General features: G+C 38.1%; 6 protein-coding genes and 1 long non-coding RNA gene across 26 annotated transcripts; 3 read left to right on the plus strand and 4 right to left on the minus strand.

Moving 5' to 3' along the window:
* The first annotated feature begins 1,846 nt into the window (after positions 1-1,846).
* Positions 1,847-10,667, plus strand: LOC131311421 (probable pre-mRNA-splicing factor ATP-dependent RNA helicase DEAH4). Its single transcript, XM_058338883.1, has 16 exons — positions 1,847-2,186; positions 3,041-3,133; positions 3,235-3,339; positions 3,463-3,680; positions 3,846-3,898; positions 4,013-4,129; positions 4,591-4,682; positions 4,891-4,977; positions 5,834-6,048; positions 6,365-6,457; positions 7,641-7,764; positions 7,916-8,063; positions 8,770-8,839; positions 9,323-9,483; positions 9,661-9,836; positions 10,129-10,667. Exons 1-16 carry the CDS (start codon positions 1,984-1,986, stop codon positions 10,274-10,276), a joined length of 2,103 nt encoding a protein of 700 aa, XP_058194866.1. The 5' UTR covers positions 1,847-1,983; the 3' UTR covers positions 10,277-10,667.
* A 2,603-nt stretch (positions 10,668-13,270) lies between these two features.
* LOC131311479 (4-coumarate--CoA ligase-like 9) lies at positions 13,271-19,411 on the minus strand. Its single transcript, XM_058338967.1, has 7 exons — positions 18,758-19,411; positions 16,941-17,353; positions 15,730-15,919; positions 15,233-15,378; positions 14,384-14,451; positions 13,802-13,904; positions 13,271-13,656 (listed from the first exon to the last, which is right to left on the minus strand). The coding sequence occupies exons 1-7, from the start codon at positions 19,374-19,376 to the stop codon at positions 13,531-13,533; spliced, it is 1,665 nt and encodes a 554-aa protein (XP_058194950.1). The 5' UTR covers positions 19,377-19,411; the 3' UTR covers positions 13,271-13,530.
* A 3,472-nt stretch (positions 19,412-22,883) lies between these two features.
* LOC131312154 (cyclin-dependent kinase G-2-like) lies at positions 22,884-30,508 on the minus strand. 17 transcript variants are annotated; one of them, XR_009195734.1, is made up of 11 exons: positions 28,469-30,508; positions 27,833-27,968; positions 27,634-27,722; positions 27,330-27,441; positions 27,103-27,209; positions 26,867-26,964; positions 26,578-26,656; positions 26,309-26,412; positions 25,147-25,220; positions 24,786-25,054; positions 22,884-23,133 (listed from the first exon to the last, which is right to left on the minus strand). XR_009195734.1 is itself a non-coding variant. In XM_058339921.1 (7 exons), the coding sequence occupies exons 1-7, from the start codon at positions 30,178-30,180 to the stop codon at positions 26,649-26,651; spliced, it is 2,262 nt and encodes a 753-aa protein (XP_058195904.1). In that variant the 5' UTR covers positions 30,181-30,508; the 3' UTR covers positions 26,438-26,648. The 17 variants fall into 17 exon arrangements, 2 of the variants coding, with proteins under 2 accessions (XP_058195904.1, XP_058195905.1); XR_009195727.1 differs by lacking the exons at positions 26,309-26,412; positions 26,578-26,656 and having other exon boundaries at positions 24,786-24,920; positions 24,993-25,054; XR_009195726.1 differs by lacking the exons at positions 25,147-25,220; positions 26,578-26,656 and having other exon boundaries at positions 24,786-24,921; positions 24,995-25,054.
* LOC131312155 (uncharacterized) lies at positions 30,331-30,734 on the plus strand. Its single transcript, XR_009195735.1, has 2 exons — positions 30,331-30,462; positions 30,493-30,734. It is a non-coding gene; the product is annotated as an uncharacterized LOC131312155 (long non-coding RNA).
* A 1,971-nt stretch (positions 30,735-32,705) lies between these two features.
* Positions 32,706-38,271, minus strand: LOC131311580 (remorin 4.2). Of its 2 annotated transcripts, none has more exons than XM_058339072.1 (3): positions 36,798-38,271; positions 36,252-36,333; positions 32,706-33,154 (listed from the first exon to the last, which is right to left on the minus strand). In XM_058339072.1, exons 1-3 carry the CDS (start codon positions 37,514-37,516, stop codon positions 32,945-32,947), a joined length of 1,011 nt encoding a protein of 336 aa, XP_058195055.1. In that variant the 5' UTR covers positions 37,517-38,271; the 3' UTR covers positions 32,706-32,944. The 2 variants fall into 2 exon arrangements, with proteins under 2 accessions (XP_058195055.1, XP_058195054.1); XM_058339071.1 differs by having other exon boundaries at positions 32,706-33,157.
* A 7,415-nt stretch (positions 38,272-45,686) lies between these two features.
* On the plus strand, positions 45,687-52,125 carry LOC131310652 (uncharacterized). 3 transcript variants are annotated; one of them, XM_058337804.1, is made up of 11 exons: positions 45,687-46,007; positions 47,474-47,556; positions 47,650-47,785; positions 48,030-48,523; positions 48,606-48,672; positions 49,348-49,410; positions 49,942-50,054; positions 50,154-50,250; positions 50,383-50,602; positions 51,130-51,283; positions 51,386-52,125. In XM_058337804.1, the coding sequence occupies exons 1-11, from the start codon at positions 45,800-45,802 to the stop codon at positions 51,800-51,802; spliced, it is 2,052 nt and encodes a 683-aa protein (XP_058193787.1). In that variant the 5' UTR covers positions 45,687-45,799; the 3' UTR covers positions 51,803-52,125. The 3 variants fall into 3 exon arrangements, with proteins under 3 accessions (XP_058193787.1, XP_058193786.1, XP_058193788.1); XM_058337803.1 differs by having other exon boundaries at positions 45,688-46,007; positions 48,606-48,653; positions 49,236-49,410; XM_058337805.1 differs by having other exon boundaries at positions 45,950-46,007; positions 47,639-47,785; positions 48,606-48,653; positions 49,236-49,410.
* Positions 52,126-52,346: 221 nt separating this feature from the next.
* LOC131310654 (uncharacterized) lies at positions 52,347-56,525 on the minus strand. The gene is made up of 5 exons (XM_058337807.1): positions 56,013-56,525; positions 54,115-54,271; positions 53,460-53,510; positions 53,101-53,193; positions 52,347-52,820 (listed from the first exon to the last, which is right to left on the minus strand). Exons 1-5 carry the CDS (start codon positions 56,180-56,182, stop codon positions 52,746-52,748), a joined length of 546 nt encoding a protein of 181 aa, XP_058193790.1. The 5' UTR covers positions 56,183-56,525; the 3' UTR covers positions 52,347-52,745.
* Positions 56,526-69,854: the final 13,329 nt, after the last annotated feature.

Below are 69,854 nucleotides of genomic sequence, written 5' to 3' on the forward strand. Positions count from 1 at the left end.
GGATTTGGGGGAGGGGGAATTTAAATGCATCAATACATTTAGAACACATATGCAGGTGTTAAAACGGTAAATGTGGAGGATAACTCCAAGAGAATAAGCGAGGGAGCAAATTGACTGGCAAAGCATCTATCATCTGTTACGGAATGGAGTTTGGACCTCGATATCGTTGTTTACTTATATATAGGCCAATAACGGTCAATATATGGATGTATCAAAGATAGCGTTGAGCTCCCCTTTTGTCAAAAAAAAGAAGAAGAAGATAACGTTGAGCTTCTCGATACCGCAATTTAAAACTCTATTTGAATATAGTGCAGAGGGTACCATGTTTTTTTCTTCTCTCAGACACTTGAATTAAGTTGTATATCTAATTTTATAAGAGTTTAAACAGTACTCCATTTTTCTCTCTGAAACACCTCCTTCGAAACATAACAAGTTGGTAATTTCAGAAAAAAGAAGAAGCATTTTTTAGACTTAAGTACAATGAGGGCTTGCTTGCTTATTATTTATTTGTTCATTGCTCAATGTTGGAAGGAGGCAATTTTGTTAATATTTCCTTTCTCCTCATCTAGACGTTGAAAAACAAATAATTTTGTACGTTAAATATGCAAATAGTTCACTAAAAATAGATTTTTCAAAAAGGTAAGCAAATAAACAAGAGAAACTAAACACACAGTAGAATCGTTATTGTTTTGAGTGTAATTTTTCTTTTTTTCATATCTTAGTTTGACTAACACGGCTACACCACTGACCAAATTTACAGATGATTGTGCATAGATTCAGTAACAAATGTGCCCTGAATCATTTAACATATGGGCGCAGGTGCCAAAAGGTAAGTGTGGAGGATAAAAACAATGAAAAATTTGGAACACATTTATATTCGGAACCGTGACCATATTTTTTTTTTGCAGAGAGGCAAGAGGATAATTTCACTTGACTACTCACTCAGGCAATTGTTAATTAGGAAGGGCTAAGATGGATCCTTTAAACGCATACACACATAAACCCAAACTCCCAATATGGGGGCCGGCCCCACAAATAGAAGCCCAAGAGCCTCACCCCTCCTTCGGACGGGCCCGATGTCAAGGTTTGGCCCATATTTGTTCCCCGCATTTTTTCACTATATGAAGCGAAATAAAAATGTTACGATATATGACATTCAGAATATAAAAATGTCCATGAAATAAAATGAACGATCTAGATTCACAGCAGTAACCTGTGAATCCTCAGAACATGAAAGTGTCCATAAAACAAAACGACCGTTTGTTTGTGAATTTGTAACGTTCCTTTTGTTTCATTGACATTGTCATGTATAGGTCTGTCAATGGATCGGATCCGACAAATCCGAATTCGATTTAAAACAAAATACAACTTCTTAAACTTTTTTTTTTCAAAATAAAAAATTTACATTTTTCTTAAAAAAAAATTAAAAATAAAGTTCAGATAAGATTGATAACAGATTTAATCCGATCCGTTCCGTATTTGGATTACCGGATTATCAGATCTACTTTGTCTGATTCAGATTGAATTTTTTAAGTCGAATCCTTAATCGAATCCGATCCATTGACAGGCGTAGGCGTAGTCATGTATAATACATTTAGGCCCCGTTCCGGAAACGGAAATAAGTACTTATTTTTTAAGAAGACAATTTTAAGCTTAAAAATCATGTATTTATGTAAATAATTTTCCTATCAATATGGATCTTGTTTGATAGATCTCATTGAGATCTTTTATACGGTGAAAAAAAAATTAAAAAATTATTTTTGATTTATATTATTTTTGAGTTTAAAAATATAAAATAAATACTTATTTTTTAAGAATGTGTTCTGGAACGGAGTCTTATACTACTTATCTAATAAGCGGAAAAAACCCGACATTGACCCCGTGAGAACAAGCTGGGAAGCAAATTGGCGGGCAAAGCACTTACGAAGTTAAAAACCCTAGAATTGCAGTGTTTCATCTCCAACCTCAGAACCGATTGATCCAATGGCGAATCTCCCGATCCTGCAATTCGAAGAGCAAATCGTAGAAACGGTGGAGCGGAACCCAGTGGTGGTAATCATAGGAGAAACGGGTTCAGGAAAGAGCACTCAGCTCTCGCAAATACTCCACAAAAGAGGCTACACCAAATCCGGTCGAGCCATCGCCGTTACGCAGCCCCGCCGAGTAGCCGCAGTCTCCGTTTCAAGGTACCAATCGAGTGCTTTGAATTTGAATGATATTCGATGTACTATCATCTTTAATTGGAACCAAGTTAGACACGTTTTTGATGCTCATTAGGTTTTCAAACTAATTAGAAATTAGTAAATTTGAACCCACTACTCGGCTCGTCGCAATTCTTTTGCAGCTGAGTAGATAGAAAACATAAGTTCAACGTTATTAATGCATAATTATGTTCTTATTAAGAGTATTTGGTATTTGTTGAGTGTGAGGAGTTATGCTACAATAGAGACCGAAGCTGAAGTTCAGTATGGCTCGTGGCTAGTGCCTAAGGCAACTTTTAACGTACTTAGTTGAGTTTGCATCAAGACTGAACCAAGCCATGTCATTATCAAGTTCTTTTTAACCAAGTCTGTGTCACTTGTACTTAACTTTGCGTGGCTCATTTGTAGCTCTCCAAATGGCAGAGGGCTAAGGTGACCTCTACATGAATGCATACGCATGCAGGTTTATTGACTCGTGTCTCACTGTGTGTGCACGAGTGGATATGTTTTTGGCTAGAAGGCAGCAATGGGCTGCATAAGGTGTAGCCCTTCACCGTACCTGTGCATCCTGCTATTCTTCATATTGGTAGGAATTTGATCCCGTGCTATTTAGAAGCAAAAAGGCTTTAAATGGGTGCCTAGTTACAAAGTGTACAAATAGATGATCTTATGATACATTAGTCCAAATGTAATCTTCTGTTTGTATGTTGATTAGTTTGTAGAATGTGTGACTAGGCTTTACATAATGCTTTCAAGTAGGAGTAAAGGATTTCTATCTTCTATGGTCTTCGCTCCAGCAATTTTTAGGATCCCTCCCAATTATTTGTAATTTTGCACAGACGTGTTGCACAGGAGCTTGGTGTTCGGTTTGGGGAGGAAGTGGGCTACGCAATTCGATTTGAAGATAGAACTTCAGAGAAGACATGTATCAAGTAATTCAACTTTTCTTGTAACTGGAAGTGTTCTATCTTGTTGTCTGTGTGTCATTTTTTGGCGTTGCTGTTGTCTAATTGTATGGGTGTTGGCTGCCCAGATATCTCACTGACGGTGTTCTTCTCCGTGAAAGCCTTTCAAACCCTGAGCTCAACCAGTATTCTGTCATTATATTAGACGAAGCCCATGAAAGAAGTCTAAACACGTAAGATTCATTTTCATATCCAACACTGCTCTTGTACTTTTAGTGTTTCTATGGGTACTTCTTTAGGTAATTTTGTTTACAATGTCCATAATCCCTGGGATATGTTGAAATGCGTATGTACAGGGATATATTGTTGGGGCTGATGAAACGGTTGATTAAAATTCGTTCAACGAATCTGAAGGTTTTAATCACTTCGGCTACTCTTGATGGTGAAAAAGTGTCAAGATTCTTCTCCAATTGTCCTATACTCAATGTTCCCGGGAAGTTATTCCCCGTCGAGATACGTTACAGCTCAGAACGCCCAACAAGTTATCTTGAATCTTCTTTGAAAACAGCCATTGGTATGTTTAGAAATTTAGTTTCGTCTTGTGTTGGTTATTTTATGCTCATATTTTGTAGCTTGGTGCTATTGGCCCCGATAATTCTTGTTTTTGCTTTTGCATACCATGGCTAGGCTATTGTTCTGTAATATGTAGCCGTATGTGCTAATAATTTCGCATTGTCAGAAATACATGTTCGGGAACCAGAAGGTGATATCTTGATATTCATGACTGGACAGGTGAGCATCTTATTGAAGGAGGTCTTCCACGTAGTGGGTTTAAGCATGATCATTGCTAAGTTTATGTCTTTTGTATCATGTTTGTTTTGATTGGAGAAATTAACGGACTTATAGGATGACATAGAGAAGTTGGTCAAGAAATTGGAGGAGAGAGTTCAAAGCCTGGAGGAAGGGTCTTGCATGGATGCCGTAATTCTTCCTCTTCATGGATCTTTGCCACCTGAATTGCAGGCAAGCCTTGTTTTTTCCACTATTAAGTTTGCTAGATGCCCAATGTGTTTGACTTTCTTACAAATGGTGCAAAGATTGGTGTGGGTTGAGATGGGTAAAGATGGTGTCCATGGGCTTTGTGGTTCATTCAACGGATAGATCAAGCTTCAAAGAATTGTTAATGGTTTCAATGCATGGATGCATGATGTCCTTAGGATAGTTTTATCAGTTATTGTAGGATTGGATATAAGATTTATCGGCTCTTTTCCATTGTTTTTTGTCTTGCATCATTTTATGTCTAGTTCTTCTCTGCATCAGACTTAAGCTGAATCTTACATCTCTACTGTGTGAAAATGTACTGTTTCTACTTTTGACCTGAATGCCAAAGTAGTGTTTGGGTCGAACTGTTTTTTAGATTTAGCTCAAATTGGCTCTCCTTATTCGTTGCTGATTCTTTTTTTATCCCCGCATTCCCCCTATAGGTTCGTGTATTCAGTCCTCCACCTCCAAATTGCAGGCGATTTATTGTTGCTACGAACATTGCCGAAACATCTTTGACCGTTGATGGCGTTGTGTAAGTAGACTGAATGAAAAATATGTGATCAATCTTTTCATTAGCCTACTTATGTTATTCTTTTGGACTTAAACCCCTTTGTTTGCTTTTAGTATTTTTAAAATATATCAGGACATTGAAATTTGAATCATGTTTTGATTTTCTTCTACTTCTGGTTGGGTTTTTTGCTCTTCTGGGTTTGGTTTAGTGTACTTTCTCATCTTGACAGGTATGTTATTGATTCTGGTTATGTGAAGCAACGACAATACAACCCATCTACTGGCATGTATTCCCTTGATGTGGTCCCAATAAGCAGGTAAGGCATGACACTCTCAACCCTAACAACTTTGAAGCATATACACGGTGGGGGCAACAATTAATGATAATTTTTAAAATCAAGACTCGACATGGCAATGACACGAACAACGGAAACATAATACTACTACATTTTCTTAGTACAAATACTACTTTGGTAATAGTATATACTATATACCACGAAAAGAAATATTTCATTTTCATTATTGTAAATGAAGTATAAGAAAAAGTCAATGTACCTAGTTTAGAAAGCTCTGTCCACACCAATTTCAAGGTTTATGTGTTCAAAAAGACAAAAAAAAATTGAAGGCCTATAGGAGGTTGTTAATAAGTCATCTTCAAATTGTTTTGAATTTTCCAATAGTCTTCCTCTTATTTTCTTCAAGCTTATGACGTGGTAGATGTATGGCTAGGTGATGAGTATGTGTGTTCTCCTTTGTTGTGGGAAAACAAAGGGGTGCATGTGTGTAACTTGATGGAGTTTGTACAATACGGGCACAACGCCTTCTTAGAAGTGTCTGTACTTCTCACTTCTCTGATTGACAAAAGCTTTAATACTTGGAAAGCTACTCTAGATAGTTAATTTATGTCAATTCTTCAAAATAATCAACATTTAGGCCTCATAGCCTGTTCTGCCTTTTGGCCTTAAGATCCTTTTTCTGGTCAAGTTGGTTTTCCTTGTACTAGAACAACCAGAGATAATTTTTGTATCATCAAATGAGTTTTACATGTCATCTCACAGTGGATAGTTAACCTCTCATATCGGTATCTCAGGCAACATTATGAATTAGTTGCTGAGCCTTTGTTTTCTCAGCGATTGTTGCAATCTCCAAGCTTGTAATTTTGTTTAATGGCAGGGTGCAAGCTGATCAACGTGCAGGACGAGCTGGAAGAACACGTCCAGGGAAGTGCTACCGTTTATACACATCCACGGTTTACCATGAAGATTTAATGGGTGCAACCGTCCCTGAAATACAGCGGTCTTCTCTCGCTGGCACTGTTCTTTATTTGAAATCATTGGACCTCCCTGATATTGATATTCTCAAATTCGATTTTCTCGATCCTCCTTCGAGTAATGAAGCAATTCCTTTTTCTCCTTCCATAATTGTTGACGAAATTGATCAATATTCCCAAATTCAATTTTCTTGATCCTCCTTCGAGTAATGAAGCAATTCCTTTTTCTCCTTCCATAACTGTTGACGTAATTGTTTTTGTCAAAATATGTTTTTTGGTAGTTATTTACAGGAAAATGTCTTACCAACAATAACTTTGCAGTAAAACTTACTTTTACCTGTAACCGTAAAACATTTTACATGGAAACGATTGCAGCCTCAGTTTGCACTCATCTGTTCAACTAGTAGTGACCAAGTTTAACTGGGTTTCTGCAGCTGAGGCGTTAGAAGATGCTCTTAAGCAACTGTATCTTATTGATGCTATTGACGAAAATGGATCAATTACAAGTATTGGACAGACGATGGCAGGTACCAGATTCTTACTTAAATATCAGGTTGTCTGTAATTCAGACTACTTAAAACCACGAATTACTTGGATGGAAGAGAGATGAAAGGAGAATCTTTAATCTGAGACCAATGTATTTTATCATATGTTGCCATCACTTAAAAGACTGCTTGCATCCCGGTGGATCTTTATAATTGCCACCACAATGACTAGGGCAAAGTTTTGAACAATTATATTCAGGACTGGATCTTTTTATCCTGTTTATGGTATATGCATGAAGGCCCTTGGTTTCAAAACGCGTAACTTTTGGTGCACCATCATTTGCATCCGCGCTTTTGTTATACTAGTTCCATTGGGAAATTTGTTGTCCACAAGGACCAATACCTTTTGTGAACTTCTTTATTTTACCCTGTGTTTTCTATCTTATGGATAGGCAGAGTATTTGGGGTCAGGGCTAGCAGCTTTTACCATATAAATGCTGGATAAGTAAATAACCTTGTCTCTCTCGTGGTCTCAGTAGTCTGCCCACATCCAACTACTTTTTGATCTTTGTTTAATTAGTTTCTCAACGTCATGATAATGATGTAGCCTTTATCTTGTAGCTTTGTATGAAGTTCGTTAGTGTTGACGAATTTTGAGGGGATATCGGAGTACTCTTAACTTATCCATTGTTTCAATGCTATTGACAAAATTGCCAATGTTATTGGCGATATGCTAGCTTTGCTGAAGTTGAAGATGGTAGGAGAAAAAATCTTTATCAAAGTAAGTTAATTTTGTTCTCTGAAATTGAACAGAGAGGCAATTTTTCCTTCCCAGTTAAATTCTTTATTACTGACTTTTGATACTTTTAGATTATTGTTTTTTGTTTAAGTAGCTTAATGAAGGAAACCAGAACAAGAGTCACGATGAGTTTTCATGCAGTTGGCATTGGAAAATGGGTTGCAGTTTTGCTATGTGATTACATCGGAGTCATCTCATTCGTGTTTTGTTACTACTGTTGAAGAAATCACAATCATATGTAGTGCATAATTATGGCTGCATATGGTTCAAGTAGAGCAAAATAATTGTTTTGTCTCTTCGAAAAGACAATGCCACAAGCTCATCCAAGAAATAGACAATGAAAAAACTGTTGTTTATGTTGAAAACTCTTTGCCCACGACATAAGTATTTCTGGGTCCACTGAGAATCTCTTGTCCTTGAATGCAGAGCTACCTTTGGAACCTTCACTCTCAAGAACCCTAATCGAGGCAAATGAGTATGGTTGCTTATCCCAAGCCTTGACTGTTGCTGCTATGCTATCAGCGGAAACCTCGTTGCTTCCTGGTCCAAGGTAGAGTAGTGAATCTCTTTTGAAAGATCATTAGTTGCTAATTTGATAATATGGAGTTCTATTTATGTCAGTAGTTTCGTGAGTTTGTTTACTCTTTTATCCTGATAAATGTTCTTCTTTGGGCCCAACATTGCCTTTTTGTGGTTCACAGCAAGAGCACTGACAAGAAGAGGAAGCACGAACCTTCGGACCTTCCTGATGGTTCTGGTTGGGGTGATCACATCCAATTGCTTCAGATATATGAGCTTTGGGATCAGACAAATTATGATGTGGAGTGGTGCAAAGATAACAACTTACAGGTACCATTATTCTGTTTGAGAAAACATTTAGTAGATAATGTTTTGAGCCAGTAACATCAATACTTTTTAGTTGGCATCTGCCCCTTCAGCGTATGATCTTTAGCCTATACATGGGCCTAGCCTCATGCGGAGTCTGTCTGAATTCAAATGTGGTCTAGGCATTAAAGTGTTGTTTGAATAGATGTGGATGTCAAATAAAGGGATGTGATGTTTAGTTTGAACAAAAATATAACAGGCTTATTGATAAGTGGCTTGTGAAACTAGAGTGGAAGGTGAAGTAGAAGTAGAAGAAATAGATTTGTTTTTATCGGGGATTCTTGTATAACTAGAATCCTTAGTCCTTACCATGAAGGATTTTGAATTGCAACTATGAAATAGTCATTACAAATCCACCAAGGTGGAGATCTCAAACTGAATGTTAAAAACGTCGTGTACATTATCAACCCTAATTTGCATTATTTCCATCGAGTAACAGTATCATATCCCTTCATTTGTACTCCACAGTACTTAAACAGAAACTAATTGTTCTACTTGCAGTTTGAGTTGGAGAAACTTGATGCAACTTCTTGATGAGTGTCCCCCCTTCCTCTAGCGCTTCGGCCTTCGAGTGGGGGAAAAAATAGATTTTTGTTCATCCTCGGCCTTCAAGGTTTCTTCGTAATTATTAGGTGAGAACTTGCTCTAATAGTTAATATGCTGGCTGTAGGTGCGAGGTATGAAGTTTGTCAGAGATGTCAGGAAACAGTTATCTCAAATTATGCAGAAGATAGCAAAAGGTTGGAAGTAGATCATATTGATGACCCTATTCCCTGTAGCACATTTTCTTTCGAAGTCTTATCCAGATTGTGCCATCGAATGAATCTAACTTTTCCATTCAAGTTTTGTTCTATTTTCATCTTTCCACTTCATATTATCAAAGTGAGCAGTGTATTTATCTTATTGTCAACCAATTTATTTTGGAAACTTAGTCTTTTTTTAATTTCTACCTGGTTTTGAATTTACGAAAACTTGAGCTTGGATTGGCCATGTTCCTTCTGCTGTACACAAGATGAGATGTACATAGCTAAAAAATGTGGTGGCCTGACTTTGTGACATCTATGTTGCTATTGTAGTGTATGTTTATATTACTATTGTGACGACAAAATGTTTTTGGTAATTTTATTATTCCCTTCCAATTTTTACTTTTAGAGTGTGATTTGGTGTTATGTGGATGCCAACTTGAATGCCTCAATCATTTCGTGCTGTGCCTATGAAAACAGGGTCCTTAGATGTACTAACAAATGGAAGACGGAAAGAAAGCCAGGAGGATTATAGAAACTTGAGGAAGTCTTTGTGCGTGGGATATGCAAACCAGCTTGCTGAGAGAATGATGCGTCACAATGGTTACCGGACTCTTGGTTTTAAGCCCCAACTTGTTCAGGTAAGAACTGTCCAAAGGCCTAGACGTCTCGTATTGTCATGTTATATGCATCTATTTTTAGCAGTGGCAATGAAAGTTTGATTCCCTTCATTTGATTTTGCTTCCTAGTGACCAAAGTCAAGTGCAAAGCAGCAAAGAGAATTCGGAACTTAATTTTTTACAATGTTATTAATGTAGGTGCATCCGTCCTCTGTGCTGAAAACAGATGAAGAGGGGATGCTCCCAAATTATGTCGTCTACCATGAACTTATTTCTACCACGCGTCCTTTTATGCGGAATCTGTGTGCAGTAGAGATGCGATGGGTCATGCCCATCTTAAAGAAGCTTGAGAAACTAAACATCACCAAACTCAGGTAAAATTTCAGTGGGCACTAGGCTGTGTGTTTTTCCTTATGCTTGTGTTTGGATATTTGATTCGTGAATCTAGTCATGAAGGGAAAAGCAGCTCCAAGAAGATAATAATATGAAGCTAAACTTGTGTCTTTGAACATGCTGATCTTATGTCTTTGTTTCCCTATCTTTTCCCTTGCATTGGTAAATCCATCCACCAATCCAAGATCTAAACATTGCCTTAATGCTGATCTTATGTCTTATATCTGTGTGCACGGGTACTATGATATTGAACGTTATGTTTGTTTGAAGCAGTGGTGGGTCTGTTCAGTCCGAAGAGCAAACCAAGGGAGAAAATCCAAGTTTGCCAGAGAAAGAAGTCGGTGTTGCCACTCCTGATGACCGTGAGAGCCGCATACAAGCAGCACGGGATCGTTTCCTCTCCCGCAAAACAAAGGGCTAGAGCACTGCAAATTTGGATCGGCTAAGTGGCTGGTGAACTCTCTCGGTAAAAAGCACGTTGTTGTAGATGTGGCCGGAATGATGCCATCTGAAGCTCCATCTGTTATGTTAGCCTCATTAGTTGCAAATGTAGGCTCCAATTGTTTGGCAGAAAAGAGCCAAGTCCACAATTACGAAGGGTAGCTCACATGAATCCGTACAGTTTTTGTCCGACAAGAAGTTTACTTATTGAACCTGCGGGTTGTATTACGTGCACTCGTAAACTTTAGTGTGTTCTTAGGATGTAAACACTGGTTCTGTATATTTGGTTAATTGGTGGAAGAACTTGTACAAATTTATCGAAGCTTCTCTTTCCCAAACATATTCATGCAATCGGAGTACGATATCCATTTTTTATTTTCAAGAAAAAAAGCCTTCATCTTGTTGTGGCTCAAACAAAGGATGCCAATCTTAGGAAATCTTATTGTTGTGACTCAAACAAGCATGAAGTTTACGTTGACGAGAAATTGTGTCGATTTTGAGATTCTAGCTTCTCAAAATTAGTTTAGAGTGTTTACAAAAAATTCTAGATAATGTATTTTAATAACAATTGTGACACTCTCCGGGTCCGTCTAATGTGGAACAGCAAGTCAATGACAATTTAATAAGCTCAACAATTTAATAATGGTTGTGATATTTAGTGGTTCTGTCTAATGTAAGATGGCAAGTCAATGACAATTTAATAAGCTTAGCGATTCGCTGAGTCACACCTTGAATCTTGTCTAATGTGCCACTTCTCAAATTCAGTCTAAAATATTAGACAACAAGTCAATAACAATTTAATAAGCTCAACATTTCAATAATGTGTCACTTCTCGGGTGCCACTCTTCGGGTCCTGTCTAATGTGCAACTTCTCGAGTCCCTTCTAATGTGGGACAACAAGTCAATGATAATTTAATAAGCTCAACAATTCAATAATGGCAATGCCAAGGACTTGTTTTCTGCAAGTCTACTCTTATATCTTTTTCTTTTTTTCCCCTGTCTTATTGCTTCTCCAACTCATTCTTCGTTCGTTTCCCAAACATATTCATGCAATGGGAGTATGATATCCATATTTTGTTTTCAAGAAAAGTCTTCATCATCTGGATCTCAATACAGGGAAATCTCATTGTAGTGACTCAAACAAAGGATATGCCAATCTTTGGAAATCTCATTGTCGTGACTCAAACAAGCATGAAGTTCATGTTTACCAGAATTTTTTTTGGCATATTTTGAGATTCTAGCTTTTAAGAATTAGTTTAGAGTGTTTACAAAAAATTCTAGATAACAGATTCAATACCAGTTGTGCACTCCCCGGATCCGTCTAATGCGGGACAGCAAGTCCATGCCAATTTAATAAGCTCAGCAATTCAATAATAGCTGTGAGCAGGTCCCGTATAATGTAGGATGGCAAGTCATTTACAATTTAATAAGCTTAGCGATTCACAGAGCCATTCCTTGGTTCCCATCTAATGTGCCACTTCTCAAGTTCAGTCTAATGTGGGAGGATAAGTTAACGACAATTTAATAAGCTCAACAATTCAATAATGTGTGACTTGAATTTAATAAACTCAACAATTCAATAATGTGCCACTCCTCGGGTCCCGTCTAATATGGGACAACAAGTCAATGGCAATTCAATAACGGCAATGCCAAGGACTTGTTTTCTGCAAGTCTACTCTCTTTTTTTCTCCGTCTTAGATTGCTTCTACAACTCAATTCTTCGTTTGTTTCCTCTCAACTTGTCTCTCTCAAATTCTTTAAATACAGCCAGATGATCGTCCAAACTCTGGTATTAGCTGCAATCTGTGACTACATCAAAGCAAAAGCCATCAAAATCGGCCGGAGTTATCAAATTATTGTTTGCCCAACAAGGCAAAAAGTTAAAGATAAGAGCTCTTGATTTTCCCTTTATTGATGATTTTGGACAGAAAACAGCAATAGAGAGTTACTCAGTACCATATTTTATCGCGCTGTTAAGTACTTACATCTCAATTTCGATAAAGTCATTTAGAGAAAGGACATGTTACACTGCCAATTTCATCATAGTTTTAGCTATATTTCAGAGTAAACTCTTGAGGTTTTGTGTGTGTGTGTGTGTGTGTAAAGAGTAGGGCATATTATGTACCATTGATACCAGTCTTAATTTATCAAGTGACAATATATAATATGATTCTCTTTACGTTTTCTTTTCTCAATTTTTTTCCCAGTATAAAATCACAAATAACCATCTAACAAAATGATTAATAGAAGGGTGACAAAAATTGAATAAACTTACAAACCCCTGAAAATTGAATACCATAACAGTTTTTAAATTGTCTTTCTTTCTCTTTTATTTTTTTAATTACAATGCCCGAACAAGATTAAGTCCATCCACTTAGAAGTTGTGGGTGCCATACAAGAGGAAGAGGAATTTTGGTAGGTGAAATACAAATATGTACGGAGGCTATTTGAGAGCTAGGTGGTGACGTCACATAATGCACGGGCGTGCACTGATGCAGGAGTGTGAGCAAAAGCATGAAAATGTCTTTCGAAAGACCAAACAGCTAATTCGCAAGTGCGAGGATTGAAAGCGCGAACCTCAACGAGAATTGAGAGCAGGAACGAAGACCATTGTAAAAGATTATGTGACTAAGGCCGGGACACACCAATCTTAGTCTGCCACCGACTCTAGCTGGACCCCATGAACACATGCATAGACTAACATAGACAGATGGTTCATTACAGATTGTGCCATGGCTACAATTTTGGTGGCTGTGTAGGGGAGAAGGATAATATTTCTTTTTCCTCGTGAGAATAGGGTTTGCCACATCTCTCCTAGGCAAAAATTTCAATGAGAGTTCTCATTTCATCCGACACATCCATGTAACGTAGAGTGAATATTAGTAGTATTTCTTTTCTGATTTGAACAGGTTGGGCAGCTCATTTGCCTAGGTTGAGCACATGAACAATTACCCTTCGAAAAGGGCTCTCAAGATATTACTAGATATACGTACATATATTTATTTATTTATTACAAACAGTATAAGTATTATATCAAACCAGAAACAAATCCACAATCATCATCCAACCCAAACTAATAGCGCCATCAAACCCAAACTAATTGCGCCATCAAGGGGGGAAAAAATTTAAACAAATACAGGAGAAAAAACATCCACACACAGATTGGGAGATTTGAACTCCTAATCTCCTAGTGATTATGAGAATAACAACCGCACAGAAGTGACTATCTTGAAGTCATAACTTTGAGGAAACACCGGATAATGCGAGCTTGATCAATTCTTTCCTCAAGACCTTACCAGGAGCATTTTTCGGTAGTGAACCAATGAACGATACCCGCCTTATTTTCTTATAAGGAGCAACCTACAAACATTTATTTTCCAGAAATGGCGGTTAAAAGTAGGTTAGTTAAAACCGAAACCGAAAAACATACAAATATCCAGGCCAGTAAGCTTTTTCCATCAACAAATAAATTCTACATCCTACGCGTAACTAGGTAAGAAACTACCTGTCTAGCAACAAAATCCTTTATGTGTGATTCGTCTATTATGCTCTCTGGCCGTTTTACGATAAAGGCCATGGGCACTTGACCTGCTTCCTCATCAGGGTACCTGCAAATTTGTTATTTATTCAATTTTATGCAGTGCTGATAAACGAATCAAGCTAATAGAGCTCATCAAAAGAGCTTGTTTCTTATCGATTAGTTATATAAACAAGCCACGCTTGAACATGCTATTAAAAGTCATTAATTTTTCAAACCAAGCTTGAAAAATCCATCACTTGCCTTGATAAGATTATGATGTTGAATAACATTCAATCTACTCGAGCTCGACTCTTGATCGGCTCATTTAAATCTCGTTTGAGATGAGCTCGCCCAGTAACAACCCAAGCGTGTAAAGCTAAAATGATAGCTTCTCCATATTTGTTGGTATTAGTAACTTTGTAATTTATTTTCAGGCCCAAAACAGAAACAGAAGTGCGAAACAAATGCCTAGAAAGCATTTGTGCTTGGGAAGTTTTCACAAACACAACAAGCAAAATAAAACAGTTTTGAAACAGCCAGCAAGCATAAAGTGGGCTTAATACTCACGGAACTACAGCCACATCAACAATGTCTGGATGGGTTTGAAGGAGATTTTCCAACTCCACTGGAGCAACCTGTAAAAATGGAATGCAAAAAACATGCCACGCGCATTGTTAGAAGCATTCAAAAAGAATACTACCTCCGTCCCACATTGCTTGTCCCTTACAAAAAGACATGAGTTTTCGCGCATCATTTGTTGAACTTATTTGCACCAAATTAAAGTACGTGATGAGTTTTTTAATTAGAAAATTAGTCTTAGGTCCATTATGTGAACTTCATAAGCTCATAAGTCCCCCTATTAATTTTGTAAGGCTTCAAGTCCATTTTAGGGTACCCTAGAGTAGGATAGGGTACCCTAGGGTTCAGGCACTTTCATAAGATTTTAGGGTGCACTTTTTTATTATAGGATGGGGTAGCCTACGCTAGGGTACCCTAGGGTTTAGGCACTTTTATTGGGTTTTAGGGTACATTTTCCTATTATAGAGTTTTAGTGGTTTCAGCACTTTCATAGGGTTTAGGGTTTTAGGCACTTTCATAGGTACCCTAGGGTTTAGGTTGTGTGGACCTGTGACTTTACAAAACTATTAGGTGGACTTGTATGCTTATCAAATGTCTATAGTTGACCTATCACTAAATCTCCCATTTTTAATTTGGCGTAAAAAAAGTTTGAAACTTATGCACGGAATTATTTTATTTTTCAATCCAAAATTCAATGACTTTTTGTAGGGGAGAAGCAATCTGGGACTGATGGAGTACATAACAATTAACGTGAAGGGAAGAAGATAAAAATTACATGAATTTGAACTTGCAAAATAGTAAAAACTAAAAACTGAAAGGGGTATATGATCATGTAACCGGATAGCCTTTGTACTTGATTAACTCCTTAAGACGGTCCACAACATATAAGAATCCTTCACTGTCAAAATAACACAAGTCCCCAGTTCTTAGCCATCCCTCTGAATCCAAAATGGCTGAAGTTGCTTCTGGGTCACCCACATAGCCTACATTAAAACAAGAAAAAACCCATTAAAATCTGGTCTACAGGACTTTTGGAAATTTAGTCAGGACCTTCCTTGAAATTTTGTCAAAATTTGCTCAAAAGGTCAAAAGTTTAACTTTTCTCCGGTTGTCTTGAATATTCAACATCGGCTAAGTAAAAACAAATAGGTTTTTGGCTCATTTTTAGCTGTTTTGTTGTCCTAGGAGGTATTTTTAGAGATATGGCTCACATTATTTACTTCAACAATTTCTCTGGCCAGGACAAACTGGAAAATTACCAAATTTTCAAATCCATGATCGAGACAGTCTTACAAAATTAAATGATGACACACAAGAATGAATAAGGAAATTACCCTTCATTACGGATGGGCCTCTAAGCCAAAGTTCCCCTTGCTTGAAAGGAGGTAAACTCATGCCAGTCTCAACATCTACTATTTTCGCTTGGCAATATGGCACCAGACGGCCTGACGCCCCAATTTTTTGGCTTTCAATTGGATCCACCATTCGCGAGATCCCGGCAGTTGATTCGGTCAATCCATATGCCTAATGCAGATTGTGGTAACAACATCATCCAAGACGCACATACACAGAAACAGACACAATTAGGCACAGACACAGATAATGCCAAAGCTAAAACTATGAGTATCAAAATATTTTGCTTCACTAATGTTAGGTGAGATTTACCCTAACCATTTTGCTTCACTAATGTTAGGTGAGATTTACCATAACCAAATCAATAGGAGCGTAGGAACCACTGGGTAATGTAAAGTTTGGCAATGTCAAAACTGTTTGACACAACCACGGAATTGCCGATTAGAAAAAAGAAGCATAACCATGTTTGTAGCATTGCTCTTAGGTAAATTGAAAATCATTGAGTGTCTGCTCAGAGCATTCAATTCTTCATCTCAAATTCAAGATGCTTAAAAACGGGGCGTCAAGTTGATTTTTTGCAAGCTAGGCTAAAAAGTCAAGTTTTACAAAACGAATAATTATGGTTATCCATGCAGGACTTCAGGGCAACAAAATAAACAGTAAATCAATCTAAAAAAAAAAATCATATAATTAGGTAGATTAAATTTCCGAAAGTATTGATTATTACAAGAATGCAAAATTATCACTTAAATATAACTTTTCTTATATTTTTAGAGACAAACGTAATAATTACGCAAACATTGTGGCATTATTTGTTATACCTAGTACAACACCCAATGTAATTAGGGGGTCCCTAATTTAAAAAAAAAAAATTGGGACCCAAGGCGCAAGCCTTCCTCTCCTTTCCTCGGGGACAGCCCTTCGGGACTCGACGTAAGCATCACCGAAAAGAGAACTATTTATCTCCTTTTTAAGGGTTAAAGAAATGGATAATGCTGGAGATTCTAACTATTCGTCCATAGACCTAGATAGAGATTTGTCCAAAACCATTAGATGCACGTGGACTCCACACAATATGTGTAAAACCAACACGAATTGGAGTCCAGATCTATGCCCGGGTCATCTATGTAGCAACCATATTCGGAACAAAATAGCTTCACCCAATCAGGGAGTAAAAGTGCACTGCACTAACCTGCGGTAATAGGACTCTAGGAAACCTCTTCTTAAACCTCTCGATCAACGCCTTTGTAAGCGGAGCTCCAGCGGACACCACCACCTCCAATGAACTCAAATCGTGACCGTTCGTCCAATCACAAACGTTCACCATACTAACGATGACAGGTGGGGCCACCGCCACGTGAGTGACCCTGAACCCTTCAATTGCTTTGATCATCTGCACTAAATCAAACTTCCCAATTGACACCAAACTCTCACCCATCATCACCGACCTCACAGAATAAAGAAACCCATAAACGTGGAAGTAGGGGACAGCACACAGGATCACCGCCGGCGAGGGTCTCACCGTCCGAACAGCTTGGCCTCCGGCAAGTGACGAAATGAAATTTCGATGGGTTAATTCCACGCCTTTGAATTTCCCGGTAGTACCTAGAGGGGATTTATCCTGGGATCACTATCATTTCTCTGAACTAAATAAACAAGTAACATGCATTGATCGATTTGAAATTTCCTCTTTTCCTTTCTTGTTGCATATTTCAAACAAAGCCTACAATGTGTACATGAATAGTCTTTTGAACAATATGTACTTAAACAGGTTTAACGTGACATGCACCTTTTGCTGCACGTGTGTCAAACGCTTTCGGACACACCTACGTCAAAATTTGAATTTTAGTCAAATTTCTATTCATAACAGGAGAGACTTAATTTTTTACCCACACAGCCTATTTTGTTCCTCCTAAATTTACAGCCATTAATGAAACTTTTACTCAAATTAACTGCTCTAAGGAGAGATTAAAAACCAAAAGTTGAAAAACTAATCAACAAAAAGCTAAAACATATTCAAACTTAAGTTTCCACAAGTACCAGAAGAGTACAGAATCGGATCTAACCGATATCGAAGCAGAAAAACTCCTCAGACTGAGTCATCATCATCAAATTGAACTCCAACGAGTCAAGAAGAACCGTACGCCGGAAGAGCGAGACTATTCCACCACTCGCCTCAGCAGTCACAAAAGCTATAACCGGTTTCCACAGCTCAATTTGGCACGAAATTTCCAATTCCATTGCATTCGGATTCAAAGGCGAAATGACAACGCTGAGCAAGAACAGGGCGAGGTAGAGAATCGATAAAACCCCCTAAAAACTCTCATTTTTTGCCCCGCGCGAAAGCTATTTGCAGAGAAAGTCAGAACTTTTTCCACACATAAAAGCATCTCCAGCTCGGAGATTTTTTCAGCCAAACACAAAATTTATATAAAACCTCTCCAAAATTAACTTCATGACTCAACCATACACCTCAAAGCACCAAATTAAGTTTTACTTAAAAACTTTCACTGAAATCAGGAGAGACTAAAATTTTACAAGGTTATTTTTTTCCCTGCCAAATGTACAATCATGTCAAACCTTGACTCCAAGGTAAACAAAATCGAGTTTTACTCAAATCTTTACTCAAATTAACTGGGTTTACAGCTAAACCCGTTGCCACTTGAGCTACCATTGGGGTTGAATATTGTCTTTCCACCTATGTGTATTTTATTTTATTAAAAAGAAAAACATGAGTGTGTGATTATCAAAATATGTAGCGCCAAAATTATTTTTATATTTTTACTCAATTTAGGAGCTAAATTTTGCAAGGCGATTTTTTACTCCCAAATTTACAACCATGCAACTGACAAAGCTTTGTCGAATTAACTTGCCAAATATTTTACACCAAACGACACTCAAATTTGGGTAAAAAATAGAGCTCTAAAGAAGAGATAAAATAATCAAAAGTTGAAAAACGAATCAAAAAGAGCTAAAAACGCATTCAAAAAACTGAATTTGTACTAGTACCAGAAGAATACAGGATAGCGGCCGTATCATTCTGACCAACTTCGATTCGGACAAACTCCTCGCACCGAGCCGTCATCATCGACTCGAACTCGGACGAGTCGAGACGAATCGTCCGTCTGAACAGCGATACAATTTCCTCATTGACGTCACCGGTGACGAAGGCAACAACCGGTTCGCACAGCTCGATCTGGCGCGATACTTCCGAGGGCGTGCTGCTCGGATTCGAGGGCGAAACGACGACGCCGAGGGAGAACAGGGCGAGGTAGAGAACCGGGACGCGGGCCGAGTTGGCGGAGAGGACGAACGCCGAGTCGCCCCGGGCGAGGCCGAGTCGGCGGTGCAGGGAGGTGGCAAGGGTTTTGGTGAGGGTTATCAGTTCGTGGTAGGGAATGCTGCGGCCGGTGGCGGCGTCGATGAGGGCGGGTGGCGTGGGGGTTGGAGGCGAGGGGTTGTTCTGGCGGAGGAGAGAGAAAGTGAAGTCGGTGACGGAGAGAGAGAGGGATTGGGGAGGTAGAGGAGGGTGGGGTCTGATGCTGTGGTAGGTTTTGGTTTGGGAGCAGAAACCGCTGTGGGGATCAACTGAGGATGGAAGAGAGTGGTTTGAGTTTTGGTTCGCCATTTCTGGAGCTCTGTTTTGCCTGGGACCAAGTTTCAGTAATTAGGTTAAGGTCCTCCGTAAAATAAGTAATTATTTTTTAAGAATGTAATTTTAAGTTAAAAAATAATATATTTACGTAAATAATTTTTCTACCGATATGAATCTTATTTAGGTTCCGTTTCGGAAATTTTCTTAAAAAATAAATACTTATTTTGCCACTTCTAATTCAAAAATAAGAAGGGGCATTTCACAAAATCCTTCTTAAAAAATTCATTTCACATTTTCAAACTCAAAAATAATGTAAATGAACAAAAAAAATTCAATTTTTTTTGCACCGTATTAAAGATCTCAATGAGATCTATCAAACAAGATTCATAATAGTAGGAAAATTATTTGCGTAAACACATGATTTTTGAGCTTGAAGTTGCCTTATACAAAAAAAAAAAGACTTGCTATGATAATGGGCGTTGGCGGAGGGAAATCGTACCGGCGGCAGCGCCGGGCCGTCTCCGACCACCGGACAGCCGATCCATCATATATACACGGAAAAGGGGTGCTCGGATCAAGCATCGTACACACCTCGGATGCCGTTGATTCCCGCGAAGGCCCCCTTGGTTTTTTTTTTTAGAATTTTTGGACGGCTCGGATCGGCCGTCAGGTGGTCGGAAACGGCCCGGCGCTGCCGCCGGTACGATTTCTCTCCCGCCGCCCATTGGAATCTATATAAATTCTACCAAAATAATTACCCTCCTTCTTATTTTCCGGAACAACCCTTCTTATTCAACAAAAAATAAGTTCTTTTTTTGTTTCTGGAACCCAGCCTTAATAGATCTCATCAAGATCTTTAATACAGTGCAAAAAAAAATTAAAAAATTATTTTTCATTTATATTATTTTTAAGTTTGAAAATATGAAATAATCTGCTTATTTTTTAAGAAGGTTTCTGGAACGGGGCCTAAAAAACTTGTGAACAGTGCATATTTTTTATTTTACCTACGTACATTTCTTTCAACATTATACCAATATTATTTATTTAACATATCCTCTATTAAAATATATTTTCTTTCTTTCTCCAACAGTGCACCAAAGTGCAGTTTTTAAAAAAAAAAGAAGAAAGAGGAAGAGAGAGGGACGGAGAGAGAAAATAATGTTATAAATTACATACATGATGAATAGTGAATAGATAAAAATGGCTAAGCACTATTCATAAATATATTTTACCTCTATATTTACCTATTTTGCTGTAAGTGTACTTTTTCCTTTTTGGTGAGCTAAAATAGCTATAAAGCTATTTTTGGTGAGCTAAAATAGCTATAAAGCTATAAAGCTATTTTAGCTCTGCGGGTAAACTTGTTATGAGGTTTGGGATGAAGCCCCATCTCCTGAACCAACCATTGAGTCTATAGGGTAATTATGGTAAAAAAAAGTCTACACACATCTTTGAACCACAACCTCAGGGACAGAAATGCCACTGGAGCCGTTCGATACATGAGAGCACATAATTTTGAACCATAACCTCGGAGACAGTGTCTCCGGTGTCGTTCAATTCATGGAAATCATGTGGGTTGAATGGCACCGAATGCTTGTAAAAAAAAAAAAAATGACACCAAATACAATTGTGTTCAAAATTGTCTTTTAAGGTTACGGAGGAGTACTTGGTAGCATTGCTCAATTATTGTGTGGTGTGCGGAGAGAATTTAATCTCAAACTGGAAATGATGATCGTAAGTGTACGAAATTGAGAATAAATTAATCAGGTTGAGACAGAAACACTCTCTATCTCTCACAATTGTCTATGGTACATTTTTGAAATAAAATGAGAATTTGTAAAACTGTATAGATTATAATGTGCAGGGTAGTTGGTAGTGAGTAAATTTGTATTGAGATAAAAAATTAAAAAAAAACTCTTTCAAAAGTGATTCGAAAAAAAGAAAAAAAAAACAATCTTTCAAAAGTGATTCGAAAGTAATTTTTGAATTTCGCAATCTTTCAATTCATGTTTCTCGCAATGCATTTTAGCATAATTCATACCTGAATTGGCTCTCAAATCAAATTGTTATAGTGAAAACGACGGCCAATAACGTATTTCGATAATTAATACACATTTTTAACGAGTATTAATTATCAAAACACGTCATAGACCATCATTTTCCCAATGTTTGTTATAAGGGGGCTGCCAAACACCCTTTAATTTAATCCAGACCTTCAGTGGTTGGTAAATGGCAAGGCCCACAAATTCGGTGCAATAAAAACTTGGGTAAACTTTCATAATTGGTATGTTCAAAAAAAAAACTTTCATAATTGGTTCCTTTAAAATTATGATGACAGCTCTGTTTATATCATGAAGCCTAACACCTTGTTTGGTTGTCAGTTTTGGTATAGATTTTTGAGATGAGCCAACTCTTTTGCTAATATGTAGAAAAGCTAGCAAATAGTTAGAGCATCTCCAACGGCCTCCTCAAACATTCATCCTCGCCTGATTCTCGCCTAAGAGGTGAGCATACCGTCAAATTCCATGACCCAGCAGCCTCGGTACAATCCTCGTCTCTTTCTTGTTTGCTACAGTAACTCGCTGGGGCAAGCGAGCTACTGTAGCACCCGGCAATGTCCCATCAACGTCTTCTTCTTTTTTCTCTCTCCGTCGTCCCCCGTCTGCTTTTGGATGTTCGCCGTCATCATCGGTTGATTTTTGCGTTCGGTTTCTGGGTTTAGATTTTACAGAAAATGGATTTCTGGGTTTCTATTTCAGAGAGAGACAGAGATGTACTTTGGTATTGAGGGAGAGAGATGTATTAAGAAATTTTTTGGGGGTTCGGATCTGTTTTCTGGCAAAAAGAAGTACGGTGTCACTGGCATCCTCTCATGTATTGTGGGTTTGAAGTTTAATTTATGGTATTCAATTTGTGGTCTTCCAATGTCTGATTTCAGTTTGTGGGTGGCGGTTGGGTTTTCAATCTGATTTTGACTTCCAACAGCGCATGGTGATTTGGTAGGCCTGATTTCCATTTGGGTTTTCTGATGAGAGAGTGAGAGAGAGGTGGATACCGTTCTATGATTTTAATTTTTCTTCCAAAAGAAATTTTGGGATTTGAATAGGCATTTGCTTAAATTGTTGGAAGAGGGATGTATTTTGTAACTAGTCAAAACAGAATTTTGGCGTTTTGAGTAGGCAATTTACTTAGAATCCCCTTGAGGCTGTTGGAGATGCTCTTATTGAGGGAAAAACAGTTATCAAGGTAACAGAACATCCACACTCTCCGACAAGTCAATTGTTAACGGTCCACAACAATTGGTCCACAACAGTTGTGGGAGCTGTTTCACAAATGAGTCGCATTAAAAAAAATAAAATAAAATCCTGACCAGAAAGAGGCCGTACACCATGAATATGTAGTTAAATTGTCCGGAACAATTACGGAAGAGAATTTGTATCCTTGTTTTTCCACAAGTTCATTGGGTTATGATTTGCTCGTCAATTTTCTTGTGCAAAGTCAGATTATCCGACTTGAAAATAATAATAATAATAATAATAATAATAATGGATAGCCTGCAATCCTATTCACTCACCAAGAAACAGATTTTAGTTCTATTTCCGCTCAGTAACACATACTCCTATAAATATGTGGAGCCTACATACAGGCTCGCATAAACAATTTGCATTTCGTTCTCTAAACTAAACGGTTTAAGAGAAGAAATTTCTCTTCTAACAAATACAATTTGTTCAAATAGATACCGGCATCCGGTAAGCCAGATTTTCTGCATTGAGGATAAACATGTTGAGACCTACAAAGTAAATGGCTGAATTATCAAATGCGTTCCATTATTCTGAAAACAAGAGGCTCTAAATAAAGAGGTACTACAATTCCAAACATATGCACCTAAAAGGCAATGTCCAAGCACACTACTTATTCAGAAATTAAAAACGACAGAAAAAACATTCTCCCCCGCACTTCCAGGATATCCACAATCATAAAACTAGATCTCTACAGTGTAGACATGCCTACCAGCCTCACATATCAGACACACCTAGATACCTGTCCGATTTTTCATTTGGTCGGACACGTTGTGGACACTCTAGGACACGCCAAGTTCATGTTGATGACGCATCAGGAGGTTAAAACACAATGTCGAAATAATAGGTGTTTGGGCTTCGGCCCTTTAGGTGTGGGCTTTTGTCCATTTGGGTGTCTTCGGCTAGTTCCTTGCCAATTCAGGGTTTGGGTCTCGGACTAGGCATAGAATTGTTCTTAGCTTTGCCAGGAATTTGATGATGCTCTCCTTACGCTATTAGTCTTTGTAACAACTTCAAATATCAATGAAATTTTCTTTGTTCAAAAAAAAAAAAAAAACCACACAATGTCGGAATGTTGGCCCAGAATAAAGATGCAATGCTTAGTTTATGAATACTTGACTAAGAACCTTTGATTTGTATCATGGTAATTTTACTACTATGTGTTAACTTCCACATAATATGGAAGGAATAATACTTGCATTATCTATATCACTTCAAGAGATAGATCAATAATCATAATATGTTCTGTAATCGGTGTCTCAATGTGTCCCTATCAATTCAAGAGATAGATCAATCATATTAATAGGTTTTTTTTTTTTTTGAATATATATTAATATGTTCTGTATTTGACTATCTCAATGTGTCTGTGTCCCAGTTTTTGGAGAAATGATCATAATATGTTCTGTAATCGGTGTCTCAATCAATTCAAGAGATAGATCAATCATATTAATATGTTTTTTTTTGAATATATATTAATATGTTCTGTATTTGACTATCTCAATGTGTCTGTGTCCCAGTTTTTGGAGAAATGATTTTGCCGGTGCATGTTCTAGCTGTGTTGGACCTGTATTTCGTGTTTTCTTAGGTGCACATCCATGCTGTGTTGGCCATAACACTAAAAGTTATTCGGAGTAAGAATGTTATACCAGGAGTACATGCCTCACTCCCACGATGGCTCTGAAGACGTAATTGACAACAAGAGATTGATATGGTGCCCAGGTCAATTTTTAAGGAATAAGCTAGCATATCTACTAGAAGTCCTATTATTGCTGGAGCAGAAGTTACTTTGTCAGCCCTCTGTACACAATCGACTCTAAATGGTATTCAAATTAGCACATTCTGCTCCTTTCTTTCTCAAATTACAAAAACCACAACTACATTCAGGTAACCAAGACCAAAACATTGCTTAGCAAAAAAAAAAAAAAAACAAGACCAAAACAGCAGAAATGTCAAATTATCTAATGCATGCCCCAACAATTCTCCAGTTCCAAAGGCAAGGGCATATACTGCCAAGAAAGGAACTTACTGAGAAGAGGAGGAAAAATCCGCATCATTGTAAAATCTTCTATTGCAAATTCACAACATAAACAAACCACAGAAAGCAGTGAAAAGCAATGTAGCAAACTGAAGAATGAGAAGGTACCTCTATTTTGCTTGAAGGGAACACATAATTGCAAAATGCCATGTATTCCATTCCGTACAACCTCCTCAACCTGCTTGCTTTCATACTGTAGTGACATTTGCATCCAAATGTCATGAAAGAACTGGGGCTAGTAAACCTACAATTTACCATACCATAAATGCCAACCGAAGGGGAAAACAATAAGAAGGGATTGGAGTCACAAAGCTTACAGCTGATCTTCCGTGCTTCCCATGCCTATTTAAGGGGTCAGCACGCTTCACACGTCTCTTCTATAGACAACACAAGAAGCTTCAAAAGGACCAACAAGACAGCTAGGAAAATTTACATGAAGAGATCATGTATGAGGATGTTCGCTACTAACCAGCATCTAGATCATAAAACACTAGCCTCCACAAACTGGTGAGCATTATTACAGCACAACAATCAGGAGAAAACCTATGAAACCAAAAACCAAATTCGCTCAAGGACCTCCGTGATTAGCTTGCATGCTTAATTTCTAAATAAAAGTTACATAACTCCAGAAACAGATAAAATACCATCTCTGCATACCATTAACATGAATCTAAGTAGTGCAAGAAACATGCGAATATTGCATATACCTGCATGCTGTTTATACTTACTAATCCTGAGCATGTCCAGATATTATACAAACTCATAGAATAATTATATTTTCGTATGTTCCCCTAAACCTAAGACCTTTAGGACAAAATTCTACTTTCTTCACCCAGGTCTGATTGTCATTGGTCAAGTATATAAAATCCGTCATCTTCATTTGCCATTGTAGGAAGAACACAACTTTAATTTATCAAACGAAAAACAAATCCATACTTGTGTCTAGAGCACCAGTTTGAAAACTGGCTTCGCAGGCTGGATCCAATAATGATGGAATATTTGCACCTCCCAGTGTCACAAAGAAAACAACAAAAGAAAGACTTTCCTATTTATATTCATTGATACTATATACAAATTCTAGATGGAAAAATTGTCAAGTAAAACACATTGAAGGATTAAACTTTTGAGGTTGCTTGTAGATCTTGAAAACTCATTCAAGATATGAGGCAATATACAGACTTCTATATCCACAATTGAATTAGTGAATAAGTCGAGGACAGAGAGCAGTTGGCTCCAACTCCTAAAAGTACTCCTGAGAACCAAGTACATGAATGAGACACATATAAGCTTATAAACCTTTTCCCTTAGATATAGGTAGGGTCACTCTCATCCAACATCCCTGATACTGTATTATGTTGCGAGGAATCCATCCAAGAAAATAGAATGATAATCCACAACGCAATAAGATCAAAGAATGCTCCTAGTACTTTTTGCTAAACAAGGAAAGCATCTTATCGCTAATAAAGGCACCAAGGCGGTGCAACCTGAGTAGAAAAAAGGAGACCTATTTGAAGAGTTCAAAAAACATGCTACTGGTATGACATCTTCATTAGTGAAATATTCAACATGAATGAAAAGAAAAATCCTTTATCCATGGTAAGATTCCACATGAATCAGATGTCAATTATTACCTTCCATGTCAAATAGTTCTGGTCAGATTCTTTGTCAATCAAAAGCTAAGAACGTCCCCCCTCCACCTTAAACCACACCAACTGTCTCTTGCAAACAGAATACGCTAAGTACAAAAAAAGAAATGATAGTGGATATTAAGCACTTTCTCTTTTGTTTTCGCAAAACTAAATTAAAATTAGGACTATTGTTTACAAGGTACCAACAGAAATATGATACATACATGAGTTTCGAGTGAAACTTTTCCTAAAAGGGAGGCCATTTGCCACACCTTGCAATGCAAGCAGTGTGAGGAATGCATTTCTATATGGTGGCCAAGGCTGGAGAACCGTCATCAACCTGCTACATATCTGACAGCACAACATGCAACAGAATTATGTTTCTCCACCCAGGTCCTCACATGTGCCTAATAAAAAACAGCATGAATGACTGTTTCCAAACAATGCCTGCAACTTCTTTCAATGCACAGCTCTCAACTCAATAGACCCATCATGTCATTTTGAGAGAATCATTAAAAGCTGTTACAGAAATCAAAGGCCTCCAGTTACAATCTTACTCACAGCCGAACAAGCCACCAGTCCCTAATTCCCCTTGCTGCAACTCCTTCCGACGCTGCTCCTCTAGAGGATCTGGACTCTTCCTCATCCTCCGCGAACGCCTGACATCAAATAAACAGAAAATTAGATGACATCAATAACCGCCTGAAATCTCATGAACATACAATTGAACGACATAAATGCAATTAAACAGACCACTACAGGTTATCTCCGAACTCCACTGTAGGATTAATATATACCTGTCATGCTCATGTTGAGCTGGAAAAGTAGGCATGAACTCTTTAGACTTTGGAAGTGGAACTTCACGGAACCACTCATGCTTAAGAGCATCTTCAGCTGTTATTCGCTGTTACATAATCAGAGGCCATCAGAATTGCTTCACTGAGTGAAATAACCAAAGTAGAAAGTAGTGCAAAAAAGGATGTCAAATGGAACATGACAAATCTATCTATTAGCAATATATTACCTTCTCTGGGTCATAAGTCAGAAGTTTGTTCAACAAGTCAAATCCAGCATCAGATAGAACTGGTGATCCAGTGAAAGATGTAGCAGGAAATTTCTTACGTAATAGGTTATACCTGAAACAATTACATCAGTGGTTAATAGACACCAAACATATTTTCCATCTAACTGAAACTGTCACCAATGAAGACCAGATAGCCAGACCATAATCACCCAAAGCTGGAAGCCTGGGAAAACAGTGGCAAAAATAAGATAACATGAATGTCACAATCAACTTGATCATTGAAAGTGGAGATGGAGACACTTACTGGTGCTTGACAAAGTTCACCTTAACTCCCGGAAGTTTGGAAAACCCAGGCCAGATAGTCTCATTTGGCGTACCAAGGGTTCTGAAAATCTGCAACCGTAAAAAGCCCAAGCAAATCGAATTAGCCAACATGTAAAAACACATTGTACAGCAGCCACAGAAGTTATTAAGGAAGAGACAAAGTCAGTAACTCATTTTACCTTGTCAAGCTGATCAAATTCTGTTTTCCCATTAAACAATGGTTCCTTCGATAACAGTTCAGCCATTATACAGCCCAACGACCACATGTCAATAGCTGTAGAATATTGCTTCGCTCCCAACAACAGCTCTGGCGCCCTATAAGATAGGTATATTATTAACAACTTGATCAATCTCCAACAAGAAAGCATACAAAATGCATGTACAATTGGTCAGATTAGAAGTACATATGGATTTGCATAAATAAGATACTACAAAAAGGGTTAACGTGAAAAGGCAGCAGGTAGCTTAAGCATTTGGGAAAAAGATCCCTAGAAACAAAAATGCTGGAGTAAATGAAGTGTTGGAAAAAGTTAAAAGTGTCACCAACAAGAAGAAGAAAACACAAGAGGTCCACATTTTATCATAAATAATCCAAAATCAACAACACAACAACAATGGTAACGCCATCCAGACACGATAAAATGAAGCAAAAAGACCAAATAGAAAAATACACAGAAAGTATATGGAACACCCGTACAAAACTAAACGAAGAAAGACAAGCAAGAGGCATGCAAGCACAATGAAAAAAGAACAAGATACTGGATATAATCATGGTAAACAGAGAAGGGAGAGAAAAGCAAAAAGGTGCAGCTCACCTATACCACAAAGTCACCACCAAATGAGTATATGGCTTCAATGGGCTCCCATATTGACGAGCCAACCCAAAGTCACAGATCTTTAACTCACCACTATTATTTAAAAGCAAATTTGATGTCTTCAAATCTCTGTGAAGCACCCAGTTGTCATGAAGATACCTGACACCCTCCAATAGCTGAAGCATTAGGCATTTAACTTCACTCTGACTATATGGCCGCTTCATTGTCTCCATCAACCCCTTAAGATCATGGTCCATGTATTCCATCACCATAAAGATACTATCAAGATTGCTCCCAACCACAACTTCCTTAACATCCACAATAGATGGGTGATGAAAAGAAAGGAGGATGTTTATTTCCCGCAAAGCAGTCAAAGGAAAACCTTCTCTTTCTTTTTCCATCTTGACCTTCTTCAATGCAACAATAGCTCCTGTGTCCCTATCTTTGGCTCTATAAACAACCCCATAAGTTCCTTCGTCAATCTTGTTCAATCTCTCAAAAACATTAACACTTCTACACTCCTCAAGCATGTTTACTGTTCTTTTTGGTGGGACCACAGGCTCTGGGGTACCATGAGAATCATGTTCATCCCCAGAATCTGTATCTGATTGGCTGAAATTAGTGCCATTCTTATCATGATTGTCATCTATCTCCATGTAATCATTCTTGTCAGAATCACTGGCCGGGTAATTATCTCTGCCAGAAGATCTAACACAGTATCTTTCTTCGTCAGTTTCCGCTGATCTCGCCCTAGTTCCTCCATGTGCTTCTCTATTAAGTTCCCCGGGTTCGGGAGTTAATGATTTACTCCGTATCCTCAACTCGTCTGACTTAGAAAGACGTGTTTCCTTCTTCCTCCTAGGCATTTCTTCATCATATATTTCACCTTCATCAGCTGGGGAATTGGCATCATCTGCCCATCTCGAGGCTGAGATATTCCGTGCAGAAGAGTAAACTTGATCATCTAAATGTTCCGATTCATGAAATTTACCCCATTGCTGCTCCTTAAGTGGAGAAGTAGGTAAATCTACTGGGGAATCAGTTACATCAACCATGGGTGAGCCAAGCTCCACAGGAGGCTTGTCTGGCAAAGGTTCTGAATATTGACGATTTCGATCCTTCAGTGGAGAAATTTCGACAACCCCAAGTGGAATACCATTAGGTGATTGACGGTAGGACTTGAGCAGCGATGTTGGGCGAGGGACACGAGTGGTAGCTGGGGCAGTTCCTCCATTTAATGTATCCTTACCATCTCTATCCCAAACAATTGGTGAAAACTTCCTCTTCTTACTTTCAGCATGTGACTGAGTCCAATTCTCTAAATTAGAACCCCCGATTGTTTTAACTAATCCAGAATCAATAGCCTCATCAGAACCACTTTCGCTCGACAATTCACCCGGCTCACGGTCCACAGGTCTTACCAAAAACTCACACCGCCTCGGACCACCCTCACTGGCACCTGAATCACTCCTACTCGAAGCAGAGCGATAACCACCATTAATAGCATCCCTCTCCTTAATATCTTTCTGCCTAACTCTAACCCTATTATCCCTCGACCCCCGGTCATGATCCCGAACGCTCTCACGGTCACGATCACCATTTCTAATTCCATCATACTCACCCCGCAAAAAGTTCCGCCTCGAAGCTGCAAAATCAGACTCCCGCTCACTCAACTTGCTATCCTGATAATCCCCGCGTCTACCTGCTGCCATATGTATCCAATCCCTAGCACTCCCCACAGAAATTTTCAAATTTTCCTCTAAATTCGCTTACCCTTCACACTCCCCCCTGCAACTACCCCGAACAACAACTTCTCCGTATTTTGATTATTATTATTCCATAAAAAGAAACCCTAACAATCACTCAAAAAAACCCAAAACAATTTCTTTTTATTCTTTCGTGCCCTAAATTCGAGAGAACACAATTCGAGACACCAGATCGAACCAACCACAGATCTGATAACAAATTAATACAATTGAGAACGCAAACACAGCGTACAACAACTCAAAAATGTATTTTAACAGCTCCTAACAGCATAAAGAGGGGATCGATAGTGAAACCCTAGAAAACGAAGAGAAACGGAGACACAGTGCGATAAAACCTAGAAAGTGTGGGTAGGTAATTGCGTTTTTCTCTCTCACATGTGGAGTGAGATTGGAAGGGGCTTACCGATTGAGCGATGCGATTGAAGAGAGAGGGTGGGGCGACGGCGCAGAGATTGTAGAGCGAGAGAGGGATATCTCCAAATCGGGAGTGGGAGAGGGACGCGTGGCTGCGATGTCGCAAGTGTTTAAAAAGGAGAGATTTGTTTACTCGAAAGTCGAAACGATCCCGTCGAAAGATTTCGAAATCGCTTGTGTGAAATATCGATGTCGCCCCTGATAACCTGTTAATGTCATTTGGCCACGTACCCTTTTTCCGCACATGGTGAAGTATGGAGTGAATGGGTGTAGACGTGCCGAGCCGAATTGAGCTTCGGCGAGCTCGAACTCGGCTCGTTTACTTAACGAGTCAAAAACTCAAGCTCGAGCCAAACGAGCTGAACCAAACCGAGCTTCGGCGAGCTCGAGCTCGGCTCGTTTACATAATGAGCCAAAAACTCGAACTCGAGCTCGGCTCGAGCCTTAACAAGTCGAGCTTAGTTATTTGCTAAACGAGCCTTTTTAATCGAGTCGAGCCTCCCTTAACGAGCCGAACTTTTGTTGAATACGAACCGAAAACTCAAGATCGAGCTTGGCTTGTTTACTAAACGAGCCGAGCTCGCGAGCTGCTCGGTTCGTTTACAGCTCTATGGACGACAGACTTCTTTTTTTCTCGACCCGTGTCAATTTACGCGTACTTTGATTAAAAAAAAAATTTCAGTCGAAGACAAGTCATTCAAATCAGAAATAGGGGATTCACAGAAGATTTCTCTCTTCTGGTCTAACCCGAAAAGGTTGCAAAACTTCAGACTCAAGTTGTCTTGGTTTTAAGAGCTTATCCCTATTACCCCTCGCATCGCGGTTGAATTTTGGACTTTGAATTTAGTTACCATACTGGTCTGCATGTGGGTGAAAAGTGAGCGAAAATCAACCCAATACATCTCCACGGCAAGTCAAAAATACTAGTGTTTCCCTCCAAAAAGTGAAACAATCCCTTGGTTTTGTGATTGAGAAAATATGTGGGCGAGTCAAAAATACTTGTGCTCCTCTCGAAAAAGCAAAACAACACCTTTGGTTCTGTGATTGAATGGGCATGCTAGGACCACGGTTGGTCTGTTGTGAAACGAATGCACGAAAATCTGACTTCGAACAAGAGATTGCGGGTCTCTTTGCCACAATGAATTGGACTCTAAAATTTCTTAAGCGGTGTGAAAAAGGAAATCGAGCGCGGGGCTAAGCATAAAGATCACCGTAGAAATGGAAGATGCTAAGGATTTCCATCGACGAAATAAAGGTTACAACTATGGAGTTGCAGAAAATGAAATAATACTCAACTACAAAAACTGAAATTGAATAACAAACTAGTGATTGAGTTGTGTGGTCGGGGACCCTTTTTTCTCCTTTGGTTCTTGATTTTATAGAGGAAAACCATGGCAGTTGAACCTTGATTGCTTGCACGAGCAGAAAACGCCATCGACGTCTATCCATTTGCATATTTTCAGCACCAAGCACTGCCATGTGTCCACTTTCCCCAAGGAAGGGATCCGTTACAAATTAACTGTACTTGATTATCATTTCACCCGAAGAGGACGCGGGGGAGCTGCTGTCCCTTTAAGGGGCAGCAGCCTGCTGTTCCAGTCAAGTCAAGCAGGATTTGCTTCGGTCTCGCTTCGATGATCGAAAATGTTCACTTTGTAGAGCTCGTCGAGTAGAACAAGTGTAACAAAAATTAGCTCAATCGAATATCATTAAGTGCATTATCGGATCACATATAACTTGCCAATAATGGATTCCAATGGATTTAATCCAGTGTTTTGGATGCATTCTTTTCAAGATAAAAATCCTTAAAAGGGGCTCTAGCTCCCCCGCCTCCACCCGAAGATGGGTTTGCCACTAAAAATTTCCACTGGGCATTGGTTCCTAATCTAACCATTTCGTTGGTCTTGCTTCTGTAGGGGGTGCCTATGTCGGAGTCTTGGTAGTTTTCGTTCATTCTTGTATCTTTAATGAGATCTATATTGCCTTTGAGCTTGTTATGGAATGAAATTGACATTTTCAAAAAAAACAAAAAACAAACAACAAACAAATGCTCAGCAGAACAAATTCTTGATTAATTCCATGATATCAATATTCAAAAATCTTATAATCAATACCATACCATCAATCCATCATAGTAAGCTTAATAAGTATGTGCAATTCAGAATTTATTCAAGCAAAAACATAAATAATCATAAATGCACATTTTCAATTCAGAGACACAAGAGATAAAAGTAAATAAAAAGGACAATAAAATTTGCCAGCAAAACAAGAGTACTGCAAATACTATCAAGAGTTGCTACCAGCAGCAGGAAGGCAGCTTAAAGGAGAACGAAGAGGGGAGACGACCAGTCCTCCTAATATAATCGGCACGTTCGGAAGTCCTAACAGCTTGTTCATTTAGTTTAGCCTCTGCGTTCGCAAGCTTCTCTTCAGCGATTCTCCTCGTCGCAGCCAGTTTGTTTGCCAATCTCTCCTGCGCTCGTGCTTTCAGTCGTTCGGCCTTGACCTGCTAACCCAAAAAGCATGCCAAAAGTGAAGAACTCAACAAGAATTTATTGCACAATTTGGATATTTGATCAATCCATTGATTTGGCCTGTAGAGTTGAACTTCTATCTAGTTCCAACTGCTGACACTGTCCATTCTTCGTATCTCTGTTTTTTTTCTACTGTAATAAGATTACCCATAAATGGTAATAATAGTCTCCATCTGAGCGCTCCGACGATAGGCAAATATGATTTAAGGACACCATGTGATACGTGATCCTCGGTTGGCCATATCTTTTTTTGTTTTAGGCTTCGTTTGTTTGGGCGTAAAATATTTTCCTGTAAAATGTTTTACCTATTTTCAGGTGTTTGGTTGTGTAAAAAATGAGGAAAATATTTTACATGAAAAACAATTTCCATTAATTGGATGAAAATAACTTACCCTTAAATATTTCATAAGTTATTTTCTGAAATGAATCCACTGCCCTCTACTACAATTCTCACTGCTTAGTTTTCTCGATCGTCAGTCCTAACCCGCGTTCAATTCTAATATTCTCAGATCTCACTACCATTTAAGCCCCCCTCTCTCTACACTATTTTGTCAATTTCTGAAATATTTTCAAGTGTTAACCAAATACCAAAAAATAAAAGTTTGAAGTTTGTATTTAAAAAAAACATTTTACATGAAAAACATTTTACCTCGAAACAAACAGAGCCTTAGTTTATTTATTTTCTGCTCTTTTTTGAAAAATGGTTGACAAATTTGATATAGGAAGTTGTCTTGCAACAATTTGATGCAATCATAAATAAAACGCAAATCATTCTCACTCTACAAAAACTAAACCAAATAAGACCCTAAATCATTAACCTCTCCTCTCTCTCATCACCAATGGCTCTCCACTCACCGTCACTCCAACCTAAAGACTTTCTGAAAGCCCTTTCAAGGCTAGGCGAAGATGAAACTTGTGTTCGACCGAATGATACATACCTAGGAAATTTGGGGTCGGCTACCGACCCATTCTTTGAAGACCTTTGCACTTTCCCAATTATCTTTGCCTTAGGACGACCAACTTACTCCGATTTTCACTGAGTCAAGCGACAAGGTATTGGGGCTTTTATACGTCCGACAGCTTGTGACCTCAGACAGTTGTTCATATTGGATTGCCTAACCATAGTAACTCTACATATCAAAGAGATACCGCTCTATTCACTAGCTACCTCAACCAACTTGTCGGTGACTGACCCTTCAGCAACTGGTTCAGTCGGAGACCAACAATTCAGCAATCAGTTCTGACCCATAATTATCTGTTTCATTAGACATTGAATAGAGTAGTATCTCTTTGATATGTAGCAGAGTCACTGTAATCAGGCGATCCAATATGAACCACCGGAACGGAGTCACAAGCCGTCGGACGTATAACAAGCCCAATACTTTGCCGCCCAGCTCAGCAAAAATCAAAGCAAGTTGGCCGCCTTGAATCAAAGATAATTGGAAAAGCGCAATGTCAGGTCTTCAAAAAATGAGTCGGTAGCCGACCCCAAGTTTCCTAGGTATGTATCGTCCGGTCAAACAAAAGTTTCATCTTTGACTAGCCTTGAAAGGACTTTCAGAAAGCCTTTGAGATGGAGGTGACGATGGGTGGAGAGCCATTTGTGATCAGAGAGAGGAGAGGAAAATGATTTAGGGTTTTATTTGGTTTAGTTTTGTACAGAGAGAATGATTTACAGCCCCACCCCTTTGGCTAATTAGGTGAGAAAAGAAAAGAAAGGAGTGTGATTTCTTACCGTCTCGTTTGGATGGACAAAATAAAGGAGAGAAAAGAATAGAGGGTGTCATGTATATTTTTACCAAAATAACATTTCCTCTTCACTTCTTCTTCACCACCACCACCATTTCCGGAGTAGATACCATACCAGACCCAAATCGAAGCTCGTTATCTAAAGCTCATTATCTGAAGCTCGTTTGATACCAGATGCAAGAAGAAGACGACAAACAGACTCACGAGGAGAAGAGATGACAGACGGATGCGCGGCGAAGAAGAGACCTAAGGTTTCTAGCGGACGAATGCACGAAGAAGGTCAAAATTAGCAACTTGGTTCATTTCTCACGGAATCTCGCCACATCCGGTGAGAAACGAAATGGCATAGTAAGGTGTTTCTCATTCTCCCCATTTCTCATCCTCTCTTGCCATTTTAATCATCCAAACATGCGAAAGAATCACTTCTCCCTCCATTTCTTTTCCTTTCTCTCAAAATCTCTCAATCTAAACGAGCTGTTAGCTAGGGTTTTATTTGGTTTAGTTTTGTAGAGCATCAATTTGATACAGCTCAATCTCAAAGTTTGTTAACACTCTTACTGAAAAAAGCAAATAATTTGGACCAATTCTAGACAAGCCCAAACGATATAGGCCCAAGATCAACAGTTTTAGGTTTTTTTGTTGTTGTTGGAAGGTTCACTAACCTTCCAACACAAAGTTGTGGCATTATCACTGTCCAATCTCTAAACCAAATCTATAATGGTGGAAATAATTCATACAGCTAAACCACCGTATAATTGAAGTCAAGGTTTTGGGCTTTACAGGACCAAATATGGGAAGCCCAAAAAATCAATAGCCCAAGTCCAATAACAATAACAAGTTTTAGGCTCAAAAAAGCCTAAGCCCAGTCAAAGCCCAAATTCGTTCCCAAAAAAACCAAACCATACCTCAGACCACAGGCTGTGGGGTGGGGCTACAAATCCTAAAGTTCTACTGGCCCCGGCTCGTCCAGGTGTTCAGTGATGGCAAGCCCGGGTGCGTCCTCTCTTAAATAAATTTCATTTTTGCAATTCTTATAATGATACAATTCTCATTCATTCTTTAAATGAATTTGTTGATATTTTAGCTCGCAATAATATTTGAACAATTCTTTCATTTTTCCAATAATTTCTTCTCCGTACATGGATATTTATCGAATTGTGCTTAATTTATTTTTTTCAAACTCTCACATAATTAATGAGGTTTCCCGTAATTATACTCCTATACTCATGATGTATATGTAAATGTAATTCTCTTACCATTTGATGAGGGAAAATATGCAAAGTAGTTCAGTAAAATATACTCGTTTCCAAATTTAAATACCTCCATTCTCCTCATCTCCATTTCAGCTTTCCTTTTCTCGTGATTTTCCCAGGCCTGTATCTTCACTTCTTCCTGTTTAAACCTGGAGTTTCACGAGACAACCATACAATACAAAAAGTTACCAATCATATTTGTTGTAACACGGTACCGGTTCAATGGATCGACTAATTCGGGACCAATAACACCTTCCCTGACCAGTTGACGCACTAAGATTAACTAAACAAAATGAAACCGATGAGTGTTTCCGAAGTTTCTACGATTTCAATTTACACAACACAAAAAAGGTAACAAATTCAAAAACAAAAACGAAAACAAAAACGACAAGGGATTCTGCCGAGTGGGTGTAGAGCGGCCGATCCAGTCGTTTATCTCGGCACGGATGGCTCGGATCGAATCTGAACACATATAAATCTGAACCGTCCATCTGTCAATTACCGAGATGACTGACAGATCGGCCGCTCTAGAGGGAGATGCTTGGCAGCATCTCAAGCATATCCCATCCCAAAAACGGAAAGCCAAACGGAGAAATGCATATCAATACAGTACCTTGCAGTATATTTAGCCCGCTCCGCCTCATCCCAAGCCGCCGCCCTTATTTCCAGTGCACTATTACCCTTTTCAACCTGTTCAGAATTCTTCGCCGGACTACCTCTAAATTCATCAAACGTGCTGCCGCCGCCACCACTTCCTCTGCCACCCTCGCCTCTGCCCTCGGCTGCGGCCACCCCATTCCCCCGCGAACTCTCAACCACTCTCTCCAGAGTCCTGACCGGGGTCGACGACTCCGAAGAACTAGGACTCCTATTCGGGCTCATGATCCGAATAGGAGTGCCATTCCTGGAAGGCTCTTGACTAGCAATGGGAGTCATCTCAGTCCCCATGTCTCTCACACAAATAGACCTAACCACGGCCGCGTTCGGGTTCCGTTTATTGACCCTCCAAACGGGTTCTTCGCAATCCACGTTCTTCGTCTCCCCTTCGAATTGCATTCCGTTTACATCTTCGCCGCCGCTAGAATAGTCATCGTTTTTCGGAACCGGGGCTATTAGCCTCCTGTCGTCGGCGTTCGAATCCCTCGGCCTTTCGGACTTGGGTTCGGGTCCTCTTGATAGATTCACCAGCCATTTTTGCGCGTCGTCCCATTTGGACGGCGCTGGCTTTCCGAAACCTCGATTTGGTGTGTTTCCTTTGTGAAACTCGAACTTGCCTGAATTCTCTTGTACTGGAGCAATGTTTAAGCACCCCTTATCCTCTATGGATCTCATCCTCTCTCTCTCTCTCTCTCTCTAAGTTCGTAGATTCCAGTCAGAGGGAAAAAAAACCAGATCTCTCAATCAAATTGAACACTTCCAGATCTGGGACAAGGAAAGCTACCAATATCGCTGATTTATCCACATTCCTCAAACGCTTTCTGCTGTTATGTGCAACAAAAGTTTATTTTCTGACTAGTGAAGAGAACTAGCAATTGAAGGCCAGAAAATGAGACAATGAGATTATGAGATATCACTGAATCAAGATTTGTTTCTCATTTGTGGAAATGGAATGATATGAATTTCATGTATCTAAACGACTGGAGAAAAGCTGTGCTCTCTCTCTCTCTCTCTCTCTCTCTCTCTCTCTCTCTCTCTCTCTCTCTCTCTCTCTCTCTCTCTCTCTCTCTCCTGTAGGAAAACAGACTATGCAAATAACCAAAATGGAGAACTGTGAATATTACAAGGGGATTAAACTTCTCTATGCATATATACTTAGAGTTTGTACGTACTTGAAAAGCTGAACAGAAAATCCATGTGGAGCTCATAAATTTGCATACCCATTACCCACAACGTAAGCTGGAAGGAGAGAGAGAGGTCATTGTCACAAGTAAACTAACAACACCACAAGCTGCAACCTGCAGATTTCTGTTTTTCTCTTGGTTTTTGAAGAAGACGAAGAGGAGGAGGAGGAGGAGCAAGTGTGCAGGGGTTATAAAACCTTAACCACCAGGTTCTCTTTTTTTTATTGGGTGATTGGCTAATGATCAAGATCAGATCCAGTGAACATTAAAATAGTTTTAAAACTATTGTCTCATAAGAAAAATCTCAATGTCCCTGCAGCACTGCCACGTGGTGTTCTAGGCCTCTTCTCAACCACAGATTTCTGTGAGGCCAAAGACCTGTGAAGACCCCACAACAATGTGCGATGAAGAGAGACTTAGAGTTCCGTCTGCATTGTATAATCTCTCCTCATAATGGGACTCTCACATATCTGGCATTTGCAGATTGAATAAAACTAGGGTGAGGTAAACTCAACGGGTTGACCAATGGAAAAGAATGAGATTAATGAGCTTGCATCCTTTAGCTCTCGGGTTCAAAATGTTCTCGATGTCATCAACTATCGTGGGATCAGTTCTTACAAAATTTTGTGCTGGCAATAATTAAGCCCTCATTAATAGACTGTGGGATCAATAACCTAGAGATTAGAACTGATGTGTACGTAAATTGATCCGAATACTTGAATGATAAGAAAAAGTTAAATGTTAATGTTAATGTAGTGATCGATCTAATTGACATTTGGATTTATCAATTTCTCATTATGCACTAATCGCATCATCTAATGTACTCTCTAAACTAACTGAATTTCACATATTTCTAGACAAATTATTCTCATCACATGCATTAAATAAAATACCATTTCACAAAAAACAACTTGACCATTGCTATTTCCATGAAGATTGTTAGATTATCATCTAAAACAAAAAAGTTAAAATTTATGGCCTCTTTCTCTTACCTGACTCTTGATGTTATTAGACCAAAGGCCTCTTGGCATGTACCAAACCCTATTGCTGACATAGGTAATGGTATATACAAATCATCAATTAATTGTTACAAATCAACCCGACTACGGCCACCGATCATCACGTGAGGCCCACTTCGGGTCGTATTGGGCCTAACTTTTTTTTTTCCAATATTATATACATTAATGGGAGATTAGCAAAAAATTAAATGTGTTAACAATCAAAAAAGGTTCGATGTCTCTCAATAGACTCGAACACAAACATCCCTTTCACAAAGGCTACAATCAAACGGGCTGACAGCCACGTCTTACATCAGACAAGTTCCCTTTCACAAATATATTAAAATCTTGGGAACTGTTTTAGTGACACCCAGATGAATACAGTACATGATACCAAACGGGTCCTGCTCCCCGCAATGATATTTAATGGGATAAAATATACAGAGAGGGATTCAGCATCTCGGCAGTTTCGCCGGAAACTGCACTCCGTGCAGTCGGCCATTCTCGGTCTTTTTTCTGGCCAACTTTGATAATCCCTTTCGTTCATATTGTGGAACTAGTTGGAATGCAGTCTTGCGGCTTGAAATAATGTTAATTAGTTACCAATTTTTATGCGATCCAAGCACAAAAAAAAAAATATTCAAAATTGGTTCAGAACAACACACTGGATCAAAAGTCAAAACCTAGTAAAATCAAATTTTGATTTGTTTTTGTGCTTGGATCATATATTAAACGGTACTTAACTAGCACAGTTTCTATCCACGCTTGTTCATTTAGATCTAAAAAATGAACGAAACGGATTATCGAAATCAGCCGGCAAGGAGCCGGAAAACAGTTTCCGGCAAAACCGCCGAGAAGCTGACTCCTTTTGAAATCCGGTTGTCCCTCTAACGGTAACTACAGTAGATACCAATAGTGCCTTTGGGAGGACACGTGGACGGCTGAGATCACTGCATCCATGTCAGTTGTTTCCATTGCCAGAGTTGGGCCCCGGTTTGATTGCTGAGATGGGTCTGATGGGGGTCTGAGAATTTTCACGTGGAAGAACTGAGAGGGAAGTTAACACGTCTTCTTCTATGGTACAACCCTTTTTTCGGAGGATTTCTATGGTAGTACAATTTTTGACTCGATTTGGGTACTTCTTTTTTTTTATTTTTAAAATCAGCAATTTGGACACATAAATTTTTGAGACAGAAGAAATCTATAGTTGCGGAGCCAATGTAAGCCCACCGGGGTACGGCCCCCCTACAATTTTCTTTTTGTTATTTGAATCGAATCATTTATTGCTTTTTATTTAGTTTAATTAACTTGTCCAAATAAGCAGACATAAAGGATATTCTATTTAATAATTGAAAAAATATGGTGAACATTATAGTATTATCTAACTTAGGCCCTGTTCTAAAAACTTTCTTAAAAAATAAGCAGCTTATTTTACATTTTCAAACTCCAAAATAAAGTAAATGAAAAAATAATTTTTCAATTTTTTTGCATCGTATAAAAGATCTCATCGTGATCTTCTAAACAAGATCCATATTGCATATTTTTAGATTTAAATAAACTCATAAATTTTGAGCTTGAAATTGTCTTTTTAAAAAATAAAATTTTTTTTTTGTTCCGAAACGGAGCCTTATTCAAGATTCGTAATACGTGAGTGAATAAAACGCTGCTTCAAAATCTGAAAATTCCCATTTGTTTCTCATGATGTAACACGCAAGACGCTATCGTATTGTCCGAAAAGCATCAAATCGTGGGTCGATAGGATGTATGAGATTCGGTGTCACCAAAAACTTTATTTTATAGTACCGATACATATTTCTGGCTACGCCACCGTAAATCGGACCCGTGAGAGACACAGAGGTATATGGAGACAGTGATAGATGTATAAGGGTACAATTAATGACGTTGGCTCCATTTGAAGTTCTTTGGGACCCGTTTGGGTGGTCATTAAGGGATCCTGCAGTTTGTGGACGGGCCATAACATGTTATGTCTTGACTTGTATTGCCAATTGGTCTTGACTGACCAATTATTGGTCTTGACTGACCCATGTGCATTGCCAATTGCGTACAAATTTCCTTCGGGGCCCCGGGCCAGTTTCTGATACAGAAAGTCTGTCCACCCTGACAAACATGCATAAATTGTGCTCAGATTTTATTGTGAGGTTCATTACGAGTCTTACATAAACGATTCAAACTATTTATTAAATGTAAAATATATTTTTAAAAATTCCTGTAAAAAAATCAGCTTAATTCGACAACTATAAATGCTCCACCCAATTCATCAAAATTTTCATTATCCTGAAATCAAAATGAAAAGTTATATTATTGGATCGAGTGCATTGGAACGAAAAGTTAGATTATTAGATCGAGTGCTTATACATATTGAATTGAGCTAATTTTTTGCGAATATCTTTAAAAAAATGTTTTACATTTAATGAATGGCTCAAATCGTTTGTGTGGAACCCATTGTGGACCCTATAACAAAATCTATGCACAATCTGTGTGAGTCACAGACTCGCAGTACTCTTTTTGATGTACTTTGGCAGAAATGATATACTTTGTAAAAAAATATTTTACGTTTAATGAATTACTTAGAATCATTTGTGTGGAACTCATTGTGGACCCTACAGTAAAATCTGTGCACAATCTGTGTGAGTCACAGAAACAAAAGCTGTACAAATAGCTTGCACAGATCCATTTTGGACCCGAATCGGATCCCACAAAAATAATTGGAGCCGCTCATTTTATTTAAAATTTGTTTTTTAGGGTCCTTGTTGAAAATCATTACCAATTTTTGACTCTCGTGTAATGAAAACAGAATTAAGGAATCTTGAGTTATACAATAACTGTTAGCGATTCGCTACATCACTTCATACACCAAGCGACATGAGACAAGGTACTATAACAACCCGCACTAGCTGATTCGCATAACTTTTTACCAAACCACACCTCAAATTATACAGTGGTTGTTAGCGATTCATTATATACCACTTAACTTTCCCATGAATTCCCAATGTGGGACTTCACATCATCCTTTCCGAAAAAAGCACAAGAAGGTGCAATTATAATAACGAAAAATGATTGAGGTACCGATGGGGTGTAGGGATTTTATACCGACCGGCCGTGCCGGGCAGCCTTCGGCCACCAGACGGCCGATCCGAGCTGTCCAAAAATTCTATAAAAAAAAACCGAGGGGACCCGCATGAGAATTAACAGCATTCGAGGTGTGTAGGGTGTTTGATCAGAGCATATATACACGAAAAAGGGGTGCTCAGATCAAGCACCCTACACACCTCGGATGCCGCTAATTCCCGCGAAAGCCCCCTCGATTTTTTTTAAAAGAATTTTTGAACGGTTCGGATCGGGCGTCCGGTGGCCGGAGACGGCCCGGCGCGACCGGTCGGTATGAAATCCCTACACTCCCATTGGTACTTATAGCATTACTCTTATAATAAATCAAGATAATAATAATTCAATCGAGAAAATGGGATATAGAAAAGTGCAAACCACTCCAGGATGAATGCCTTTGAAGCGACTAGCCGGGCGGGTGGAAGTCGAGTGAGGAAGAGGTTTTCCGTTCAGTAGTTCAGCACATTGGATCGTGCAGCTGAGTTCTCTCGAGCAAAGTCAGTTGAACTGAGTTGAATCCTGTACTTCAACCCGGGGTAGGTTTGTCCACTCGATTGGCAATGGAGCTTTCCCCCATTTGATGTAGTTTGGGTTTCGGGTGTGGAATGCCCCTCCATGTCCTTTTGATTCCAATTCCAATATGATCCTCATGCTTCATTAGCCCCCAAAAGAAGGAATATCCACTAAATTTGTATTACATTGTAACAAAGATTTCATAAACAAAGCTTTAATCAATAAAGCAACAAATTCAACTCTGCCTGTTGATTGTGGATTGGAACACGCGTGATGCACTTTTCTTAGAGAAGAAATGTCCCTCCTTGCACCGGGTAGATCGAAAGCACTATAGGCCCACAAGTCCACAATTACTCCAAGGAGCCAAAACGAAAATCCTATGTGTACCGACCATTTTTGGACCGAAACCGTACCGACGGCCGCGCGCGGCCGTCTCCGGCCACCGGACGGCCGATCCGAGCCGTCCAAAAATTTTAAAAAAAAAAACCGAGGGGCCCCTCGCGGGAATTAACGTCATCCGATGTGTGTAGGGTGCTTGATCTAAACACCCTATTTTTCGTGTATACATATATACACGAAAAATAGGGTGTTTAGATCAAGCACCCTACACACATCGGATGACGTTAATTCCCGCGTGGGGCCCCTCGGTTTTTTTTTTTAAAATTTTTGGACGGCTCGGATCGGCCGTCCGGTGGCCGGAGACGGCCGCGCGCGGCCGTCGGTACGGTTTCGGTCCAAAAATGGTCGGTACACCTAGCAGTACTCGAGGCAAAAAGTCTCCATTTTTTTTGTTCCCCATAAAAATCTATACTACCGTAATTGCAACCTAAATCATCATTTTAAGGAAAAATATTGCTCTTTAAGAAAAAAATATCGTTTTTTTTTATCCGCAGAAAAATATCGTTCATTCAAGTGAAAAATCGTGTTCAATCGTCCTTATGCACAATAACTACAAAAAAATTACTCCACTTGAATCATGGATTGAAAAAAATAATGAATCCACCACAAGTCACTTGAGAATTTTGATTCCACCTCACCCCGAAATGGAAATTGCATAGGACATTGGTAGGTCGTTTTTCACACCAAAAATAAATAATTAAAACTGAGCGAAAACCTCAATTCAAATAGAATAGTGGTTTAAGTCCAGGTATCGTACCACGGAGATCAAGAGGCTAAGTTGTTGTATTTCTAAAATTAATTCCTAATTCAATTCAAGAAAGAGTGATTGGATTTTGATTAACTAAAATTATCTAAGTAATTAAAAGCAAGAGAGATGTTTGACTTCAAATATGGAAAAAGGTCTTAGGGTTTCGAATCCACCCTAACTTCGTAACCAAACGATTATGTTAATTTAAGAAACCGACTACCAAAACGACATTGATTCACTAAAAGCTACAAGCCCTAGTGATATCGCCAAGAAAATTGCATGTGATTGAAAACCGGACATAATCTATCTTCGGTTGGCACAAATCGTCTTCGATTTTATAACTAATTAATCTAGGCACGATTCGTCTTTTCTAGACATAGATTATTCTAATTCTCAATTTCATGCACAAAGAATATCGGTGTATAACTATGTATTTGCAATCACAGAAAACAAATACATAATACTAGATTGGAAGAATAATAGTGAATCATAAAAACAAGTCTCAATGTTATACAACCATCGTTTCGGCAATCGAAATCCAAAATCAACATAAAAACATAGTTACTTAGTTAGGGTTTCATCACACCCTAAGAGAAGGGATTAGTTGCTCATGGAGAGAAGAGAATCGGAATATCTTGATTTAATCTCCAACATCGGCTCCTTACGCACGTCCTCGTCCAAAGCTTCTGTTCACGTTGAAACCCAATTCCCCGTTCTTCCCTAGCTGCTGCCGTAGTCAGTGTTGCATTCTTTATATAGTGTAAAACATGCAAATAATTACACAAAGCTCCATTGGGCTATATATGTTATAGAATTCAATAATTCAACTTTAAAGCACTTTGCACTTTAACCCCAGACTTCTCTTAACTTCTGCTTTTATCCAAAATCTTGGAAACCGAGCTCGAGCAACCTATAAACAGAAAAATGAACAAAATAATTATAAAATAACAAGAATAGATGACTAATAAATGTAGTTTGGAGGGCCAAAATATGTATATTTTGGCACTTATCAGACATAGATTCGGATGCAAATATATTCGGTACCGTTCAATGCGTGTAAGTTCACATTCCGCCAGATGAATATAGAATATGTGAAGTCTACATGTATCGAACTGTTAGGACATATGTAAAAGGTTTGAGTTCTACTCTGAATAAATAGGAAAAGTTGGACCTTAATGCACCATTGAGTGGCTCACCTTTGATAAAGCTTAAGCTTTTAAAGGAACTCGGGTCATTTAATGTATATGAGGCCGGATGAACTATGCGGATACCCCTAATGAATTGGATCTACGCGCACATGAAAAGAAGCAACTCCCGACGATGTGTTGGTCTTACTACTCAATCACAATTAATTTGCATCAATCATTCTCAGATTTCAAACACTTTACACAAACTCTCTCACATTTATTGTTTTGTGTTTGTGTTGGGGTGAAAATCAGTTTGGTTCGATAATGTAGCCGGAAACCGATCCCGACCAAAAAAACAATGGACTAAAATCGGTTTGGGGTGGTTCGGTCCGATTGGTTTTTTTCAGTCTGGCGTTAAGATTGAAATGAACGGTTGAGATTGAGATGGACGGCTGAGATTTGTTGTTTCTTTTTGGATTTAAGATGGACGACTTTGATTGATTGGTCTTAATCGGTATGGTTTTGGGGTATTTTGGTTTGGTCCATAGAAATTTTCATATAACCAAGATTGAATTGAAAATTTATCGGTTTGGTCCAAACTGAAACCGATCAAACCCACTCTTACTCCGACCGAAAACCGAATCGATCCGTCGGTTTTTTCGATCCTTCGGTCTTTCTTTCACCCCTAGTCTGGCGTGCTTCTTACATTTTTCAATTTCTATAAACCGACTTTAGCACACGGCGTCGCTTTGGACTCTACTTCATTTCGCTTCGTTCGTTGCAGCCTCTACAGAACCAAACCAAATATTTCAATCAGTTTTCCGTGGTCGATCTCCGAACTCGTCACTCTCTCTTCTTCGCCAATGTCGGTTCTAGGGTTTCGCAGGAGCTCCACTGCCTTCTCTCTCCTCACAAACACATCGTTCTTTCCGCATTCGCTCGAGTATTTCCACAGAAGAGTCTTTTGTTCTGTCTCCAACGATTTCAACGTCCGTGATTCGATTTTGCCGGTTCTGATCGTCGGTGCAGGCCCTGTTGGTCTCGTTCTCTCTATACTCCTCACCAAATTAGGTAATATTCTTTCAGCTTCTTTTTTTTTTTTTTTGAAGAAACGCATAATCTCCTGTTTGTTTGTTGAATTTGTTCACGAAAGTGAGGCAATTTCTCGGGTGCTATCAACTTCTTTGGGGTCAGTCCGTAGCTAATTGAGACCATGCAAGTGCGCGGTGGTATTGGTCCCAAAATTAGTTGACGTGCGCGTAAAGGTGGCCTGACACCTGAGTTATAAAAAAAGAACAGGATTAACTAGAAAGTAGAGCCAAAGGGGTTTTTTTGTATTGGGTTCGGTTATTTTTAGCCTTTTACTCAGAATTTCACCTGATTTGTGTAGAAGTTTGAGTGAAAAAGGTTAATTCGATATGGAACAATAGGAAAACTTAAATTTAAGCATAAATTAGCTTCCTTGGTGGTAGGTGGTAAATTTGAAAGCCACGATGAAGGCTTGAATATTGGAGCAAATGATTGAAGTAAAAACTCACATTGATACCGGTGTGAGTGAAGGAGTTAAAAGGGATTTGGAATTTTTACTTGAATGCAAGTTTTCCTCGTCAAGGTTTAAGTAGATGCTCGATTCTCGGCGACAAAATGTGCTGGTGTATGAAGTGAATCTAAAATTCTTTCGTTAATTGTTCATAACTAATAAGAGAGATGTATTTTCTTAATTTTTGCCGCACTGGGAGTGGGAAGTGAATCACATGCTATGGGATTTCATTCATACCAATTTTTTTTATAAGGATTAAGTACTAACTACGTTGACCTCCCAAAGGTTTCTGACAATTGAAAGGATAATTTCGGGAATTGAGGGCTAAGAAATGCTGATTCAGGGTTATTTGATGATAATGCAACGGCTAATAATGGAAAGAAGTTATGTATCATTTCAGGTGAAGTAGGAAATGTCTTTGATGGCATTATATATTCACATGTTCTCTTTTAGTGTAAGTATTCATGTGACCTCCCAAGTAGTACTTGATTGAATCCAGAGTCCAGACTAATTAGTTTGGCATGGCCACAGCTTTGATGTGGCCAGTGTCTTCGTCAGTTCAATTCCTTAATTTGAGTGGGTTGGAATTTGCGTAGATGTGCACTTGGAATAATGATGTAGAAAATGGTAATATCTGTGTAGCATTTTGTATTTTGATAAGGTCTTGTGTATAAAATGGTAAAGGTCCAGTGTTTAGTTAATTTCAAGTCGCTTATTTTCTCGTGTGCGTCTGTCGCAACTGACCTTTTCTTGGACAAATTGCTTTAACAGGTCTTTTGGAAGAATTGAGCATGCCTGTTTATTGTTTAGTTTTTCTTTAGCTATATTCATTATCACCATTGGTTTCAATGCTTTATCTTAGATGTAATTGTAATAATCAGACGGAGTTAGAACAGTCAAAGAACTGTAGTGTATTTTACGAGTTATAGATCTCCTACTGTTTCACTGAATTTCGGAGTCGCGTGTTAACTTTGTTTGCTTCCATGCTCTCTAATAGGGGTCAAATGTGCTGTTTTGGAGAAAAGCAGGACTTTTTCTAAACATCCTCAGGCACATTTCATCAACAATCGCTCCATGGAGGTGAGTTTGTCGAATTAGATGTGGTGCAGAAGGCCATGTGGCAGTTGAGTTCATTATGGTGCACTGTTGTCTTGATGTGCAGTTCTTTGCTAGGTGTTCCGCAAATTGGATGGACTGGCAGAGGAGATCCAAAAGTCCCAACCACCAGTAGATCTGTGGAGAAAATTTATATATTGCACATCACTTTCGGGTTCTATCCTTGGATCAGTAGACCATATGCAACCTCAAGGTATGAGTAATATCTGTAACTTCTCCATCATGGTGACTGAAAGGTGGCTTTTCTGGATTTTGTTCCCCTACACTTTTCCGTCTAGTCCATATAAGTGGAAAGACTTGATAATATGGCTTCCGTAATAATTTATGTCAAGTGTTGTTCTTTCTAAACTATGTTTAAGACAACTGTAATTTTTTGTCATTTTTGAGTAAGTTGCACATTTCTTACGGTACTATATCTTATATTCTCTTATCTACAGATTTTGAGCAAGTTGTTAGCCCAGTCTCTGTTGCACATTTCTCACAGTACAAGATAACTAGATTACTTCTAAAGAAGCTTGAAAACCTCCATTTCCATGTTCGCACTGGTTATGGATTGGGAGGCTTTGATTGCGGGCCAGTGGGGGAAAGGGAGATATTGATGGGCCATGAATGCTTATCGGTTGATGCCACTGATGATTGCCTTAACGTCACTGCGTCTTTTTCGGGTGGCGGGCAGTATAAGGAGAGAACTATTCAATGTGGTTTCCTTATTGGCGCTGATGGTGCTGGAAGTACAGTGAGAAAGCTCGCAGGAATTGAGTTGAGAGGCGAAAGAGACTTGCAAAATCTTGTTAGTGTCCACTTTTTAAGTAGAGAGCTAGGTCATTACCTACTCAATCAGAGACCTGGTATGCTCTTTTTCATCTTTAACACTGAAGCGATTGGAGTTCTCGTTGCACATGATTTGAAGGAAGGAGAATTTGTTTTGCAGGTATTGTAGGCTGAGCCTATTTTTTCCACTTCTATATAACATGTGCCATGCACTTACATTTTTTTTGGTCGTGTGCTTGTAGATCCCATTCTATCCTCCTCAGCAGAGGTTTGAGGATTACACCCTTGAGGTACTTTCCACTTGTTGCAGTATGTGTTTTCTTCTTGGAGTAGAGCTTTAGGGGATTGTCTGGAACTTAAGGAAAGAAAGGAAAATAAAACTAATTTCCGCCCTATGTTTGGTCTTACTTTGAGAGGCAAAGATAACAATTGAACAAAATCAATGTTTTGGTCAATAGTTCTGATATTTTTTTCACTCTTTCTTTTCCTCTCCTTTAGTTGGCCCTTTTAGTTGCTATCGTTTTTTCTCAAAAATCAAACAAAGAAAGGTTACTTTCCTTCTTGTTTCCTTCTCTTTTTTGAACAAACCAAACAAATTAAAAAATAACCAACTTTGTTTGAAATTTCCCTTTTTCACTTTCTGTTTCTTTCCACGAGGTCCAAACACTCCCTAGTTTAGGTTTGCTGCAGAATAGGGGAAAAATGCATTGAAGGGCTAGTTTGAGTAAGGAGAGAGATCATTTACAGTATTCATATTCTGCATGTGGAAAACACAGCTGCACCATGGAGCTGAATAGTCTGACATGTTAAGAAAGATTTATCTTGTGGATTTTTTTTTTAATTTCTTTCGTAAATGGTTGAAATTATTATAGATGTGTGAGAGGATAATCTTCAAATTAGTGGGCCACGAGCTTGCAGACATAGATGTGCTTGATGTTAAACCATGGGTGATGCATGCTGAAGTTGCTGAGAAGTTTGTGTCAGGTGACAAGCGGATAATACTTGCCGGTGATGCTGCTCATCGTTTTCCTCCTGCTGGTGGTTTTGGTATGCTGTCTGTGCAAATTTTCTTGACTTTGAAAGTGAAGGAAAGTTTAATTCATGAAAGGGAACCTGTGGGATATTTATTAGACAGTAATGCTTCTCTAGGTTACCAATTGGGGTTTTTCTCTTTCTTGTCTGGTTAGGAGGGGATTGTACACCAACTTATCACGAATTTGTTTTTCTTGTTACTTCATTGTCTGGCATATGGATGTTGGTGTCACTGGATTCAGCACTTGTTTAGTTCTGCAACTTAGTGATATTGTTAGGTTGAACCTTGATCAAGTTATCCTAAAAAAGGATGCAAAACAATAGGTTTTGTATTTGAATCGCTGAATATCAGTATGGTCGGATAGAAATCCTTGTGGTTGCGACAGAAAGAGGGGCCCAATACCCTGCTGCATGTCATCACGTTTGTGGAGTTGTTAAAGGGATGCTCTTCTTTAACATCTGTAAGGGGAACAATAAAATTATCTTGTTTTAGATCAAAATGGAGAAAAAAAGAATTATCTTAGAATCCCTGTGTGGTATGTGCAGGCATGAATACCGGCATTCAGGATGCTCATAATCTTGCCTGGAAGTTGGCTTCTGTGTTAAAAGGCATTTCTCCGTATTCAGTTATGCAGACTTACGAAATGGAACGCCGTCCGGTACTAATCTGTCCCATTTTTTTTTTGTCTTCTCTCTTTACACTTGTTTTCTTCTTTTTATTTGACGTATTGATGTCAATTCCTTGAGCATTTTTTCAGATTGCCATTTTTAACACAGCACTTAGTGTCCAAAATTTTAGAGCAGCCATGGAAGTTCCAGCTGCCCTTGGTCTTGATCCGTCTGTTGCAAACTCAGGTAAGTGAAAGCAGTTTGTTACTTTCAATCTTTTCAACACATGGAAGTCTTCTGATTTCCTTCTTAAACATTTCTACTAGTTTAATTTCACTTATAACAGTTATTTTCGTTCCTGCTATTATGGTTTGGCAGTACATCGGGTCATTAATCATGCGGTTGGTTCCGTGTTCCCACATGGATTGCAGAGGGGAATTTTGGATGGGATATTCATCCTAGGTCGTGCACAGCTGTCGGATTTTATTTTGAACGAGAAGAACCCACTTGGATATTCAAGGCTTGCTAAACTCAGGCGTATATTTGAAGAAGGAAAGAGTCTTCAGCTCCAGTTCCCTGCTGAGGATCTCGGTTTTCGGTATCACCATGATTCTACTATTTTAGTTTCAGCTCTGAAATTGCTATTGTTCATTGATTTTCTACTTCCTGAGGTTGTCGCTAAAAATTTCGAAGGTTTATATATCAAACTTCCCTTTCATAGCTTTTTCTACTGTTGAACATTACTACATTAGACATGCTTTGTGTTCCGTCTGAGAAGCCTGAAAAGTACTGATCATGCTTGGACAGTTAGACTTCTCAGATGAGAAATATGGCAAAATTAGCGACCTTTTAGTCACCTACCTTTCCACAATTCAGAAGTCATCCTCTGATTGATTATATTTTCTCAGTTTGGAATCAATGAGTTTAGGAAACTACTACCATCTTCCATTATTTCATTGTAAAATCTTCCACCAGAATGATGTGGCTCTGACAGTCTATAATTAAAAGGCTCATTGATGGTTTTTTCTTTTAAATAACAGGTTCACAAGTCAACCACACCATTCTGTATATGTTTGGTTTTTCTGTTTGTGTAGCACATGCTTAACCATAAGCCATTCATGTTAGGTACGATCAAGGAGCAGTTGTTCCCACTGGCTGTACAAAATCAGACATACGAGAACTACCAACAGGTCGTCGACAGGATTATGTCCCCTCTGCAGATCCCGGAGCAAGGTTGCCTCACATGAATGTTAGGGCATTAGCAAACCTCTCCAGTGAGGTTTGTAAAGAATTACGATACGAGTTTTTCACTTTTATTTGTTTGTTGAAACAAGCTCACACCCGCGCACGCACACACTTTATGAGTGATTATCTTTTGTAGGAAACATTTTCAACGCTGGATCTCGTTTCCGGAGACAAAATAGAGTTTCTTCTAATTATAGCCCCAGTGGCGCCGTCTTACCATCTAGCTCACGCTGCTTTCAAGGTGGCGGAGGAATTCAAAGTTTCTGCTAGAGTATGTGTGATGTGGCCACATGGTGCAGCTAATGGAGTTGATGTAGGCAGCGAGGAAGCACTGTTGCCTTGGAAGAATTACATAGATATTGTGGAAGTGAAGCAGAGTTCGACTTCATCATCATGGTGGGATATATGTCAGATGACAAGTAGAGGAGCTATCTTAGTTAGGCCGGATGACCATGTTGCTTGGCGGGTGAAGTCGAGTGTTTTTGGTGATCCTTATGTAGAGATGAGAACGGTTTTTTCCACCATTTTGCGATTAAACTCCACTCACTTATAGACGTCTATGGTTTTAAATCTTGACGAAGTTGTACTCCCTCCTTATATCGTCTGAAACACAAGCATTTTGGAGAGAAGTTGCTGATTCAAAATTTTCTACTGGTGATTTCGTCAAGTGTCCACAGAGGCTATGGAGATATCCTGTTTTGAGCAGCTACAGAGAACTGCTTTTCTTTATCTAGCTTGGTTTTTGCAGCAGCTTGCATGCACCAAGTTTATTTGAATTTTATGTATGTATCTGCAAGATAGATATTGTGCATAGGATTTGTTTTCGGAACACAAAGTTGTTTTGGTTTGAGTTATAAATGAGATGCATATTGTGCAGATACTGTGGTCTGTGTGCGCAAGCATGAGATACTCCTATCTGGTGGAAGAAATTCCAGTAAATAATTGATCATTTCATCACAAAAATTGCCCTAATATGTTGTATTTCACTTGGGGCATTCAAAGAAAGCAACTTTAAAATCCTTATTCTTTCGAGTGCCTACTGCGAGTAACTCCATCATGCCACACAGAGATCTCTAACTTTAAAACCAGATCCAAAATGAAAATGAAAAAACAGCACGTACAATCGGAAGATGACGTTTCCCCCCAATGTTTCCAAGTAAGTACAGAGAACAAATTGCCCACAAGCCACAATCAACTAATTTCACTGCTGCAGCTGCATCTAAACAAGAGTCCTAGCTTCACAATGTAAACGTAACACAAAATGTGTATTCTGACCAATTTGAAGCCAAAATAACATCTTCCGTGCTATAAAAAAATTCCAATAAAATAAAGTGCATCTTGTCTACAATTCTTCTGATGACAGGGCCATCTGGTACAAGAATATCCTAACAAAGTCACACATAAAACCGCCTTGAAGTTAGGATTTGAGAACACTTGTATGTCGTGGTGGAAGTTTGCATTCCTGATTCATATTATTTTGGGGATTCAATCATGCATCAAGCTGTACCAGATGCAACGATAAAATGACCAACTATCGCGGTGACAAGTCCCAGAAAACTGCCAGCAATTACCTGCAATAAGATTGCAAAATTTAGAAACGACAAACATTCATTCCCACTTCTTTTTTTTTTTCCTTTTTGATTTGGGGAAAGGGGATGATTTTTAGAATAATGCAGCCTAAAGTTCTAAACGAGTTTTTTCAACTCTACCCCATTTTTAGAACGTTAAAGAAGGCTGTTGTACTATATCATGAACAGTAACATTCAACTATCATCATCATTTGTCAAGTCAATTATGTGTCCAAGGATATATCAACCAAAGATGATGGAAATCCAAAGCTATGAACGTAACCTGTGTAGGGGTGTGCCCAAGGAGTTCACGTAGGGGTCTGCTCTCAGCAAGAGGATGTTCAGCAGGCAGTTCATAAACAATTTGATTCAAAACCTGAAGAAATTCAGTTCAACATCACAAAAGAATTCATTTTAGATCTACACAAGATGTGCTGCAGCTGTGAACTGTTAAGGTTGTAGAACATGCATATGCGATTGCTTGACCAAAAAGCCAAAGAAATATATCAGAGTCCAAATAAGAGCTTATGTGGCCTGTTTTTGGTTGGGGAGGAGGTGGTGGGAGATGAAGTTGGGGTTGGGCCCATTGGGGAGAGAGAGAGAGAGAGAGAGAGAGAGAGAGAGAGAGAGAGAGCATCAAACCTCTGCTTGGCGACCAGCATGTAACCTTACACCAAATGCGTCATACATTACCTGCCATAAAATATACTTCCAAGAATAAATCTCAAACCCATATGTCAAATGAGGCATCATGAAAATAGTAATAGGAAGAAGAATCTACTTGTATTGTAGAGATAGTTGTAAAATTTGATAATACATGACCCATTAACCGTAAACTTTGTGGGTTTGCCAATGGAGCAGAAGTGTGCAAATTCTGCCAAAAGTTTTCTGTACCTGAAAAACCATTCCTCATTTACCCCTCCCAGAGTCTCAGACCACAACAATGATGACTGAACTTAACTGGGCCATGGCCGACGCCGATAGATTGAGACTCGACGGTTAGTTTGTTTAGTACACACAAATACTTATGAGTGCACACGAGGTGTCAAGACTTTTCCGAAGATTGGACGAGTGACAAGATCCTAAATTACAAATCAAACATCCAGTGCAATTACTCCGTGTGTCGAAACAATAACTTAGTCTAGTCAAAATCAACTCGGTTTAGCATGTGCGGTCTACATCACGATGAACCCATAAAAAATTACTACTCCTTAGTGCATCTCACAATATATAAGATTGCACTGGTAGATAAGATATACAGAACTACACAGCTTTCTCAAAAAAGTAAGAATCATACAACACATGCTAAGACCAATGCAGTTGCGAATGGTGATCCTCCAAAGCCATCATGAAAACCAACGGCTGCAGCAAGAGCAGTAACAGTTGCCGAATGTGAAGATGGCATTCCACCAGATCCAATAAGTTGCTTGAGATCCCATCGTCTTTCCTTATACCTGCAAATCCAGGAAAGCGTAAGACTCTTTGGATGAACTTATTACAAATCCAGATAGACAATCAGCCTATAGGACAACCATTCAAGTTACAACTAGCTAAATCCAAATCCACCAAGCCAGAGAAGGCATTGGACAAGCTTATTACTTGCATCTATAAGTGAAATCAATAACTGCAGAAGTTACCTTCTAGACTTGTTTTGAAATGATGTTCCTCTTCATGTCTTTTAATACAACACATTTCGGTGCCGCTATTTAACTGGATATGAGCGTCATATTGGACTATATCTACGGGTATCACATTCCAGTGCTTTATCACCCGTCTTAAACTAACGGGCCCTTGGTATAATCCAACAAAGTATGAGACGTAATACCATGGGGCGTGCGGTATTTCTTAATCCCATTACTATTAGTGCGATGGGACTACATGTCTTATGAGATTATATATCCCTTCCCTATTAATCCCATCAAACAACCAGGCCCATAGTCCGTTGTGTTTGAAACATTACTTATGGGGCTACCGACTAGTTGTGCAGAAAATAGGAACGCAACTGAGAGCTGTGAAAAGAAAAATTAAAAAGACCTAAAATGGGTCTGCTTGATTGGATGGATGAGATATGAGGGTGCATTTCCGCTATATTTTTTTGGCTTCAGGCTAATGACAAAAAAAGTCAAGTTGCTTCCGCTAAATGGTATTTTAGTTGATGTACGTGAGGGGAATGACCTACCTAGAAATCTTTAAGAACATGGGTTTTAATCCATTTACTCATTCAGTCCATATAGTTTATTGGACAACCTGAGAATGGTTTCCATATCCATTGGACAACAAATTCCACAATATGACATATGCAATTTCTATGAGGATGCAGTATTGGTGATTCCTTGCTTTTAGTTTGGTTGGATTTCTATCTTATGGAATTTTGTATACCTTCTTCTTTTCTTTTTTTTATAACTCAAGGTGTATGTGTCCGCTTACAAACTCCTTGACTAATTTCCAAGACTAATCCCACCATCCACTAGCGGGGTGCCCATTTATATATCCCCTCTTGTGTGTTTGTTTTTTTCATTACTTTCTTTTATGCGTTTATTTCCCCTAGATCGTTTAACAAATTGTGCATTCCTGGGAGCCAAATTTGGACAAGTTATCAAACAGTTTCACAGGCAGTTGAGTGAAAATGGAGCAAAATCAGCACATATCATGAAAGAAGCAACAAAATCAGCGTAGACTATGTTCAACTATTTATTTTCAAAAATAAAAAAATAAAAATTATTTCTTTTCAAAATAAAAAAATAAAAAATATTTCTTTTCAAAAATAAAAAAATAAAAAAGTTCAACTATTTCAACACCATTTCTTTTTTTTTTTTTCCCCAACTATTTCCGCTAGGAGGCCACTGGACTCGCTTATGAGGCAACCCTCGTGGACTTTCACCTCCTAATTGGTTGGTCAACCCCCAAGAATCGAACTCACACATCCATGGTGGGAGCAAACCCTCTAGCCAATGGAGACAACCCTCGTTGGGTAACACCATTTCCAATCAGATACATAATTTCACATCACAATAAATCAGAATTAGTCTATCACCGATACCCTCAGGCTTTCCAATACCCCGATTTAAAATTCTAATGTCCAACTTAATCAAGGCGTGCGTAAGCTGGGCTAGACATAATTATAGTTATACATATTTGTCTGCGTGGCACAGTTGTAAATATTTAAAAGGGCGAAGATATACAGGGCCGGCGTACCATGTGGTCAAGAACTTGATGGATTGGGCGATGGCGAAAGCAATTAGAGCGGAGAAGAGCGGGTAATTCGTAAAAAACGACGTCGACGAATACGAAGAGAGAGAAGATGTCGTGGTTGTTGCGGCTGCGTTTCGCATCATGGATCCGGATGAACCCGCCACGTCCTCCATCGTCCCCCCCCTCTCTCTCTCTCTCTCTACAAGGACAATTTTATCTCTCTCAGAATCCAGTACTGTATCTATGGTTGATCTAGTACTGTATCTATGGTCGATCTAATCAGACGAGAGAGCGAGAGAGAGAGAGAGAGAGAGAATTTGCCAGAATTTATTTCTCTGTCATACAGGAGAGAGGGTTTGGTACTAGTCTATGGGGAGGAGAGAGAAACAGAGGTACCTTTGCTCTTCTCGCTCCTTTCTCTAACTAACGGTCTCAATCTCCCTCTACTTTTAGGAATTAGGAGCGTAGAACGTGAATATGCCTCCTTGTTCAAAATGAAGTCTGGAATATCCCTTCTCAGAGTCGAATAGGGGAGGCCTGCCAACAACTCAATCTTAAGGGCATTTGCATCAGGTTCTTTATGTTTTGGATCAATTTACGATTAAAAAAATTATTTAATTACTTTAGCTATTCACTTTTAAATTTCTATTGCATCAAACTCTTTATATTAAAATTATTCCATTAAATTCTTTTTTTTCCGGGTAAATCATTCCATTAAAAAAATTGTTTCTTTATTCTAAAAAAAGCGCCAAACAATCTCATTCCGAGCAACTGTTCACTTATTATTTATTAATTATTTTTAATAAAAATAGTCTAAAAATTGTTTCTTTATTCTAAAAAAAGCGCCAAACAATCTCATTCTGAGCAACAGTTCACTTGTTATTTATTAATTATTTTTAAATATAAACAGTCTAAAAAAATCATGTGCTCCAATTTTCAATCCGTTTAAACAGGTATAGAAATCTTATTTTTTAAATTATTTTATTCGAAAGAGTTATAATTACTAATATTTGTCCCTAGGTCTTTCATATGAGAACCCAAGAGAATTATAAAACCAAATGAACTATAAAATATTAAGCTTTGAACAAATACACCAAAACTACTGCACCAAATAATAATAGAATACTGGTAGTGTGATGAACAGTGGCTCGTGGGATCAAACGAGTCACTGTAGAAAAACTACAACTATTGTAAAGTAGCAAGGAAGCCACCGAGTCTGATGCAGCAGTTTTTGTTGAGTTTTGCTCTTTATAATAGCATTGAAGGAGAAATAAAGAGAGAGATGTGGATGCTCTAAGCGGGTGTCGAGCAGTTGTTCATCTTAGCAATTAATGACTTGAATTTTGATCTAACAATGGACGGTTCAGATCTATATATTCTCAGATTCAATCTGTGCCGTCTGTGTCGGAATAAACAGCCAAATGCCGCGCTTAGGCAATTACGATGGCCTCATCTTCCTTCAGATAGGGTTGCAAACGAGCTTAGCCTAGCTTTGAAGTATTCAAGTTCAACTTGTTTAAAACTAGTCTAGCTAGCTCGAACAATGCATAAGCTTGAGTCGTGCTGAAATAATCGAGCTCGAACGCGAATCTTTTTATATCAAGATGTGGTAGTATTTAACAATGAACAAGCCAAACATCTACAAAGGAGCCAACTTTTGATAAGCGAGCCGATACTGTAAGTAGCTCAAGCTTCGCAGTTTAAACTTGGAACTTGATCTTGATTCGTTTATTAATAGGTTGAGTCTTGAGGTGCCTATGACTTGAAGACACGAACAACTCGTTTTGTTTGCAGCACTATTTCAAATTCAGAATATAAAAAAACATGGCAAAAGATTTCACAATCAGATGGGCCCGGCCTGATTCCATCTCACTATATTCCTTAATGAATAAAACAAGTCATTACGTGTGACAAAAGATTTGACAATGACATCATAAGGTGTGTTTTTTTTTTTTTTTTAAAATGGATGATAATATACTCTATCACCATCGCCTCCTAATTTGTACCAAAAGAAATGCAGAATCAGTTGCAATCGGTAATCGATTAAAATACCAAGAACACGTAAAAAAAGAAGAAAAAGAAACAATAATTTTTGCACTCCACTATTTTGTAAAAGTTACAGATGAAAAGGTGGAATAAAACTGGAAAATAATGGACGGTTGTAGTGGAACTGATTTACAAGAAATTTTAGTTACTTTAAAAATTTCATATCCGTTTAGGTCTAGAATAACATTATTTTGTTAAGCAAATAGTAGGAAGGAAAACAAATGCATTGTTGACTAAAAATAATTAAATTGATCACATGTTTGCCAATTCCATTTTATTATTCCCATAGATTAGATCTAAAACTAAAATCCTACCTCTCACATATATCCAATCTAATCACAACGAAATATGGATTATTATTTGAAAGATATTTTCCATCTTTAATTAACAACAAACATTTTCTTCACTTATTTTGTTGGAATCATTTATAGTTTCGGCAAAATGAAAACGTATAATAACCAACATAAAAAAAACTAAGAAATACACAAAAACGATTTAACTAACAGTGGAACATCTTTATTTATTAGAGATAATGCATAGACGATAGAACAAACTCCTACTTGAACAAAGAAACAACCATCTAGGTACCTTATTGCCAAACTCAATCCTAATAACATAGTAGATAACTAATCCATCTCAATGGTGGGCCGGTCGTGGCGGCAAGGCCCCCCAACCTGGGAAGGGTCTACGAGGAAAGAAAGGGCGAGGGAATGGACGACGAAACCCTGGTATGTATGGGTGAAAAAACCAATTTTGCTGGTAGTAACTATCGTCTTGTTCGATGCTGTCAGGGTGTTCAGCATTAATCTCGACTTGTTCAGCATCAGAAACGCCATTGCTGCTGCCTTTTGTTGGTGGTGGATGGGCCCACCAAGGAAGAGGTGGAAACTTGTGGGCTGGTAGTGGCGGCAGTGCCACACCATGGCCGGGGATGGGCCACTTAGGAGCCGGACGGCCCCATGGGCGTCCCCAGAGCAACCACTCAGGTTGGACGACGCTATTTTCGGATTGTTTAGAAGTGAAGATGTCATTGTTTTCTTTGGCTAAACCGTCATTGAGAAATATGGCTAGGGAAATGAGAAAGAAGAGAAAGGTGGCAAAAGATCTCGTCTTCATGGCTTAAGGTTCTCTCTCTCTCACAAACAAGAAGTGATAATAAAAGGTGAGCATCTTCACAAAGTATATATAGGGAACAAGGTAGCTAGATTTTTTATGGGGTGGTGGTTATCTGATATGGGAATTAATTTCTTTTATGATGAGAACATAATTAATTTGATTAGGATGAGGATGAAACTGAATGAGACTCTAATTCATTGTACAGGTTCATTTGAAATTTCAGAAGACTTCATATGTATCGATTACTCTTGTGTTTATCTAATTAATTAATTAATTGTTCATTTAGATTCAGTGAAATATTTCCGCATCAGTTATCTGAGAGAATGATGGGCCGTTTTACTATTTTATCTTACAACCAAAATACGAGAAATTTTTTGGTGCAAATAGGATACCACATGGCGGTACTTAGCTCACATCCGAGCACTCCCTCCCCTAGTCAGCTGACCACTCTCTCCCCTCTTTCTCTCTCTGCTGATGCGTGCTCGGATATCACGTGTTCCATACCCTAGTTGCATCGAAAAATTTCTCCCAAAATACACACTGTATTTGAAGAAAAATATCGAAAATTTGTGGACATTTTCTTTTATCCTTTTTAGTGAAACATTCGGAGTGATTATTGGATATTCGTTTGTGATAATGACGGTAAGATTTTGGGCTTATCTAAATCGTTGAGGATGAAATTCGTAAATTCTAAATTGTTAAAGTTTATTTATAGGACTAGAAAATTTTGAAAGACCTGAAGAAATTGGCCTCTGCCCTCTTGTGTTTCATCTATTTGTTGAGTAAATCATTTTTTTCCCCAATAATAGGATATTAGGAGTTTCGTTGTTAGTAATTACAATGGGAGTCGAACACCTTGTCTATGAGGATTCGAACTCAGAACCTCTTCAAAGACTTAGAAAGGAGAGTAACGAACGAACTCAACTGTATATGGATACCGACCGACTGTGCAATCGGTATGTGGGGCCCACTTTAAGGTTCCACATAAATGATCCGAGCCATTCAATAATTTTGACACAATTTCTTGAGCGGCTTTCCAAAAATAAAATAAAATATCAGCTCAATTAGATAATTGTAAGTATTTTATTTTATTGCTACATTTACTTCAAAATTCGTATTTCAGATTCCAAGGTCATAAGTTATGAATGACGAATTGAAAGATTAGACGAAACACTGAATGACCGACAATTTTTTTTTGTGTGCATAAAGTACTCAAAAACCTATTCCAAATTTAATCAATGGCTCAAATCATTTTGTGGGATCCTAAAGTGAGCCCCACACACCAATCTGAATAGGTGGGTGTTACGAACCACCCACACAAGCTGTTTAATAAATCATTTTTGTTTGGTCAATCGGTAGGTTGAATAAACCAATTTAAATGAAAGGAAAATTAGCATTCTCCAATTTTTCCCTTTTTATTAGTATACAATAACTTCCACTTGAATATGCCGATAACAAAAAAAAATCCCATTTGAATACCCCATGCCTATAAGGAAGAAGTAAGTTTGTGTGGGCTTTCCTATTTTCTAGTGCCAACTGGTTTTTGGGTACTGCAAACCAAATATAAATTTTGTTTTATGGGGAGTGATTTTCACACTCCTCCTTTTGATATCCACACTTCATTTTTTGTTTTCTAGTATTAAAATTGTATATAAATTTTTTTTTTGCTGAAAGACAAAAAAAAGAAAGAAAAATTGAATAATGTATAAAAAAGAGGAGTATGAAAATCATTTTCCTCGTTTTTTTTTTCTTTTTCTGTCCCATTCTCGGGAATCCTATACGGAATTGAACCTACCAATTTGACATTGTGCTCAACTTTGCAGTATAGTCTAACATAATAGTACAAATCTCGGGGGGTGATTTTGTACATAATACAAGCCTCAGGGGTGTTAGTGAAATTTACCCTATTATATCTGCCTTATATGAAATCTTTTAAAAATGGAGTTTTTAAATATCCATCCTTATGTGCTTCTCCTTGTAAGTTTTCATCCTATGACTTTTTTGCAAATATATTTTCATCCTTTCTCTTTTTCAATACCAATAGTACCCTTGCACATAAATATGCATAACAAATGTTGCCTAAATAGGTGGTATGTAATTATACTTTCCTAATTAAATGGGATTTGATTGATGATTTGAAAATGAAGAGGGATAATTCAAATCTTTGCTATCCTTTTTTCCAAAACTAACTGAAATCCATTCCATTCCGTACACACATTGAATCTCCAATGAATAAATACACCTAAAATCTATTCCATAAAACATGACAATCGTTAATCCCAACAAATAAATGCAAAATCGATTCCACCATGAATTCCACCATAAAATTGGTTTTATAAACACAATGGATTTCAAAACATAAACTTTAAAATCATGGCAGATTTTATAAATCGATTCAAGTACCTTGTGAAATCTGCCATGGACTTCAAAATCTGCCATGAACTTCAAAATCATGATTTCATGAAATCGACTTTAAATTCATGACAAATTTCGAAACCACCTCGACCCCCATCTCTTTCCGTCGCATCCACTCCATGATTTAATTGGAAAGAAAATGAAAAATTGTTTAACATGACATGTTCCGAAACAACAATCCAACTGCATGCATTTAAAACATGACATATTGAGAACATGGAATCAAGATTCATAAAATCGGCTTCAAATTCATGACATATTTCAGAATATGAATCGATTTCATGACATATTTCCACATGATAATAAAAATACACCATGATATATAGAATACATCTGTTTTACATATTTCTCATTTCAGAATACACCATAAATTTTTTACAGATTATTTGCATACAATCAACAAAGATGTTAAATTGTTACACACAATCACGAAAGTGTGTTTTCGATAACTACTTCCACAAACCATCCACAAATCAAAATCGTTTTGAAAAACAATCTAGAATATAATACCTAAAGAAGTTTCCCAACAGGAAAACTCAAACAAACAACTTTCCTAATTAGATGAAAAATACCAGATCATGAATGAAAACCATGATCACATCAACCCACGAATTAGATCGACCCTTGGTGTCGCGCAAGAGCATGATATGCTCGATCGTCAATTAATCAAACAAAAACAAATCACGAAGACAAGAATTAACAGATCGTGAGAAGAAAAATAGTGAGGCGGCGGTGAGCAGAGAGATCATCGGAAGACTAGTGCAGCGGTGGCCGGCGACGGAGGCAGGGAAAACTGGGTCATTTACGAGATGTGTACAGTGCCACGGCGAGTGTTTTGTCAACATTTTTCAATTCTGGGTGAAAACTCACGAGAGGAAGAGGAGGGTTTTTGTATCTAAAACTATCAAATGATTTCAATTTGAGAGATTTGGGGGATTCTTACGAAAGTTTAGGCATTGAATGACAAAATCAGTGGGGATTGATTGCTGATTCTTTCGCGGGGACGGGAGGGGTTATTTTTCAGTCCCAACTTTTGGTACATATATATGGGGGCATATAAGGGCACTTTTGGGATTAAAAAAAAGTAGGGATGAAAACATAGTGCAAAAATTGAGTAGGATGAAAACCTACGAAGAGTGGGTTCCGAGGATGATTCTTTAAGTCTCCCATCATTTTATTTATTTGACACAAACGGAGCTGCTTTAGTTGAATGCTGTAGATTATACTCATCATATTCATTAATGAATTTCTAACTGATTTCTCCAAAAAAAAAAAAGAGCTGCTTTTATTTTTTCAAGGAGTTAACTACAGAAAGGTTTGGTTTAAAGAAAATTAACTACGTAATGGGTTGTATTAAAACTGTCGAATTCAAAAAATAATGATAGGTTAATTTACGTGGCTACCTATTTAATTAAAAATGAAATAATGATGTATTTGCTCAGTACCATGGATGATTATTTTGCGGAGCGTTTTCCATCTTAAGTTAAATAACGACCATTTTCATATCCGTTTAGGTCTAGAATAAAAACGGAAAATAATGGACGGTTGTAGTGGAACTGATTTACAAGAAATTTTAGTTACTTTAAAAATTTCATATTCGTTTAGGTCTAGAATAACATTATTTGTTAAGCAAATAGTAGAAAAGAAAACAAATGCATTGTTGACTAAAAATAATAATTAAATTAAGGGAGAAAATGATCACATGTTTGTCAATTCCATTTTATTATTTCCGTAGATTAGATCTAAAACTAAAATCCAATCTAATCACAACGAAATATGGAAAATTATTTGACAGATATTTTCAATCTTAAATTAACAAGAGACATTTCCTTCTCTTATTTTGCTGGAATCATTTATATTTTCGGCAAAATATTATATCAAGTGAAAACATCATAAGAACGTATAATAACCAACATAAAAAAAACTAAGAAATACACAAAAACGATTTAACTAACAGAAGAACATCTTTATTTATTAGAGAGCTAGAGATAATGCATAGACAATAGAACAAACTCCTACCTAAACATAGAAACAACCATCTAGGTACCTTATTGCCAAACTCAATCCTAATAACATAACATATAACTAATCCATCTCAATGGTGGGCCGGTCGTGGCGGCAAGGCCCCCCAACCTGGGAAGGGTCTACGAGGAAAGAAAGGGCGAGGGAATGGACGACGAAACCCTGGTACATATGGGTGAAAAAACCAATTTTGCTGGTAGTAACTATCGTCTTGTTCGATGTTGTTAGGTTGTTCAGCAATCTCGACTTGTTCAGCATCAGAAACGCCACTGCCGCTGCCTTTTACCGGTGGCGGATGGGCCCACCAAGGGAGAGGTGGAAACTTGTGGGCTGGTAGTGGCGGCAGTGCCACACCATGGCCGGGGATGGGCCACTTAGGAGCCGGGCGGCCCCATGGGCGTCCCCAGAGCAACCACTCAGGTTGGACGACGCTATTTTCGGATTGTTTAGAAGTGGAGATGTCACTGTTTTCATTGGCTAAACCGTCATTGAGAAATATGGCTAGGGAAATGAGAAAGAAGAGAAGGGTGGCAAAAGATCTCGTCTTCATGGCTTAAGGTTCTCTCTCTCTCTCTCTCTCTCAAACAAGAACTGATAATAAAAGGTGAGCATCTTCATTAAGTATATATAGGGAACATGGTAGCTAGATTTTTATGGGGCGATGGTTATCTGATATGGGAATTAATTTCTCTTATGATGAGAATACAATTAATTTGATTAGGATGAAGATGAAACTGAATGAGACTCTAATTCATTGTACAGGTTCATTTGAAATTTCAGAAGACTTCATATATATTGAGTACTCTTGTGTTTATCTAATTAATTAATTAATTGTTGTTCATTTAGATTCAGTGAAATTCGGCACCAGTTATCTGAGAGAATGATGGGCCGTTTTACTATTTTATCTAACAAACCAAAATACGAGAAATTTTTATGTGCAAATAGGGTACCATATGGCGGTACTTAGCGCACATCTGAGCACCCTCTCCTCTATATAGTCAGCTGATCACTCTTTCCCCTCTTTCTGTTTGCTGATGCGTGCTCGGGTACCACGTGTTCCATACCCTATTTGCATCCAAAAATTTCTCCCAAAAAACACACTGTATTCGAAGATAAATATCGAAAATTTGTGGACATTTTCTTTTATCCTTTTTAGTGAAACATTCCTAGTGTGGAGTGATTATTGGATATTCGTTTGTGATAACGGTAAGATTTTTGGGCTTATCTAAATCGTTGAGGATGGAAATCGTCAGTTCTAAATTGTTAAAGTTTATTTATAGGACTAGAAAATTTTGAAAGACCTGAAGAAATTGGCCTCTGCCCTCTTGTGTTTCATCTATTTGTTGAGTAAATCATTTTTTTTCCCGATAATAGGATATTAGACCATCCACAGTGGTATAATCAAATGCCAAATGTTTTTAAAGTTAACAATGTTGGAATGTTTTTAAAGTTAACAATGTTGGTGTAAAAGATTACTCACAATGGTATAATCAAACTTAGCAACATCCTTAGAAATAATCAAATTTTGGACTTTGGATAACCAAAACTAACAACCTTTTTCAATAATCAAAATTTGTGGATCCTACACCACATAAATTAACTAGTTCCAAAATTTGTATACACACGTGTTTCAACTAGTATTTTCTTCTTTCCTTCTTCGCCCACTCTTTTTGTTTTTTGGTTAAAAAAATAAAATTGAAGAATAAAAATTTTATGTAGCCAAGCTTTTTCGCTACTCTATATCTTTTTTACTTCGCCAACAAACAATTTCTTTTTCTTTTCCTCCAAAAGTGAAACTCATATCTCTCGATCATCTACAATTCAATCCATCGTCGCCGGATTAAGGTGTTTCACTCTTCTTTCCTGTTTCTACTATCCACCCCCGAAAACAAAAAGAAGGAAAAAATCATAATAGGAGGGAAGGAAGTCACCGATTTTTTTTTCAAAATTAAGAGAGGGAATCGATATATTTTAACTCATAAAAAACGTAAATGGAGGAAGTGAATGTCGGGAAACAGGGGGGAGAGAGAATGAAATTGTAGTGGACCCCATATTTTGATTATGGACTAGAAGTGACCATAGTGAAGCTTAATATTGTTAAGCTTAGCAACTTCTTAAGTGAATAATCAAAAGCTGATGTGTCAACTTTTGGTTATCATTTTTTGATTATACCACTGTGGATGGCCTTATAAGTTTCGTTGTTAGCAATTAATTACAATAGGAGTCGAACACCTCCTCTATGAGAATTTGAACTCAGAACCTCTTCAAAGACTTAGAAAGGAGAGTAACAAACGAACTCAACTGTATATGGATACCGACCGACTGTGCAATCGGTATGTGGGGCCCACTTTAAGGTTTCACACAAATGATCCGAGTCATTCAATAATTCTGGCACAATTTCTTGAGCGGCTTTCCAAAAATAAAATAAAATAGTAGCTCAATTAGATAATTGTATGTATTTTATTTTATTGCTAACTTTACTTCCAAATTCATATTTCAGATTCCAAGATCATAAGTTATGAATGACGAATTTAAAGATTAGACGAAACACTGAATGACTTGACAATTTTTTTTTGTGTGCATAAAGTACTCAAAAACCTATTCCAAATTTAATCAATGACTCAAATCATTTTTGTGGGATCCTAAAGTGAGCCCCACACACCAATCTGAGTAGGTCGGTGTTACGAACCACCCACACAAGCTGTTGAATAAATCATTTTTTTGGTCAATCGGTAGGTTGAATAAACCAATTTAAATGAAAGGAAAATTGGCATTCTCCAAGTTTTCCCTTTTTATTAGTACAATAACTTCCACTTGAATATGCCGATAACAAAAAAAAATCCCATTTGAATACCCCATGCCAATAAGGAAGAAGTAAGTTTGTGTGGGCTTCCCTATTTTCTAGTGCCAACTGGTTTTTGGGTACTGCAAACCAAATATAAATTTTTTTTATGGGGAGTGATTTTCACACTACTCCTTTTGATATTCACACTCCATTTTTTGTTTTCTAGTACTCCCTCCGTCCCAAAAAGGATGACAATTTTTGGAATCCGTCGCTTATATCTTTTAATCTATAAAGTTTTTCGTGAGTATGAAAATTTTGTATAATAGAACTAATCGAAAACTATCAAACAAGATCCATATTACATATTTTTTGAGATCCACATTGAAAGATATTGCGAGTTGAAATTGGCACAGATTTCAAAAATTGACATTCAATTTGGGACGGAGGGAGTATTAAAATTGTATATAATTTTTTTTTTGCTGAAAGACAAAAAAGATAGAAAGATTGAATACTGTATAAAAAAGAGGAGTTTGAAAATCATTTTCCTCGTATTTTTTTTCCCTGTCCCGTTCACGGGAATCCTATACGGAATTGAACCTACCAATTTGACATTGTGCTCAACTTTACAGTATAGTCTAACATAATAGTACAAATCTCGGGGGTGATTTTGTACATAATAAAAGCCTTAGTGGTGTTAGTGAAATTTACCCTATTATATCTGCCCTATATGAAATCTTAAAACATAGGGCCCTCAAAGGAGATTGTTTGTGTTTGTGATTGAGCTAAGAGCTAAGAGAGAATGGATGAAATTGAGAATTGACTCGACTATGAAATAAGGGAAAACGGGTAAAAAACATTGCAGGAAAACATTTTATTTATTTGACACAAATGGAGCTGCTTTAGTTGAACGCGGTAGATTATACTCATCATATTCATTAATGAATTTCTAATTGATTTCTCCAAAAAAAAAAAAAAAGAGCTACTTTTATTTTTTCTAGGAGTTAACTACAGAAAGGTTTGATTTAAAGAAAATTAACTACATAATGGGTTGTATTAAAACTGTCGAATCCAAAAAATAATTGTAGGTTAATTTACGTGCATGGCTACCTATTTAATTAAAAATGAAATAATGATGTGTTATTACCATGGATGATTATTTTGCAGAGCGTTTTCCATCTTAAGTTAAATAACGACCATTTTCATATCCGTTAGGTCTAGAATAAAACCGGAAAATAATGGACGGGTGTAGTGGAACTGATTTACAAGAAATTTTTGTTACTTTAAAAACTTCATATCCGTTTAGGTCTAGAATAACATTATTTTGTTAAGCAAATAGTAGAAAAGAAAACAAATGCATTGTTGACTAAAAATAATAATTAAATTAAGGGAGAGAAAATGATCACATGTTTGCCAATTTCATTTTATTATTTCCATAGATTAGATCTAAGACTAAAATCCTACCTCTCACATATATCCAATCTAATCACAACGAATATGGAAAATTATTTGACAGATATTTTCCATCTTAAATTAACAGGAGACATTTTCTTCTCTTATTTTGCTGGAACCATTTATAGTTTCGGCAAAATATTATATCAAGTGAAAACATCATAAGAACGTATAATAACCAATATAAAAAAAACTAAGAAATACACAAAAACGATTTAACTAACAGAAGAACATCTTTATTTATTAAAGAGAGAAATGCATAGACGATAAAACAAACTCCTACCTAACCATAGAAACAACCATCTAGGTACCTTATTGCCAAACTCAATCCTAATAACATAGCATATAACTAATCCATCTCAATGGTGGGCCGGACGTGGCGGCAAGGCCCCCCAACCTGGAAAGGGTCTACGAGGAAAGAAAGGGCGTCGGAATGGACGACGAAACCCTGGTATGTATGGGTGGAAAAACCAATCTTGCTGGTAGTAACTATCGTCTTGTTCGATGCGGTCAGGTTGTTCAACAATCTCGAGTTGTTCAGTATTGGAAATGCCACTGCCGCTGCCTTTTGCCGGTGGCGGATGGGCCCACCAAGGGAGAGGTGGAAACTTGTGGGCTGGTAGTGGCGGCAGTGCCACACCATGGCTGGGGATGGGCCACTTAGGAGCCGGGCGGCCCCATGGGCGTCCCCAGAGCAACCACTCAGGTTGGACGACGTTATTTTCGGATTGTTTAGAAGTGGAGATGTCACTGTTTTCATTGGCTAAACCGTCATTGAGAAATATGGCTAGGGAAATGAGAAAGAAGAGAAGGGTGGCAAAAGATCTCGTCTTCATGGCTTAAGGTTCTCTCTCTCTCTCTCTCTCAAACAAGAACTGATAATAAAAGGTGAGCATCTTCATTAAGTATATATAGGGAACATGGTAGCTAGATTTTTAAGGGGCGATGGTTATCTGATATGGGAATTAATTTCTCTTATGATGAGAATACAATTAATTTGATTAGGATGAAGATGAAACTGAATGAGACTCTAATTCATTGTACAGGTTCATTTGAAATTTCAGAAGACTTCATATATATTGAGTACTCTTGTGTTTATCTAATTAATTAATTAATTGTTGTTCATTTAGATTCAGTGAAATTCGGCACCAGTTATCTGAGAGAATGATGGGCCGTTTTACTATTTTATCTAACAAACCAAAATACGAGAAATTTTTATGTGCAAATAGGGTACCATATGGCGGTACTTAGCGCACATCTGAGCACCCTCTCCTCTATATAGTCAGCTGATCACTCTCTCCCCTCTTTCTGTTTGCTGATGCGTGCTCGGGTACCACGTGTTCCATACCCTATTTGCATCCAAAAATTTCTCCCAAAAAACACACTGTATTCGAAGATAAATATCGAAAATTTGTGGACATTTTCTTTTATCCTTTTTAGTGAAACATTCCTAGTGTGGAGTGATTATTGGATATTCGTTTGTGATAACGGTAAGATTTTTGGGCTTATCTAAATCGTTGAGGATGGAAATCGTCAGTTCTAAATTGTTAAAGTTTATTTATAGGACTAGAAAATTTTGAAAGACCTGAAGAAATTGGCCTCTGCCCTCTTGTGTTTCATCTATTTGTTGAGTAAATCATTTTTTTTTTCCTGATAATAGGATATTAGGAGTTTCGTTGTTAGCAATTACAATGGGAGTTGACCACCTAGCTCTTCTATGAGAATTCGAACTCAGAAACTCTTCAAAGAATTAGAAAGGAGAGTAACGAATGAACTCAACTGTATATGGATACAGACCGACTGTGCAATTGGTATGTGGGGCCCACTTCAAGGTTCCACACAAATGATCCGAGCCATTCAATAATTTTGACACAATTTCTTGAGCGGCTTTCCAAAAATAAAATAAAATATCAGCTCAATTAGATAACTGTAAGTATTTCATTTTATTGTCTAACTTTACTTCAAAATTCGTATTTCAGATTCCAAGATCATAAGTTATGAATGACGAAATG

This window comes from Rhododendron vialii, chromosome 12a (assembly GCF_030253575.1).
Source record: "Rhododendron vialii isolate Sample 1 chromosome 12a, ASM3025357v1".
Lineage (NCBI taxonomy): Eukaryota > Viridiplantae > Streptophyta > Magnoliopsida > Ericales > Ericaceae > Rhododendron > Rhododendron vialii.

Excerpts from the sequence above, each read along its gene's own strand:
- LOC131311421 (XM_058338883.1), top strand. The coding sequence starts at position 1,984 with ATGGCGAATCTCCCGATCCTGCAATTCGAAGAGCAAATCGTAGAAACG. Across the intron at positions 4,683-4,890 it reads TTGACCGTTGATGGCGTTGT|GTATGTTATTGATTCTGGTT; the intron begins GTAAGTAGACTG and ends TCATCTTGACAG. Across the intron at positions 8,064-8,769 it reads GCAAAGATAACAACTTACAG|GTGCGAGGTATGAAGTTTGT; the intron begins GTACCATTATTC and ends TGCTGGCTGTAG.
- LOC131311479 (XM_058338967.1), bottom strand. The coding sequence starts at position 19,376 with ATGGCGAACCAAAACTCAAACCACTCTCTTCCATCCTCAGTTGATCCC. Across the intron at positions 17,354-18,757 it reads CGCTATCCTGTATTCTTCTG|GTACTACCGGGAAATTCAAA; the intron begins GTACTAGTACAA and ends AATCCCCTCTAG. Across the intron at positions 15,920-16,940 it reads CTAGAGTCCTATTACCGCAG|GCATATGGATTGACCGAATC; the intron begins GTTAGTGCAGTG and ends AATCTGCATTAG.
- LOC131312154 (XM_058339921.1), bottom strand. The coding sequence starts at position 30,180 with ATGGCAGCAGGTAGACGCGGGGATTATCAGGATAGCAAGTTGAGTGAG. Across the intron at positions 27,723-27,832 it reads AATTTGATCAGCTTGACAAG|ATTTTCAGAACCCTTGGTAC; the intron begins GTAAAATGAGTT and ends TTACGGTTGCAG. Across the intron at positions 27,442-27,633 it reads GTGAACTTTGTCAAGCACCA|GTATAACCTATTACGTAAGA; the intron begins GTAAGTGTCTCC and ends TAATTGTTTCAG.
- LOC131311580 (XM_058339071.1), bottom strand. The coding sequence starts at position 37,516 with ATGAGATCCATAGAGGATAAGGGGTGCTTAAACATTGCTCCAGTACAA. Across the intron at positions 36,334-36,797 it reads CGGGCTAAATATACTGCAAG|GTTTAAACAGGAAGAAGTGA; the intron begins GTACTGTATTGA and ends GTGAAACTCCAG. Across the intron at positions 33,158-36,251 it reads TGGAGATGAGGAGAATGGAG|CAGGTCAAGGCCGAACGACT; the intron begins GTATTTAAATTT and ends TTTTTGGGTTAG.
- LOC131310652 (XM_058337803.1), top strand. The coding sequence starts at position 45,800 with ATGTCGGTTCTAGGGTTTCGCAGGAGCTCCACTGCCTTCTCTCTCCTC. Across the intron at positions 49,411-49,941 it reads TCCTCCTGCTGGTGGTTTTG|GCATGAATACCGGCATTCAG; the intron begins GTATGCTGTCTG and ends TGGTATGTGCAG. Across the intron at positions 50,055-50,153 it reads ACGAAATGGAACGCCGTCCG|ATTGCCATTTTTAACACAGC; the intron begins GTACTAATCTGT and ends GCATTTTTTCAG.
- LOC131310654 (XM_058337807.1), bottom strand. The coding sequence starts at position 56,182 with ATGGAGGACGTGGCGGGTTCATCCGGATCCATGATGCGAAACGCAGCC. Across the intron at positions 54,272-56,012 it reads ATCAAGTTCTTGACCACATG|GTATAAGGAAAGACGATGGG; the intron begins GTACGCCGGCCC and ends CTGGATTTGCAG. Across the intron at positions 53,511-54,114 it reads CATTGGTCTTAGCATGTGTT|GTAATGTATGACGCATTTGG; the intron begins GTATGATTCTTA and ends ATTTTATGGCAG.